The sequence below is a fragment of the Xyrauchen texanus genome, chromosome 43 (assembly GCF_025860055.1).
Source record: "Xyrauchen texanus isolate HMW12.3.18 chromosome 43, RBS_HiC_50CHRs, whole genome shotgun sequence".
Taxonomy (NCBI): Eukaryota; Metazoa; Chordata; class Actinopteri; order Cypriniformes; family Catostomidae; genus Xyrauchen; species Xyrauchen texanus.
Window position 1 is genome coordinate 18,513,638 of NC_068318.1, and position 72,089 is coordinate 18,585,726.

Consider the following 72,089-nt stretch of genomic DNA (forward strand, 5'->3'; position numbering starts at 1 on the left):
GGGCAAACTTTAAACAGTGTTTCATACTGCATATTGCTTACTTCTATCATTTTGTTGAAGCAATTACACCTTAACAAGTATTCTAAGTCTTTATCCAATAAACACTTTGTAAAAATGCTACAGTGTTGCCCAGTGCTCTAAAACTTTCTGTGCTATACTGTTGTCAGATGGACTTCTGGTGCCTTCATACAATTCCCTTCTCTCCAACTCGTCTTGTTAAATGCAGTCGCCAAGAATTGTCAAAGAGCTTCCAGTAAACTGTGGCTTTCAGCCAATGTCCATCAAGAACTTGATTTCTTGGCCATCAAATCAGGTAGAACCATTCTTGACATGGAAGTCACAAGAGAGCAGCTTTACACTGAATCTGGGATTTTTATCATCGCATGTTTTTGTAACTGCCTCCAGTGTTATGTTCGGACAGCAAGGCCCCTATGTTGCCAGCAAGCTGCACTCCATCTGTAACATTCTTATCCCAAACAAACAAATTCCTGCTGTGCTCTGAGAAATATTGCAATGATTTAATGTTTTGGTATGAGAGAAGAGGAGGAGAGTGTGAATCTGCCAATCCTAATGAAGGATAATGACTATATATGCACCTTGCTTTAGACTTAGGGACATTGTCATGCTGAAACAGCAAAGAGCCCTCCCCAGACTATTGCCACAAAGTTGAAAGCACATTATTTTCTAGAATGTAAACTGTATGACGTATCATTAAGATTGGTTTTCACTGAAATACTGGAATAAACCTGTAACTGCAATTAGAAGAGAGTGTCTACATACTTTTGGCCATGTAGTGATCATTTGTCAAGCAAAAAAAAAAAGTTTAAGACTGTAATATCTTCTCAATGACAGCAAACACCAAGTATCTGAACCCACATGATGAAACAGACCACAGAGCTTCCCAATGTTTTATGACTCATTTGCTCTCGTAAAACTGCTAATCGCAGCAATCAACCCACGTGCAGGGATATTTTGGGTAAGTCTTTTGTGTGTCACTTGTGAGCATTTTCTTCTTTCAGCAACTTGATGCACACAGCCTTTTCTTCTATAGCGGTTCTATCAGAGTCGATACACAAGTCCAAACTCTCATCAGTCTGCAGCCAAATGCTTCACACCTAATGATCAACATGGCTGTATATAGAATACACCACATATGTGAGTGATAGTTATGACTGATGTTGAAAGATCATTAAAATCGCAGCTGTTTGGCTTTTAGTTAATGTCTATTAGTTTTGAAGCCATCTAATGTCTTATCTGGTTGCAGATATGTGTATTTTAAACTTACTGTCTGACGGTCTTTTAAAATGAACAATGTCCAATTGAATGGGAGGACAAGAACATCCCTAATATTAAGTTCTGATTGTATAGCAAGTAGCAAATCATGATTCCCGGCTGTAATATAAACTAAAGGCTATTGGCTATTTGGGGAAAAATAACGTGACAAGCCCTGATATGTATAGGAAATACTCATGATTGCACTTATTAGTTGATTTCATTAAGTTTAAGACCTGATCAGATGTTTTCATATACATTATCTGGTTTGGTATTAACATGCAAAAAAAAAAAAATACATGTGCCAGTATTTGATAATTTTATGTTTGTGCAAGATCCTAAGTCCCAATTTTCTTTTCTTTTTGTCAGATATAGCTTTCATGTCCAAGGAGTTCATTTTTATTAAAACTAAAAGATTTAAAGTTTTTTTTTTATTTTTGTTATATAAACGTCACATTAAAACTGACTTTTTACTAGGCCTACATCATTTATTTTTGGTACTTTCCAAAAGCATTTTATGTAATATTACTTGGGAGTATTTTTATTGGAAGTAAATTCCAATAATGCAGTTATTTTACCAAATTACACAAAAAAGTGAAATGTGTGTAGCAATGAAATTAGACTTAGTAAGAAAAAGGAGACATTTTATTTCAAAAATGTTAAAAATGTAATTTCCATCACCATAATTTCCAACACAACACAGCATTTTTATTTTTATTTTATAATTATACTGTAACAGGAATTTTTGTGACTTTAAGAAAATGTTTTAAAACTTACATGTACCAAAAAAAGTGAAAGTGATAATTTTTTTAATGAAACATTACTTTCTGGAAGGTCAAAGTGCATAAAGTGCCTGAAGTTGAAGAAACATCCAACTATACATATTACTCAACAACAATCACAAGCAACAAGTTGAAAGTACATGCAAACTGAAATATCACCTGACTTTTGAGTTTACAATATTACATGCAAAGAAACAAAGCAACAGTCCATTAAATATAATTGACCATGAGCAACTTAAATAAAATATAACAATCATCTCGGTTTTTATTGGCATAATTCCACCGTGTGCACAGGAATGCAATAAAAAGAGAATTTCTTCAATTCTCAAGCCACTGGCACAGCAGATGTACTTTTGAACCTCTCTGTTGGAGCTCATCTCTCTTTCTGCTGTTACAACCTAATGAAGGAGTACTGCAGCCTTCAGGCAAATCACTCGTTACCTTACCTGACATATAAATCATCACAAAACTACATGCTTTCAGCTGTGATGACTTTCTGTCAGATATATGACTGAGGTCAAAAGACATGCCAACACAGAGATATCAGTGACAGCATATTGTTACATAGAGGGTGCTGGTGGAAAAAAAAGTGCCTCTTGTTGCTTTACGCATGCCTTCAGAACCTTCATTACTCTCGTTGCTCACCTCAAAGCTAGTTTGTAAAAATGTAATATTTGTAGTGCTTTCATTTAACTTAATTAGATGAGTTTGCCAAAAACTGAAGTGTAATTCTCCTAATGTCTAGTTCAAAACATAATAAGGGTAGATGGTTTGCTGTTAATATATAATAACAATTTATTACATTGTAATAACATGTAATAGCAGTTTAATAGTGCAAACATTCAGAGCGCCAAATAAAGGGATTATGAGATGCTGGGGAACAAACCCTAAGGCCTTCTATCCATGTCAGGGGGGCTGACTACTTGAAAACCAAAACTAAGTCATTAACATCAACCCATTTATTGTTGCTATTTTACGTTTTAGTGTTATGCGTGTGTACATGCGTGTGTTTTACGGTCTGTTACGGTGCCTCATCTGTGCTGAGATCTACAGTAAGTGAAACATAGAGTATTGTTTTACAGATGAGATTTTCTAAATAATCAAATTTGATTTTGGACTTTATTGTGTAGCTGATTACTAAAGCAAGTTTCCCCTCTAAGTCATCTCTCCAAACTGGCAAAATCATGTAGGCTATGCTCAGTAGAAATGTCCCCAAGAAAGAGCACAAATACATGGTGAATAATATAACACATATGTGAACCTACAAGTTCAGCCAAAATACACAAAACCTTTTTAAGGCAGATTTAAGGAGTTTGTATAGTTTGTTGGAGTAAGGAGGACATGACCGATCCAACACATGACACAGAATGAAACACAGAATGAAAGAACTGTTCATGTTAATGTGCTGAAAGCTGCAACACAATGACTTGAGTTCCAATTTCCACATGCTGAGCAAATATCTCTGTATTGTACTATACATTACAGTGTCCAGGTTTACTCAATTGTCAATTTTCGCTTTCACATTTCATTCATTTAACATCCTAAACACACTCAGATGAGAAGCAGTGACTCCATAAATAACTTTGTACTTGGATACAAATGGTTTGTGATGCGTGTGTATTAATGAATACGATGAAAATGACTGAAATGATGAGTGTTAAATTCATAGCATAATGTGCCAGGATAATAAGCATTAGGTTCAATACAAGCTGTGCTCAGTCGACAGCATTAGTGGCATAATATTACTTAACATAAAACTTGATTAACCTTCTTTTCTTTAAAAAAGCGAAATATCTAGGTAACGGTGAGGCACTTAGAATGGAAGTGAATGGGGTGTTTAGTGAGTTAAAACACTCACTGTTTCAAAAATATAACCACAAATCACAAACAATATGTGTTTTAACATGATTTTAGAGTGATAATATTGCTTACTATCTTTTTCTGTCTAAAGTTATATTCAATTGCACAACTTTGTTGCAATGACAACGCAACAATGTAATCCTGCAAAATCAGGGATCGAAACAACTTTACAGCTCAAATAATACCCAAGTTTAACAGAAGAATTCAGGTAAGTGCTTTCATAAATTTATAAGCTTCACATTTCTGCTTTGGAACCCTCCAAAAATTGCCCCCATTCACTTCCATTGTAAGTGCCTCACTGTAACCTCGATTTTGTTTTTTATTTAATATTTTTTTTAAACAAAAGTAGGGACAAGTCGAAATTCATTTTTGTGGTAATCAACATTATGCCACAAATCCTGCCGATTGAGTCTGACTTGTATTGAACCCAGAATATTCCTTTAACAGTGCTATTCAATGATTATTTTGAGTCATAAAAACAAAAAAGCTGCACCGTGGATTCATTTTTCCTTTTCTTTTATAATACAAAATACTAATAATGAATCAATTAACATTGTATAAAGTCCAGTAAAGAGAAAATTGCTAAATCGATATTTGGTGTGAACACTTTTGCCTTTAAAACAGCACCAATTCTCCTACTTTTCTTGGTTGTTGGCTGATAGGATGTTCCAAGCTTCTTGGAGAATTCACCACAGTTCTTCTATATATTACTCTGTATCTCAATTACTTCTGTATCTTCATGTAATCCCAGACTGACCCAATGTTCAGTGGGGGGATCTGTGGGGACCATGTCTTCTGTTGCTGGGCTCCCTGTTTTTCTATTCTATTCTATTTGTAAAAGTAATGTTTGGGAGTCTAACATTTATATTTCCTATTGACACACTAAAGCTGAAGATATAAATTACCATCTTAAGACAAATGTTTCTGAGACTTTTGCACAGTACTGTGTGTGTGTGTGTGTGTGTGTGTGTGTTAGTCTATATATATATAAATATATATGTATATGTGTATATATATATATATATTAAAAACACAGAAACAGAGTGAGCTGTGATAAGCAGGAATTGGTTTTATTTTATTATTTTAATCACCATTGAGGCTTGATTTATCATGATTTTTATTTGAAATAAATGAAATAATAAAAAAAATTATAATAATTTTTAGACAGCTCAGTCAATAAACAAATTATAAAGTAACAACAGTAAAAAATGCAGTCGAAAGTTGCATAATTTACAGGAAACTCTTTATAAAACAGACAAAGTTTGCTGATTCTTACACATAAAAATGCATTCATATCTCTGAATGCAAGCACCATCACTTATCATGTGCATGATAAGCTCAATGACAAGGTTCTTTAATCACTTTTATGAAACATACATTATACAGTATATTTAAAGACAAAATATAAACAGCTTAAAAAACTACCAATTTCTCTCTTGTTAACCACCACCATTTCAAGTACCCCTTGTGTGTATACCACACAAATCCAAGATATTTCTGCATTGGTTTGTAATATGCAAACATTCTATGTGGTTTGTAATAAAAGGTGTATTGGTCAGGACAAACACACTGTTCAACAACACTGTCTTTCCCTTAAGCTGTAGCTCCAGGTAAAGTAAGCATCCATTTGATTCATTGGTGCCAGTCTTTTTTAAGGGATTTTGTGAGTTAAAACAGTCTCAGTGTCTAGGTTTGTTGTGACGTCTAACCAGTCTCACTCTTCTCCTTGTTCCTGCTGTGTAGGCCACACGCATGCACACACACACACACACACACACACACACACACACACACACACACACATTTTAAATGGGATTTTAAATGGTAAAAAAGTGATAAAAAAAACGACTGTTTACTATGGACCCAAAAGGTATCATTATCCATATAAAACTGCAAGAAAGTGACTTCCAAGAACACGTCAGAAATGTGTCAGTGGACATCTACATACCTGGTGATTGTCTGATGGCAGCTCGTTTTTTAGAACGTCCCTCTGAAATAAAAATAAATATAGGAGCAGAAATGAACCAGGACTAATTATATGTCCTATGTTACTAATAATGTAGAGCTATGAAGCCACTAACCCTTAATGATTTTGGTGATTCTCTCTGTCTCTGCATCAAAGAGGTCTTTATTGTCTTTGAGAGATAAAATCTTTGAAATGTCTGGTCCTAAATGGAAAGAATAAATTCAGTAAATATTATACTACTAAAGTCAAGCTAACATATTTTGCCTGTTATATCATACACTGTAAGAAAGAAAAAAAAATCACAAATCTGCACATTTAAGAGTAAAACAGCTTGTCCCTAGGGCAGTACCCTCAAATGTACACCCACTGTACCCTTTTTACCTTATAAGTTCCACATTAGCAATTTAAGGGTCCTTTTTTTCATGACTGCTCAACATGCAGCACTTCACGCAACAAACATGCGCTACTACATCTTATCCAAATTTCATGCCAGCACAAAGCACATGGGTGGGAGTGTTCGCAATATCCGTGGGTGTATTGCATGTAAATGAAGTGGCGCAAAGCTCAGTTTGCTATTTTCTTGAGATAGAGGTCATTGCGTTGAGACATCTAAGATCCACGTCTATTCTCAGCGCTAAGTCTAATATCAGTTTCGGCATTTGCAGTTCGGGGTCTCCCATAGCAGACGGTATCAACTGTTGGTTGACAAGAAATGAAATATATGCAGACGTTGTAATAACTGGAGAAGAACCTCCAAATTAAATTGCACTTTCCCAGCCCATTAGTGGTTTGTGCTACACAAAAATATCAAAACTTCTTTGCCATTCCCACTGACTCTTTAATTTTATAGTTTAAAATCTTTAAATAGGCTCCTAATTTATCTGTTGTTTAAAGTGAAAAAAGGGTACAGTGGGTGTACCTTTAAGGGTACTGCCCTAGTGACAAGCTGTTGTACCATTAACGGTAATATTTTTGCACATTTTGTGACAGTGTAAGTGCAGTCTAAAACAGTCCTTCAGCATGCATACTTGATGGAGAAGGAACATCACAATTTAATTTATAAGGTCTTGCCTTCAATGATCTGAGGTTCTGGTTTGATGACTCTGGTAATAGTGGAGAGCCCTGTTCCACCTCCAAACACAAAAATTCAACATAAATAGTGATATAACACAAACTCAAACCCCATTAAATCACTTATTGATTTATTAGGTGCGACCACCTTCAACCATCTGATACTCTGGCTTGATTATTCTGGTAACAGCGGTGATCTCTGGTTCACCTTTGAGAACATACAACAGATTTATATGCTTTGATTTACATGCTGTGCTTCCAACATGATCGCATAGGAAATGCTGATTTCCAAAAGTTCAGGCACCCTGAGAATAAACCCTTTCAGCTGAATTCCTGTAGTAACAAGTGGCATCTCCTGTCAGACATTTTTTCATCAATACAAACATGAGTACTTTTCCTCTAGCGCTACTGATAGCACTTTGCGCAAACAAATTCAGAGACTTGGTTTCTGGTCCTGTGGAAATCAGGAAGTAATCATGTTCACATAAACAATGGTAAGCACGATTCAGAGGTTGCATTTTCGCTCTAAAGTTGCATTTTTCCTCCACTGATGGTTCAGGTTTGGGTCTTAATACAATATGCATTCTTGTTGACTGAATTACATCAATAAATATTTGCTTTTGATACCACTCAGTGGACATTTCAACCCGAAACTGAAGCTCACATGTGCCCATACGTTCAACAACACTTTCAGCTTCAGCCATTAGGGAAGTGGTTTGAATTTCAGTAAGCAGACCGATTTCTGCAGTAAAACCTTTGACCTACTGTTGCTGATATCACAGCGTGACCACTCTGGTGGTGTTCGTGACTGGTGGCCAGACTGTGGGAGAAAAAACAATGCAAAATGCAAATACCAAACCCTCTAATTATGATCAAGTTTGGAAAGCAAATGTAAAAAGGCTTATCATCATTTAGAAAGGAGGAGAAAACACTCCCCATATCTTTAGTCGCTGACATCAAAGCCTTCTGATAAAACTCTACGATATTCTGCTGCAAATTAATCTGTCACTTGGTTATACAGCAAATACTATAACAACATTTAACGCAGTGTTTATACCATGTGAAATGCAGGTAAATCACACTTATGCTGTTATTTATGCATTGACAAACTTGTCATGCCATGTTAATTATTTTGCATACTGTTGAGCCCATGCAGTTATGGCAATTTTAATACATTTTAATATTTGAATTACAAGACATTGTTGTCTTTTGTACGCTAAACGGTTTTGGTATTGATTTTGGTCGCTACTCGATGTCCAATGTAAAATCTGGGACCTGAAGCAAACTACTCATTTAAAGAATGCTAATATTTGGGCAAAACTCAAACCTTATTACATCACTATTTGATTTAGGGCTTACCTTCAATGATCTGAGGTACGGGTTTGATTACTCCAGTAATAGTGGTGAGCCCTGGTCCACCTTATAGCACAAGGAGACAACAGATTAAAACCAAGGAAGAACACTAACATCTTGGCAAACATCTAACTACATCATATCAACATATTTAATGCATCTTCAACAATCTGAGGCTCTGGCTTATAGTAGTGATCACTGGTTCACCTTCAGGAACAAGATGAACAACAGATGAAAAAATGGATGAGCATGAACTTATGGGACAAATGGGACAAAATTCAAACCAACTCCAGCCAAACTAGTGTGTAACACAGTAAATGAGGAAATCCTGTTATCTTAGCTCAACTGCATAACAGGTTTTGATGTTGACAAAAATGGATTCATTCTCTGTGCATTATCAAAAGTGTGATCTTGCCAAAAATGAATGAAAACCATGGGATAGAATCTTAAAACAAAAACTACTGGAAGAGACTAAGAGCCATTTGTGCTAGCCATGAGAAAACCAATGGGGCTGTAGAGCTGGGACAAAACATCATCCATTACACATTGCCAGTATGATGAATAACAGCTATCCGCAGACATAAAACTTGATTCAGTTACATCACTTGGGGTTGTAATTAATGGGTATAAAATTAGACAAACAAACACTGTGTATTACTAAACAACCATGAATCACTTAGCTCACAGCTGCTCTCAATAAAAAAAAGTCAACCCTTTGTGAAACCTAAAAAGAAACAACAGCTTCACAGACACCACTGGTCCAAGTATTTCAAAATCATAAATCTCTAGCATAAAGTGATTGTGTATAAACCTAAACTCTCTTTAACAGAACCAAATAAGTGAACCAAAACTGTCTTTGACCAACCTCCCTGAGTGATTGCATCAGTAATGTGTTTGATATCTTCCTCCCGGAGGATGTGTACTTCACTGTCCGAAAACGTTTTCACCATAGTTAAATCTACAACAAATAAAATGACATGTAAAAAAATATCATGGGACATGGGAGAATTGGAGGTTTTGTCACAGTTTGGCACAAATGATTTTATGTTCAGACATGAAACTCTACATGGCACAAGCTGGTTCTTTAACATGTAGTCCATTAGCTAATCAGCTCAAATACTACATGGGCGAGCCTTTGACATGCAGTCTGCAAGCCAATCATCTTGCGTATTCCATCTTTGTCTAGCATTTAAATAGCTCAGATATTTGCAAGTAAGCAGGTCTCACAGCAGCGTGCTTCTAGAGTTTTCTCTACAAGAAACCCTCCTCCTCCCCAGCAACACATGTCTAGATATGCTTTAACTCTGCAGCAACAGCATGTGTTACTTGCTTGACACAGTATATCTGTGTATGTTCTTAGCAGTAGCAAGTCTTCATACTTACTCTTCTGCAGTGTAAACAGATTTAATCTGTCAAAATAAAACCTACTAACTTGCCATATCCATTATAATACTTTAAAATCTATTCAGAGTCATGACTGAACTTACAAGCTATCATGAACCTGAATGTTTACAATATCCATTCAAAGCCAATTTAGGACTGATGTCCATCTTCTAATGGTTGGCATCTATTTCTTAGATATTGATTTAATCAACAGCACATTTTAACTCTTAAAAACTATTTCAGTTTAACTAGTTTCTTTTAGACCATGTTTATTAGCTTTGAAGGCATCTATATGCTAGTGAACTCCAAAATGGTGACAAAATTATCCATTAGCTGATATATGCATTTAAAATGGACAGTCTTTCTGTTTCTGGAAAACAGATCAAAAATATTAATAACTCATGCTGAACTACAAAGATCTTTGTCTAATCAAATGCTCTCTAGAATGAGAATGCCCCTTGCCTAAATATCACATTAAACCAACCAGCAAGTAGTATATTATGGTTCATGGATGTGACATAACTAGACACTCTGGCTATTTTTCATTTTATTTTTAAAAGACATGCCCTTTGCCCCCCAAATGTCCAGTTTCTCAATAGAACATACGTTTACATAGGAATGAAAACTTGTCAATTGATATCATGTGGAAGTTTATATTAAATTCAATGACCTTCACCCACGACTGTCTTGATTTCTCTATCAGCGTCAAGTTCACCATCAGAGGAGGCACTGTGCGCTAAACAAAAAGAGTGATGGAATAAAACAAGGGTTTTTAATATTATTACTAGAAAATAACAGTTTTAGGTGTCGTTCACAACAAACTTAATAGGTCTAATACAAAATTAATCCTGCAACTCAATCTAATGCTGTCTGATAATAAAAAATGTAAGGACATACTTTCAATGAACCTTGTGGCCTTTGTAACTGATGGCTTCCCTTCAATAACTCTTGTAACTTTGGTGATACTCGGCTCTCCTTCAATCACTCTTGTAACTTTGGTGATACTCGGATCTCCTTCAATCACTCTTGTAACTTTGGTGATACTCGGATCTCCTTCAATCACTCTTGTAACTTTGGTGATACTCGGATCTCCTTCAATCACTCTTGTATCTTTGGTGATACTCGGATCTCCTTCAATCACTCTTGTAACTTTGGTGATACTCGGCTCTCCTTCAATCACTCTTGTAACTTTGGTGATACTCGGATCTCCTTCAATCACTCTTGTATCTTTGGTGATACTCAGATCTCCTTCAATCACTTTTATATCTTTGGTGATACTTGGATCTCCTTCAATCACTCTTGTATCTTTGGTGATACTCGGATCTCCTTCAATCACTCTTGTAACTTTGGTGATACTCGGATCTCCTTCAGTCACTTTTGTAACTTTGGTGATACTTGGATCTCCTTCAGTCACTCTTGTATCTTTGGTGCTACTCAGATCTACTTCAACCACTCTTGTAACTTTGGAGATACTCCGATCTCCTTTAATCCCAATCTTTTCAGATACAGGCTCAGAATCAATCACTTTGGTGACTGTAGTAACTGGCAGCTGGCCCTCGATGATTCTAGTTACTTTGGTGATTGGCTCATGTTCAATGACTCTGGTGACTTTTCCAGTCTCCCCCTCTACCCTCATTTGAGCGCCACTAGGCTTTTGTTCAATAATCCTGGTCAATTTGGTAATGGGTGGATCTTTCTCAATCACCTTGATCTCAGGACCTATATATATATATGTATAGATAAAAAAAAACAGATCAGGTCAGTTGAATCAAAGCAGTGGTAAAAACACACTGGCCGTAATTGCTTAATCCAATAATCTTCACAGTACTTCCATGAAAACATTGTCTTTCCTGGTAAAGAGTGTTGCTACCTACTTAGCTATCATGCTGATTAAATTAGGTTTGTTTCCAGTTGTAGCAGACTGTTTGAAAAAGCTAACATATTGAATTTTGTGGCATTATTTTAGAATGAATGCTGTAATTGTTTTTTTTTGTGCTAAAACATTAAAAATTTTCATATGCCATTCTGTGTAATTTACAGTATACACTACTTGATTTATTCACTTCAAATGCAAAAAGTTCCTTTATAAATAATGAAGACCCCTGCTAAAATTTCCACATATCCATTGATGCATTGTGCAGATCCAGTCATACTCCTCGTGGCTTTTACAAGATCAACAATGAGAACAGGAATCAAAACCAGTTATCAACTTTAATAATTACTGCCTTTGTCCAGAGAACTGTTAATGAATTCCAGATTGCCACTTTTTTCTAAACAGTGCAACAGGGATCGTGTTTTGTGCTTCTGCCCATTAAAAATATGTACATTTTGACAAAGGTGAGCCAAGATGTTCTAACTAAACGAAATAGCCATGATCAGATTTCACAAACACAGCTTAAGTAGCAGATTTTTTTTCTTCTTTTTTTTTTCTTCTGTGTGCTGATGCTAGTGGCACAGAAATTACATACTTCAGCTGGTAATGACTGTATATTGAAGAAAAATAATAATAAAAATGTGGGATTTTTCCAAGCCGACAACCACTACAGCGACAACCACATATGCAATTACACTTTCTAACTTGGTTGAGAACAGGTAGGTCTCCAGCAATGAAAAACTTATCTCCAGCAATGAAAAACTCTTATATGTCTGTAATGACTCTTTATCTGCTTTATCTGCCCAGCAACTGCCAGAGGAGATGCCAGTGTTCCAGTGGTTCCAGACAAAGGATATAAAAAAAAAAACTTGTGCTCTATTCCATTCTTTGTCCTCTGGGGCTTTAAGATGAATCAGTTCGCCCAGAGTTGCAGTCGAGGCAAAATTCAGATGTGTTGTTTACTGGATAATAATTGTGTAAATACATAATTGTACAAATACCTAAAAGTGCTTCTGGGAATAATTGGCTGCCAGAGAACGGTTTTGCCTGAGAAGTTAAGTATCACAAAGAAATTACATAAATGCTTATGATGGTACTGTTATAAGGGGGTGAATGGATGGGCAAAAGCATTGGAATTCAGAGGTTTGGAAGTAAGTTTGTCATCAAATGACATTTGTTTTATATTAGGTTATGACATACTCTTTGTGACATACTCATATACATTATATACAGTATATATGTGTTTTCAAGAATTTCAACTATATTTTCTTTATCAGTGACTAAATTCAAAGTGCATGAAAAAGTGCAATGAATTGCAGGTTGTACCTTAGTCACCACTTTGATTTATTTAAAATAAATTAAGCCAGCAATTAAAACTTAATTTGTAGATTTTAATGGGTTTTAAAATGGAAAATATAACCCAGTGATGTAATGTATTACCTTTCTCAATGACATGTGTAGTTATAGTCCTCCCTACAAGGTGAAACACAATATTTATTAATAAAAACTCTTTCAAATGTATTACACACATTCTAGTGATGGTGTGTTTAAGAATGAAGGTATGAAAGTGAACTTACGGATGAATGTAAGTGGAATCTCATGGTATGTGAATCCGGATTTAAACTACACACAAACCAGATAAAAATAAATAAATGAATAAAAATGGCAAAATCCAAAAACACAAACGCTGAACTCAATGTGTTCCTATGGGGCAAATCACGACTGAGGTTTTCAGATGTGATATGCATTCTGCTGTACCTTCAGCTGCATGTGTTTAATGAGTCTCTTCAGAAGAAACAATATGTCTTCACGGCCAACTGGTAGATCTGTGAATTATAGCAAAATTATCTAAATAGCTTATTGGACTATAGTTTATGTAATACAGTTAAAAAGCAAGCTTATACCATGAATCTGACTGGATGAGTGGTTTTTGAAGTTGTGACAACGGCAAACCACCTACAAATAGGTTATCAAACTATATAACTTTGCAGAAGAACTGCTTATTCATAATTCAAATTGTCATTATGAAATCAACATTTTGCAACTCGTTGATATTTATTTTACATTGAAGTACTAAAGGTAAAATATAGTTCAACTCATGATGTGCATGGACAGATTGGCACAATTGACTCAAAAGCATATACAAATGCCCTCCAAAATATTCAAAACACTTTTAAACATAGACACATTTTTAATACTGTAAATAATTTACCTGCAGGATATAATATGGACTTAACTACATGGACCACTCCATTGGATGCCATAAGATCAAAATCTGGAACATCCACTGAGTTCACATGGATGGAGTTGTTAACCTGTGTACAACAAGGGTGTTAATCTTTAACAAAAAATTGGCATTAATGTTGTTTACATTTAGGGGAGCATGTTGAGGTATGATCTTTGACTGTGTTCAGACAGGCAGCTTTCAAACGCTGGACATACATTAAAGGCCAGTACTAAGATACAATCTTTTGGAGGGGCATGTGATGATTAGGGTGGGCAAGTGCCACAAGAAAAGTTTAGAGGGCAATACTGTAGGTTTTATACTGTAGGTAGTTAAGGGTGGAGGAGGTTCTGAGATTTAGTCTAACCTATGTTGAGTTTGAGTGATAGGTGTAAACTGGCTGAAATCTATAACATTATCACTGCAGAAATGTCCTGAATTCACACAAAAATACCCCCATGCTACAGACCCTCTGTCATACAGTACACACAATAACATAAAAAAATTATAGTTCCGAATAAGATGTGATATGGTAAAATGTTTAAAGTGTAATCAGGTTTTGTAATAAATCTGTTCTAATGTTGTTATTTTTCAGAAAGATTTGCATGAATTGTCATAATTTACTAAAGGGGTTTTCGAGAATAGACACTGGAAATTTGTCCTGCGTCTAATTGTATCATTTGACCACAACAGCATGTCCGGTCCTTCCTTTTTTGCAGTAAAATACTAGTACTGGCTCATTGTTAAAAGTCTTTTAACTCTTTTAAAGTTGAGTAGTTTTATCATGAATTGAGAAAGGACTCTCAACTTCAATCACGTAACTGGAAAAAGGTTATAATTAGAAATGTTTCCATATTCACTGTTGGGAAAAGGCTGACATTAGAGGAACAATCTATGTTTGCGCTAACTAAAGTGTGAAATCAGATTAGTCCCTAATAACCATGACCAATAAATATGATAGACTTGGGGCAATATTAGCACCCCAGTGTAGAGTGTAAAGCACAACTTCTAGTTTTTGCACACATATGTAGTGGACACTCCAATATAAAATGCAGGGTTCCCACATTTTTTTACCAATGAATTTCAGTGAATTTTTAGATAATTTCTGTATGATTTCTTGTTTGATAGTAATTGCACTCACAAAAAGGCATTTCTAGCCAATTATATATATATATATATATATATATATATATATATATATATATATATATATATATATATATATATTATAAGCCAAACATTATTAAAAACGTGTATTTACTTTTGACATTTACATTACTTTTTAAATATTTACTTAACTGGTCAGGCCTGGAAATCACTATTTTAAAATTCCTAAATATTTCAAGGCTTTAGATGATTGGAAGTATTATCTTAAAATAACAGAGAACTTACAGAGAGCACTTGGAGGTTGTTACCCTGGATGGTCTTTAGAAGGTTAGTCACTCCACCCTCCAGCCCGCCATTTATAAAGATGCCATTGCTAAAATGGTACAGCAGGATTGTCCTCAGGGTGTTGATATCACCTGCAGAACAGTGGGAAAAAATTTGTAATGGTCTCCTGTCAGGTATGAGTTGCACTGATGTGTTTGTGTAAAAACAGGCAAACAATTATAGAAAAATGTTATATAAAGTAAAGAACCAAGGAAAAGAATGCTGAAAAACAGGTTTACTTTTTAAAAGAGTGATGTCTTCCTCTGTCAGGGTTCCAAAGGCCTCATCAATGGGAGCAAATAGAGTGTATGATCCCTCCTGTTTCAGCAGATCTGTCAGTCCAGCACTCTCCATCAGAGACAGAAAGATTCTAGAATGACATGTTCATTTTTGGGATAACTATCCCTTTAATATACAATTAATAACAGTAAATCACCAATGTTATTGTGATAATCTCACTTGAAGCGTCCATCTTTCAAGAGCAGCTCGTAGATGGTTGTTTGGGCTGGTTGGATCAGTGACCTCATGAGATGAAGGACTCCATTACTGCCCTCTCTGCTGCCTCTCACCATACAAGCATTCTCAATGCACACAGCCTAATACACACATTGAAAATTAACATGTAATCCAGAGCATGATGAAACAGTTTTGTCTTGGACCCTTTACAGAGCATTAAGAGAGAATTAGTCAGTCAGGGAGAAACGTCAGCTCCAACAACTTATCTGAAGAATATAAACTCAACTGCCAAAGACCAGTGCAATAAAGTGTTTGTTTTCACTCATGGAGTTGGTGGGCAATGCCATTTACACAGTAATTGTTTGCAGGTCCACTATTGTTCTTATTCTCTTTCTTAGACAAAAAAAAAGAAAGAAACAAAGTATGACTCTTTTTCTCACCGTGCGATAAATGAAGACTCTGAGCAATTTTCCTCCCAGGGTTTCAAGCAGTTGGCCATTGTAGAGTTCACTAAGAGTAACCTTGAGTTTCAAGATGTGGTTTTCCAGAAAAATCTTCAAGAGACGCTGGTCCATAGACATTACCTCATCTGCAGGACAAGTGAATAGATGTCATTTGAAATAGTTATTTCATTATAAAACAGATCTTACACGAGTAAGCAGATTACATTCAACCAAAATTAATAATATGAAATCAGGACCTGGCTAGCTCAGTGAGTAAAGACGCTGACTAACTCCCCTGGAGTCATGAGTTCGAATTATATGAATACACAGTTTGCTGTACATATTATTCTGCAACATGAAACATTTAAAAAGTGAAAAGACTGAAATGAAAAACAGACCTAAAGTAAATTTTTCACAATACTCTTTGCATAGACTTCCTGTGTGTTGCTTATTGAGTCTTCAAGCAGTTAGACTCACCAGAGAAGGCTCCGTTTAAGGGAGCAAGAACAGTGTATTCAGTTTTAGACTTCAAGGCGGCAGAGAGGCCGAGCTCAGACACCATGTCACTGAAGATGTTCTGAGATGGGCCCACAAGCTCCATTACCTGCTTGGCTACAGGAAGGATTTAAATTGTTTCAATTAAAGCATTATACGTTATGCACAGCCCTAAAAAGTCTTGATAACTTTTGAGGAAACGTTTATAACTATGAAATGTCAGTGATGTTCTAGTTTCCAAAACTCTACTTTTGTAAGAGTATATAATGTACAAAATGAATTACATTTTTATCATTTGGATTACATAAACAATAAAAATTATAAATTAAAAAACAGTTAAAAATGTGAATATATTGGACAGGTAAAGAAGTCTAAAACTTACCAGAGTCGGGCATTAACACCTGGTCGATCAGATGAATGACACCATTGCTGGTGACAATGTCCTTCTTCAGCACCATCTTGATGCCATTAACTGTAAGGCTCTCACCATCACATCCAATCTCAATGTTACTGCCTTCAATAGTCTCATAGATGGAGCCTGCTGTAATGGCCTCAGAGCATTGGACTGAGTTCAGAATGTGGTACTTCAAAAGTGCTTGAAAAAATAACCAAAATGAGAGATGCAGTGTCAAAATTAAAATTAAAATTAAATGCAAAATATGACAAAAATAAACAATACACAATACATTAACAATGTATTGTTTCTGTATACATTTATTCATTTGAAAAATCTAGATGTGATTGATTGAAATAATCCACTGCTGGGGATTTCCCTGCAAACTGGCCATGTCCACATTAATCTATTTCCATTTGAAATAATTTATGCCTCTCATCCTCACTGGAACACCTTTTTCCTCCAAGAAGAATGGAGCATTTCTTAAAATCACTCCATTATAGCATAGTTTGGGGAACGGTTATGTTAGGAAACGAATCGGTTACCTAACGTAACCTCGGTTCTCTCTAGATGAGGGAACGAGTATTGCGTAAGCTAGCTTACGCTACGGGAAAGATTCATCTTTTCTGAGATATCGAAGCCAAAAAATTATCCTTAATTTTTTATCATTTGTCAACGCAGTGCAGCAACTGCAGACCTTGAGCGGGCTAGCTAGCGAGCTCATTGGTTGCTCTGCGGCAACTGCTGCAGCCTATAGACGAACTTGGGCGAACTTGCGTCCAATGAGAGGCGTCCGCGCGCTTACTGCATCAAAGCCCGCCAACATGGGCGTGGCTAGAGTGCATATAAGCGTAGTTCGTAGGCTGGAACCCTGGTTCCCTATCGAGAGGTCTCTCCTATTGCGTAAGTAGCTTACGCTATGGGAAAACTCCGTTTCTCGACAAATATTGAAGTCTTTATGTAAAATGCATTGCAGCTGCACAGCAGATAGTGATGAGCGAGGCAGCTCGGTCATTGGCTGTGCTGCGGCAACTGCTCGAACCAGTGACGGGGCGACTTAGAACGCGCGACCAATGAGGGCGCGTCCCGCATTCGCGTGCTCAGAGCCTGCTGAAATTAGCATATGAGGGCTATATAATGAGCGTCCCGTCATGCCAGTTCTTTTAGATTTAATCTCCTTCAGCGAAGACCTTCTCTTCGCTAGATCCTCCAGATTTTTGGAGTCTTTCGCCGCCGTGGACAAGCTTACAGCGGGACTGCTGAGAGGACGCCGGCAACTTCAGCCGCCTTCGAAGCCTTCTGCTACGCCATCCGGCGCACATCGCATATCCTTTTACTGAACAAGCATTCACCCCCGCAATGCTTTTTAAGAAAGTAAGAGTTATTTTCCAGGCGTTGTTTCAAATGCCTTCAGCCTACGCCTCGTGCAGAGGCCCTCTTTCCGACGGAGATCGGCACATCATCTGCACTCGCTGCCTGGGTCTGGACCAGCCTCTCTCTTGACGCTGCATCCGACGACTGGCCGGGCTCGTTCGACCCCGCGCCATCGGCATCAGCGGACACGAGCGCGGGCACCAGCATGGACTCGGAGATCGTCCGTATCCTGTCTAAGGCCGTGGAAGACCTCGGGCTCGACTGGTCTTCTCCGGAAGAACCCGCCCGCAGCCGGCTGGATGAGTGGTTCCTGCAGGGGCGCCGGCAGGCCCCCCGACAGAGACCCTCTCCTTTCTTCCCTGAGGTACACGACGAGCTCACAAAGTCGTGGAAAGCCCCGCACTCGGCTCGCCTAAAGCCTTCTTTCTCTTCTTCGCTCTCCTCAGTGGACGGTGCGAGAGAAAGAGGCTACGAGGCAACTCCGCCCCTAGAGGAGACTGTGGCCAACCATCTATGCCCACCCTCCACCGCTGGATGGAAGGCCAGAGCTTCTCACCCATCGAAGCCATGCAGAACCACATCAGCTCTCACTGGTCGCGCATACGCCGCCACCGGTCAAGCTGCGTCAGCGCTGCATTCGATGGCGGTTCTACAAGTGTTTCAGGCCAAACTTCTCCGCTCTATGGACAAGTCTGGACCTGAACCCGACGCTTTTAAGGACCTGCGCAGTGCTACGGACGTAGCTCTGCGAGCCACAAAGGCCACCGCCCAATCCATTGGCCGGGCCATGGCTAATTTGATTGTCCTTGAGTGCCATCTGTGGCTAACGCTAACAGAGATGAAGGACGCGGATAAGGCACCCTTCCTTGACGCACCTGTCACTCCGAGCGGCCTGTTCGGACCTACGGTGAGAGATTTCACGGAGCGCTTCACTGAGGCACGGAAGGATTCGCAAGCTATGCATCACTTCCTGCCTAAGCGCTCCAGCTCATCTCAAAAACCGCCCCAGCAGCAGCAGCGAGCCAGGGCAGAGCCGCCCGTCTCCCAGCCGAAGAGCAGACCTGAAAAGGACGCTCGACGCCGCTCGCGTTCTGCTGGCCGAAGAAAGCCGCAGGAGCAACAAGGCCCTCGACCCAGAATCACCCTGAACACAGAGCCTCGTAAGTCTTCCTAGCAGCAGGAAGAAAGAGAGGAGTACGGCGTCTCGCAAATGCCGGACCGCTCCCTCGCAAACATTTAAAACATTACCCAGTCCCCTTACAGGCGGCTGGAAATGTCTATACAGCAGTCAATGGGCCAGTCATAAAACTCGCTCACCTGCAATCAAACGCCGTTATCACGGCGACACACAGAAATCACCAAAAGAGTCATTTTCTGCCTGTGTCACTAACGGTTCACATGTCCACACTAAAGTGCGCATTCCCACATATCAATACTGTCCAAACAGTGCCAAACACCTCCCCAGCTCAGGCTGGATGTCTCAAAAATGTAGTTCGTGTGCCTATTGTCATGTATGCACCACTACACACAAGCACTGTTCCCACAGTTATAAACACTTCCCCAGTAAAAGCGGGAAGTGCTATAAGTGTAGCGTGTGCCTGCCGTATTGCACGCACCCCTACACACAGCTACCCACACAGTTTCAAACAGCTATGCCGCAAACATCACAGATGCAATGCGCGAGCTAAGAAACTCCCGCTAAATCGCGGAAAGCTTTATGAATGTGGCGCATGTGCCCATAATGATGAATGCACCCCCACTTCAAAACACTGTTCATACAGTTTCAAGCACCTCTCCGACTCATGCTGTGAGCATTTCGGAAATAGCGCATGTGCCTGTACTCTCACACGCACCTCTGCACTCGGCACTCAATACGGCTGCTCAGCGCGCACCTGCGCCTCTGAGAGCCGTAGATTCTGTGTTAGCACAAAGCGATTTGCCGGCGGGGCCCAGTCACTGCGACACGCCCCCAGCCGGCATTCAGCCCATATCTGTGCGAGCAGAAGCCTGGGAAAAAATCCCTGACATGCCGAAATGGGTTTTGAACATAATAAAACACGGATACTCACTTCAATTCACGAAATGTATGGACGTGGCACTTCCCCCCCTGAGACAGCGGGGAGTGCGGATACTGAATTACCTCGACGATTGGCTAATCATAGCACAATCAGAGGTTCAGTTAATGACACACAGATCTTGGACTATCAGCCATTTACAATGCCTGGGTCTGAGAATAAATTTTGCAAAGAGCGTGCTATCCCCCAGCCAGAATATTTCTTTTCTGGGAATAGTACTAGACTCAGTGCAGATGACAGCGCGCCTCTCATCAGAGCACGCGCTCTCTATTCGACGCCTTGCAACATCGTTCAGAACGAGCGCACGCCCGTCAAACGATTTCAGAGAATGCTCGGTCTCATGGCCTCGGCATCAGCTGTACTCCAGCTAGGATTGTTGCACATGCGTCCTCTCCAGCGCTGGCTCAAGAGCCGTGTCCCCACTCACGCGTGGCGCTCGGGCCACTTTTTGATCAGAGCGAATCACGGCTGTATAAAAGCCCTGACGCCCTGGAAAGCCATAAACTGGTATCAAACCTGCGTGAGTCTGGGCGTGAATACGCTGAGGAAAATGATCACGACAGATGCCTCCAAAATAGGATGGGGGGCCCTTTACAAGGGCAGGCCTGTTTCGGCTTTTGGTCAAACCGGAAAAGCCTACACATAAACTGTCTGGAAATGAAAGCGGTCGCCTTGGCTCTCAGAGCCCTGCTTCCGTACCTGCAAAGCGAACACGTCCTGGTCGAGCGGACAACATGACGGTAGTTTCATATATAAATCGCCAAGGTGGACTCAGGTCGAGCTCCCTGCACTCTATGGCCAGGAGCTCATCCTATGGTCACAACACCACCTGCGCTCGCTAAGGGCAGCGCACGTGCCAGGCGTCCTGAACCAAGGAGCGGACATGCTATCCAGAGACAAAGTTCTCCCAGGAGAATGGTCTCTCCACCCTCTGATGGTTCAGTGGTTATGGCGAACCTTTGGCGAGGCAGAGGTCGACCTCTTAGCCTCCAAGGAAAGCGGCGACTGCCCTCTCTTCTTCTCAAAAAGCACGGACCGCTCGCCCAAGTTTGGCCGAGCAGCCCCTTGTATGCTTTTCCCTGATCGCGATGCTGCCTCAGGTCATCAGTCGGATCAGGGAGGTGAAATGTGCAGTGCTCCTGGTAGCCCCACTCTGGAAAAACCAGGCGTGGTTTCCAGAGCTGGTACAGATGATGCAATCTGCCCAATTGCCGATTCAGCTGAGGCAAGACCTTCTCGGACAGGCCAGCGGGATGATTCTTCATCCCGCCCGATCTGTGGGCCCTCCATGCATGGCCCCTCAACGGGTTCCCGAGAACCTCCCCAATGGAGTTCTGAAAACCATTACTGAGGCGCGAGCCCCCTCTACGAGGCGCTTGTATGCTAAAAATTGGAAAGTGTTCAGTGACTGGTGTGATACCAAGAGCTTGAACCCCAAAACGTGCGAGATACCAAGTGTACTCGCCTTTTTGCAGGAGCTGCTGGAGGCGGGCCGCACACCCTCCACGCTCAAAGTCTATGTGGCTGCCATAGCGGCGTCACACAATCCTGATAAAGGACATTCATTAGGAAAAAACAATCTGATCGTTCGTTTCCTAAGAGGTGCTAGGAGGATGAACCCTCCTCGCCCACCTTCGGTGCTGATCTGGGACCTGGCCACGGTCCTGGACGCACTCAAAGGTGCCCCGTTCGAACCTCTCCGAACCGTGTACCTCAAGCAGCTCTCGCTCAAAACCACGCTCTTGCTGGCACTCGCTTCAGTTAAAAGAGTGGGCGACCTGCACGCTGTCATCAAGCTGCTTGCCTGGAATTTGGACCTAACGACTGCAGAGTTGTCCTTAGGCCAAAGCACGGGTATATTCCTAAGGTGCTCTCTACACCCTTCAGAGCACAGGTGATATCTCTGGCAGCCTATCGTCCTCAGCAGATCGAAGGTGATGCAAATTTACTCTGCCCGGTCAGGGCGCTCAAGAGTATATTTGGAACGTTCTGCCCTGTTCAGACAGACGGAACAATTATTCAGTATGCTTTGGCGGCGAACTAAGGGTCTCGCTGTCTCAAAGCAACGAATATCGGCTGGATAGTGGATGCTATAGCGCTAGCTTATGGAGCCAAGGGCCTTCAATGCCCCTTAGGCGTCAGAGCTCACTCTACGAGGAGCATGGCCTCCTCGTGGGCATGGTCAAGTGGGATACCCATTGAAGATATTTGTCGGCGGCAGGCTGGGCCTGCAGCCGACATTTATCAGGTTTTATAACCTACAGGTCCCTCACTGCATTCCAACATTCTATCAGTCTGACTGTGGAATGAACTGGAGTATGTATATGCTGGGCATCATCTCCTCCCTTATAAGGTCCGTCTCTGACCGACTTAGAGGGTTTATTATGCGTACCAGTACACAAAAGCTCAGTACATGAGATATGTGCTTGTGTTTGTACAAGGAGCCCCACCTTGAAGGCAAGGGCCCTGTCATACCCCACTATATAGCTCGCCGCTGGCCGGCTTGTGGAATATCACTTTGCTTTAAGGCTCAGGCACCTGCCTCTGGCTTTATAGAGCGAAGTCAGCACGCACGCCGTTTTACATGGTGTTCCCATAGCGTAAGCTACTTACGCAATAGGAGAGACCTCTCGATAGGGAATGACTCGGTTACTAACGTAACCTCGTTTCCCTGAGAGGAGGGAACGACTATTGCGTAAGCTGCCGCGTCTGTGCTTGGTCAGTTCGCGTCAGTCGATTGAATCTAAAAGAACTAGCATGACGGGACGCTCATTATATAGCCATCATATGCTAATTTCAGCAGGCTCTGATCGCGCGAATGCGGGACGCGCCCTCATTGGTCGCGCGTTCTAAGTCGCCCCGTCACTGGTTCGAGCAGTTGCCACAGCACAGCCAATGACCGAGCTGCCTTGCTCATCACTGTCTGCTGTGCAGCTGCAATGCGTTTTACATAAAGACTTCAATATTTCTCGAGAAACTGAGTTTTCCCATAGCGTAAGCTACTTACGCAATAGTCGTTCCCTCCTCTCAGGGAACCGAGGTTACGTTAGTAACCGAGTCGTTTTCATCTCTTCAGCGAAGCTCTTCGCATCTCTGAACTGGAAGCCGCGTCGCCGTTCGAGGGGCATCTAGCAAGCTTATATGCACTCTAGCTAGCCCGCTCAAGGTCTGCAGTTGCTGCACTGCGTTGACAAATGATACAAAATTAAGGATAATTTTTTGGCTTCAATATCTCAGAAAAGATGAATCTTTCCCGTAGCGTAAGCTAGCTTACGCAATACGAGAGAACCTCTCATAAGAGAACTGAAAACTGACATTTATAATGGATTAGTGTGGAATGTGGCCTAAAATACGTGTTTAAAAGTGAAGAATTTACAAAAGAATTACAAGGCAGTTCACATGTTAATAAATCTTAAATATGTTAAACTCATGTATAAAAAATTATATGTTTTCAAATTTTTCAAATACTTAAATATTTGGTAAAGGTCTGACGTTCTTAGAAATTAGTTATTTTCGTCGACTAAAATGATATGCCATTTTAGTCAAAGAATAAAATGGAGTCAAATTATTAAATATGATATAATGAAATATTGACCAAATTTAAATTTTATTTTCCACAAAAGACTGAAAAAATAAAAAGAGTGAAATTTAACTAAAGATTAACTCTGTAAACAATACAGTGACTTCACATAGTCTAAGCCAAGTTTCAGGCTATAGACACAAGAGATAATTAAAAACACAGCAGCCGATGTTGTCCACTGGAATATTCTCCCAGTTCTTCCTGTGCGGAGGCAGAGTGGAGACACTTACATCTGTGATATTGCTTTCCCAGCAGCTCAACTTCCTCACTGATGTTGTGCATCATTTACATTAAGTGTGTGTATGTGCATGTGACAATAGTTCTTCACCCAAACAAAATCCAAATCAAACCCACCTTTCTCAGATACTTCCTTTAAACCAGAAAGGATGCAATGGTGACACTTTAAGACCATGTGATCTTTTCCAACTAGCTTTAAAGATGAGGGATGTAAAAAATGAAAACTAAGTGCTCAAATTAGAAACTCCACAAGAGTATATATATATATATACATATAGGACATGTAGGACATAATTATATCTATTATGTCCTACAAGCCCCCAATCTTCTCTAATGATTAGCGTTTTTAATTGCCACATTTACATCAGTGGGGGCTTGAGTTAATTGGGCCTCAGAAGATATTTACAACAAAGCTTGACATTGTTATGAAGAAACATGACAGTTAGTCAATGATGAAAGATTTGTCATTTTTGGATTAATGATACTATTTTAATGATACTATCTTCTTCTCCATTATTTGCTGCCTTTCCTCTCAAATTGAGACATGGGCATCCATGGACAACAGATATACTGTCTTATATAAAAAACAACAACAGCATTTGTTTTCCACCAGGATCTGGTAAAACATTATTCAACATCTAAGCATTTCCCAACCAGTAATCTTTAGACGTTTTGGTTAAACTTGATTTTGGACTCCCCTGTGAGTGCAGTCAGGTCTGCAGTTTGCCCATTGTCTGAAGGTGTAACTAGATGTGTAGATATAGAGTTTCAACTCAACAGGCAACCTTTCTAAGTTGGAAAGTTACTACTTTCAAACAATATATAAACAGCATAATGGTTACCTTGAAGTACGGTTTTGTCACTCATAAGTCTTTCCAAGACATCTCTGTCTAGATTCTCAAAGGCCTCATTGGTCGGGGCAAAGAGTGTGTAGTATCCAGGCTTGCCCAGTTGGCTCAAGAGACCTGATGCAACAGCAACTGCCTAAAAAAAAGAGGTCACAAGAAGTTTTTACCCAAGACAACTCTCAGAAATCATACACTGAGGAAAAAAAAAATCATTCATAGAAACACCTCCAAAGACTTCAGTCAAAAACGCTTAGCTAAGAAAACTTCTAATACTAATTTTCCATTTAGCAATTTATTATAAAACTTTTTTTACAGTTCCACAGTGACAATAACACTTACACTCAATGAAGTGAGCTCACTGTTGGTTTCGATTGTATCTTTTATCGTTTGGCCTACAACGCTGATGACTCTATCAATGGCATGGACAACTCCATTAGTGGCCACCTGGTTGCCGTGAATGATCCTGGCACAATTTACAGTTACAACCTGTAAAACGTAAAAAAATAAAAAAACAGTTATTTTTAATTACTTTTTGATGATATGTTTAAGGACTGTGATGCTGATATAGGATCATTATGTATTGACAAGCAATTTGAAGAAAAGAGATACATACTCCATTTGAGTAGTGATTAATATAGAGGCCTTGCTTATTAAACATGGACTGAATGGTCATATCATTCTTCAGGTCTTTGGTGAGAAGACGTTTGTTGACCATGTGATAGTGGAGTGTATTGTAAAGCTCTCGGTTTTCTCTGCTGACCAGGGAAGTTGTCTGCAAATGTGAAAAAATACATTTAAATAAGAGCATAGCACATGCATCCATCCATCCATCCATCCATCCATCCATCCATCCATCCATCCATCCATCCATCTGTCTGCTTATCTGACTATCTATGTGACAGTCTGTCTGACTATTTATTCAGCTATCTTGCTGGCTGTTTGTCTTACTTTAATATCTGTATAACCGTCACACTTACTGTAAAACATTTAAAACCAATTGACTGTAAACTTTCAGACAAGTCTTTGTCACGTTTATTGTTTGTCTTGACAAACTTTACTTATCTAGTTATTAATGGCAATTTTTCTATTTACAATAAGTATAAATAGTGCAATACGTCCAGTCAGTGCAACTATCACCCTCCATCTCTACATTAAAGAAATAGGATCTTATAACATTTACATTTCATTTTTCAATTTTTCAATTATCCCTTAATACAAAAAGCTAATTACTTCTATTTACACTATATGTGAAAAGCATCTACCACTACTTACACTTAGTGCAAACATGATGTTATTTGTTGCTATTTATACTTGGTGCAAACTATATTTAGACTAGTGTAAAAAGCTTCAGTCTTGTTTTTATTAAGTTCCATTGAGTGCTCCAAGGCCTCTCTTAAACTGATAGTTCACCCAAAAATGAAAATTCTCTCATCATTTACTCACCCTCATGCCATCCCAAATGTGTATGACTTTCTCTCTTCTGCAGAACACAACTGTAGGTCCATACAATGCAAGTGAATGGTGATCAGACCTTTGTGGCTTCAAAAATCACATAAAGGAAACATAGATGTTTTGAACAAACATCTTTTATTCAGAAGTGATATGATAGGTGTGGGTGAGAAACAGATCAATATTTAAGTCCATTTATGCTTGAACTTCTTCTTCCTTCCAGTAGGGGTCGGTATGCATGAAGACCGTGAATCACCAAAGACAACAAAAAAGAAGAAGAATGTAAAAGTGATCTGTTTCTCACCCATACCTCTCATATTTCTTCGAAGACATTGATTTAACCATTGGAGTCTTATGGATTTGTTTTATGCTGACTTGAGAGAATTTTGGAACTTCAAAATTTTGGCAACCATTTACTTGCATTGTATGAACCAAAAGATCTGAGAGATTTTTCTAAAACTTTTCATTTGAGTTCAGTAGATGAAAGAAAGTCATACACTTCTGGGATGGCATAAGGGTGAGTAAATGATGTCAGAATTTTCATTTTGGGGTGGACTATTCCTTTAACTTCAGAAGGAAGGCTTGATACTCACATCTTTGATCACTCATGTAAACATAACATGTAAATACTGCAGCTGAAATGACGTGAACATGGTTTAGTGTATGACTCACTGGATCTAACAGTTCCCAGGCATCATCGCTTGGTGCAAACATTGTGTAAGAGCCAGCTCCTTCGATTTCTTCCTTTAGTTTGGACTTCTCGGAATACTCTTGGGTGATCTTGGCGTTCACCAGACCAAGAGTGCCATAAACACTGTCAATAGGTGCCACTGGTTAAATGTAAAAATAAATAAAACACATTTACTCTCAAGCACAGTTTTTAACATTATATAAATAAAAATGTATTTAGCATAGTGGTACAATTACAGCCATCTTTTCAGGCCCTCTTCACATGATGTCATCGTCAAGTCTAAATTCAAGAGTTGCTGAGGTTCATTAACCACATGTATATGCAAAGCCAGCAGGGTCTGAGTTTTGTTTAGAGAACAAATGCTAACGTTGTCCTCCACTGAGCTCCTAATGAATTACCTGACATTTAATCTAAACAAGAGAATTTCAATTTAAATGTACAATAATTGCTGGAGTATACCTATGTAATGACCATATAATTGCAAATACTTTATAACACATAAATAGGGAGAAGAGTTTTTTTAATTATATTTATTTCTTTTATATATTAAATTCAAAATGTGAATGTAAATATGTAAATACAAGTGGCTTTATAAGATTTTTTTTTTTAAAATCTAATAAATATCAATAACTAATAACTTGTTTACATCCAAATGTGGAATTAATTATATTGCTCAAAGTTACCTAAATTTGGTGTTTAGATTTGGGGGCCAAAATATACTCACCTTTAGGAAGTGGTGCTTCTGAATGCAAGCAACACTATTACTATTGCTCATATTTAGGATTAGGGTCTTTATCCTTGGGTCTTCACCCTTTTTCAATAGTATTAAACATTAGTGCATAACTCATATCACACTGTTTTAGTTATCAATAATACCCTAATGATAACTCAAATTGTTGCAGCTTGATTAGGAACTATGTGTCTTAAGATTTTTGGAACAACCACCCAGAACTCTCGAAAATCATGGCAGTGATACACATTTTCTCAAAATAAAATAAAAAAATCACAACACAAAGTTTCTTCAGAACATGTAAATATAAAATGCTGGAATTAGTGAATGCAAACCTGCAGGGCACCCACGCTCCCCGTCTAGCTTCATATAACCTGGGCAGCACTCATATAAAACCACCCTGCAAACAATAAACAAAACAGATTCAAAGTATTAAACATTGTCATGATCACTGTGTAAAATGCTGGATTGAGATTATAATTGCCTCTGTTATACCCGTTATAATAAATGATATTTCCAAAATGAGGATATTTCCTTATTTAAAATTATATTGCATTTACATTTGGTTCATATTCGTTCCAGAAAAATCTTTGTTCAAATTCCTTTGAGTGTCATGTTGATCCCATGCTATATTATCCCAATGTGACTGATTATCTTGTAAATATATGCAGCTGCAGTGTCTTTTCTGAATCAAACACATTTGTTCAACCATCTGGACTTTTATTTGGAATTTTTTGTGCATTTTGTCCAATAGACACAAAATTGTTGGGCACAATATGCACAGCTACAAATAAGAAACACATATATTATACACAAAGATGATTAAATTATGAAAGATAGTACCACTCTGCACACATTCAAAGGCAACAATGTAATCAATATATCACAGCAAGAGCATTGGCTTTTTATAATTTAGGTTCTCTTCACAATTCTTTCAAAATGCAACTTTTTGTGTCAATAAAACATCAGGGCCCATATTACAGAAAACGTAATTTAAGATCTGATAAGTTCAAGTTTGGTTTGTGAAATCACCATGGTGCTTACAAAACAGATAAGGTTCTAGAGTTAGGATGTTTCTCTAATACGGTCCCAGGTTCAAACGTATTGCGTCAAAAGCAAGTCCTCACAAATTCGAGTCAACATAAGAGGGCAATGACCCAAATCTTGTCTGTAGATGTTACCCATTTAGTTCACCCAAAAATAACGTCTTTTCTCACTGGCTTTAGTTACCATGCAGCTCTGTCAGCTGCTGTTTGTCATATAGTAGTATGACAGCAAACATTCTCTCACTCTATCTCTCACCATGATAGGGTTTCCACACACAGACATTCCAGCTGCACATAGTTCATCCCTTGACATTGAACAATGTTCCCAGTGTCAGTGAAGGAAGTAAGCCAGCAGGACCCCTGAGAGAGGCAGCAGGCACAAGGGCTGACTTTTACTGTATGGCCAGCAGAGAGACAACAAGCTGGGCAGCTCTGGACCGTCTCCTGCCCAGAATGTAGTCAGGGGGAACTGAGGGAAAAGCCAGGCAGTGCATATCACAGCAGGAGTGAAGTCATTTATTTTTTATTCTGTTGAGTCGACCTCCCAGTAGACAAATTTAAAAGTGTTCTCACATGTTTACAACAGTGAGTTGGTCATAACCGAAACAATGGAAGTGAACAAGAACTATTCATTAATTAAAAGATTTTCAAGGCCGCAATATTCAGAACAACAGCACTCTATCTTGTGACTCGTGAGACATTATACATATGCAAATAAATAAGGCAACACATTTTTTTTAGAACTGTCTGCTCTTTTCTCACCTATATAAACTACATGTTACTTTTAATTGATCCCAAGGTGATTTTATAGTACATATATGAAGTCTGTTCTATTTAATTTAATTTGCATTTTATTTTCCAGCAGGGTCATGACTCACTAAATATGGTCCTTTTTAACTACTGGGTAGGGATGTGCCTGGCTTTGTAAGTGTGTGGAGGGGGCTGTCAAATACTCCCTCACTTGCCATATCTATATAAACTTACTGAGCACTTTATTAGGAACACTTGTACACCTACTTATTTATACGATTATCTAATCAGCCAAATGTGTAGCATCAGTGCAATGCACGTTGTCTGCAGATATGAGTCAGGAGCTTCAGTTTATGTATATCAACCATTAAAATGGGGATAACATGTGATCTCAGTGATTTCGATCATGGCGTGATTGTTGGTGACTGATTTCCTGGGATTTTCACTCAGAATCATGGCAAAAACAAAAAAACAACCAGTGACCGGCAGTTCTACAGACAGAAATGCCTTGATAATGAGAGAGGTCAACAGAGAATGACAAGACTGGTTCGAGCTGACAGAAAGGCTCCGGTAAATCAGATTACCCCTAACAACTTATCAGCTCCAGAACAACAAATAAATCCCATAAAGGAATGCAGATGGGATGAAAAGTTCTAAGCCTGCATACCTTGCACATAAAATGAAAGACAGGAGAATGTCTACTGACAGAGACTCCAGCCGCTATAGCAGCAACATAGATTTTAAGCATTGCTGAGGCAACCCCAGGCCCAATAGGCTCCTGCAAATTGTAAAAGCATTGTACCGACAGGGCAGTGAACTGGATTTTCCACTCTGCCAAACCTTCTCCTGATTTGTTCCATAATCTGAGGATGTAATGTCCACTCTCTGGGCACCAAGCCCTGTCTTGACAGGACTTTCGCCAGAATTCAACTGGCCCGGAACATGTACAGCTCGTAGAGATAGCACATTGTCCCATGCCCACAGAAGAATGCGACTTGCCAGCCTCAGCATGGCATGAGAGCGCACTCCTCCCTGGCGACTGATGTAGGACACCACCATCCTGTGGTCCGACCGGATGAGGACATGCTGTCCTGAATCTCTGAGAGGAAAAACTTTAATGCCAGCAGCACCATGAAAATCTTTAGATAGTTTATGTGCCAATTTTGCCACTGGCCCATCCAAACCCCATAGGCTGGACAACCCTCATATACAGCACCCCAACCTGTAGAGGAGGCATCTGTCATTATCACCTTGCAGTGACACACCTGTCCCAATGGAACACCCGACTTCAGAAGGCAGTTTCCATGCTAACAGAGTTTGGTAGCACCCACGCGTCACTTTGAAGAGAGGGAACGCATGCATCAGTGGTTGAAGTCTCTTTGTGGAGTTCATCCAGCGCTGAAAAGGTCTCACATGCACACATGAGCCCCAAAAGCCTGTGAAATGTTCTCACAGGGAGAACGCATCCCACTCTGAACATCGCTAAACACTGGCATAATGACAGATTTGCGAGCTGGAGACAGGCATGCCTGCATTGCTTGTGAGTCCAGCTCCACTCCTAGAAACTAGTATGTTGCCCTGGCAACAGAACACTCTTATCTAGGTTTACATGCAGCCCTAGTTTGTTCAAATGGCTGAGAACGAGATCACAATGCTGGGCAGCCAAAGTCTCCGCATGGGCTAACACCTACCAGTCGTAGAGATCATTCAAAATGCGTATGCCTTGAAGCCTTAAGGGCATCAACGTTGCATCCAACAATTTTGTGAAAAGGCATGGTGCCAGTGCAAGTCTGAATGGAAGAATGCAAAATTAGTACGCTTTTCCCACAAAAGGGAATCTGAGAAAATGCCTGTGCGAATATGGAACACATTTTTTTAAGCGGCCTTCAAATCTATTGTCACAAACCAGTCCCCCCACTGCACTTGTGACATTATTTGTTTCTGCGTCAGTATTCTGAATTGACATTTCATTAAAGTGATATTCAAATGTCTGAAATCCAGAAAGGGACGCATGATGCCTGAATTGAATGACTTGCTTTATTGTCCGAAGTACCCAGCTCAAAACGCTCTTCAGCTGCTGCCAAGCTAACAGATGTGCAGACAGAGGAATTAATGCATGGCTTTTGCCTGCAGTGCGACCTGAAACCACAAGATGGCATGCTTGGTGTTCAGTTGGTGACTGTTCCAGAACCAGCGGCATAGCGGAGGGAACCTTCACTTCTCCAATACTGTGGCTGGTTGAAGGGAATTTTATCAAGTTTTACCTTTATTGTATTTATGCATAAATGATGAGCACCTAAAGTTGAAATGTATCAACAGCAGGGACCCTGACAGAATAAACCTTTTCCCAAGTATTTTGAATGGCGAAATGTGTATGAACATTGGGGGCAATGTTTATTGAGAAAACTGGTTCGTCACAACAGCCCCAGCATTCTTTATGTGGGACAACATGTGGTGTTTATGTTCACTGTGTTTTGTGTACACTTGTGCTTGATGAACATCAAATTCTGTTATTCAATCTTGAAACATTTGGTCACGGAGACTAAGGCCAAATTCAATCAGTTATAAAAAGTGGTCACTCTGAATGTATTTACAACAGAGAATAGCAGATAAACCATCTTGCCTAGCATAGAACAGGGAAGAATGTGCGAACAATTGAGAGCAAGTAGGTTTTTCACAATGGCCACAATTCTTTATGGAGGGACAACGTGTGGTGCTTGATGAACATCAAATTCTGTTATGAATTTTTTGAGACACTTGGCCATAGAGAAAGATAGGGGATATTTTTAATGTTCGCTTCCCAGCAAGCTGCGGGGGGAAACTGAACCATACTTTGGTTGTCGGATATTCAAGGCGTGTACAATGGCAAACTCATCCCGATACTGATCAAAGGGCAAACAGGAGAGAAATGGATAAGCTTATATAGTCCAATGTCATGGAATGAGGGCTTATTCTTCATTACACAGCAAGCCCATCAGGCTCATGCGTAGACCTATTTTTATTGTACATTGAGTTATATTACGCGTGCCCCAAGATCCTTGGTCATGGAGGCAGAAGCAAAACTCAAAACACCCTTGTGAACAAAAGCATCACCCTGACCAACTCATTCCCCAGCATGAGCCTCGGGGGCGGAGCCAATATTAACTGAAAGGCATTCCTTAACACGATGCACTTATTTGGACTGCAAAGCCAACATGTGTAGATTCAACAGCTGTCTGAAAAGAGCGACATCCATGCCGCATGGGTTCAATGCAGTTAAGTATTCCATTTAACACTCTACATCAGGAGTCTGGTTTAATAGTAAAGTCAAATATTCAGAAATCATAGATTCTAAAAGCTTATTTTAATGTTTGCCACTAAGTGGGCAAAGCTGTTTTATTCTCAAAACATTATCAACCTGTTTATTCAATCATGGGTCATGATGTGGGTCTCATCAATAGTTTGTTTGGCATCCCACTGAACACATGACTGAATAAAACATGCTGCATGACACCAAGGGCGTAGAATGGCTTGAATGTTGGGGGGGTTACAGTGTGAAGAGTTTACATGTTACATGTTTCCATTGATCATTGTTTAATTATTGGGGGGGGTCTATCACCCCTACATGACACTGATAAACATTTACTGCCAGATTAACATTTGCATACAGGTGAGGGATTTTACAAATAACACAAAGAACAAACATTTCCCTCTCTTGCTTGGTTTTGCTTGCGTATCCCCTCCGTGTGTGAATAATGTGAAGATCTATTGGGATTTTAATAAAGTTTATCACTGAAAATATTTGCTCGCAGGCTTGGCACTAAACAGCACGCGCAGCATCACGAATGGACACGGAGTGGCTGCATCACACTTTTCTTTGAGCATAATATTGCACTATTGAGAGCTACGTTTTTTGTTTTTGGAGAGGAGAGAGAAAGCTTGCGCACTTGAATGCATGGTTGCCAGATTGTACAAATTAAGGATGACACAAGGCAAAATATATCCATATATTTCCAAATCTATTATCTGGCAACCCTGAGCATATTAAAATCTTGTGGATGCACAACAGGTCCCAAAGCCATTGTGGATGCTTAGCACCCTCAAGAACCCCTGTAGAACCGGGCCTGAGCCCAGATTTTCTCAACATGCAGACAGTTCTCTGTGCCTGCCGTTGACTGTACTAAAAGAGCATAACAAAGCAGTTGTATTTCACAGAAGTTCAATGCATTCATGTTCGCTTGCGGTCAAAAGAGCAAGCTTTTAAAGGCAACATGGTCGACAGGGCACAATCCGATCTGAAGTGCAGAAAAACAAAGTATACACGAACCTTTACGGTGACGTTTGACCTCTGATCTGATCATGTAAGTAGGATGGTAAGGAACCCATCTAAAGCAGAGATGAGAAAAGCACTGCTGACTTACGCCTTCTTGCCGCAGATGGATTTCTTGTACCAGTTCCTGCATGTGCTGAAGTACTTTTTTTTGGTCCCCATGACATGTTGTAAAGCACACATATTGGGCCTGGAGAACAGAGAGAGGGAGGAAAGAAGTAACCCCCTGGCGAATGTTTGAGTGTAGATAACTGCATACATGACAGACTTTTAGAACTCAGAGGTGTTCAATTAGGCAGATAATTATAGTTTTTACAAATTGCTTTAAAGAACTGACTGACCACAGAACAAAAATACTTTTTGAGTCAATTTATGTATAGATAATCTACCATTTTAGATCATGTTGAAAATACATGCACTTCTGTTTTCACTTTATAAATGAAGCAAAACAAGATTATGTATAACTTAAATATTACATTTATCAGCAAAAACAAAAATGTTACATTATCTAAAAAATAGCATTTTGCATGACTAACCACTTTGTTCCCACGAAGGGCAGACATTTACCAAGACTTGGGGCAAAATGCTACCAAAAGTGTAATATTTTTGGTATATTTATAATATCTGGGCTAAAATGTTATTTATTTATTTAAAAGAATTATTTAATTTGGCTGAAAACTTGATGCGTCATGCTGTGTTTATGTATAGTTAGTAAAATGCCCTCATAAAGGTAGAAATGCCCCTGAAAATCAATTCTAGGGGGCAAATATTGCCACTTAAGTAAAACAATTATATGCATTACATATTTCTGCCACTGGATCCCATGCATCTCTTCTAATTTTCCTAGCAAAGGTGAATCTTTAAAACAATCAACCCTTACCCTTCTCTCTTGGCTCTGATGCGACTGTGAGAGACTATCTTGTCATATGCTGAACAATCCACCTGGTCCAGTGAGGTCAGTGCCAGGAAGGTAAAGGTGGCAGTAAACAAGAGTATCATATTGGAGTATCCCCTGCAGATCAAACCCAGTCAAAAAACAGAGGGAATGGGAGCAAGCTACAGGGAAGCCGCCTTTATAGCACCCCTCCCCTCTCTATCTCTGTCTCAAACACACACATTGACACATACACTGAGAAGGATTAAAAGTAAAATCAACCTGTTTCCTATGGAACCGCCCACTCCATGAGAGCCCTGCATGCCAAACCTTCTTTTACAATAAAAGCAAAAAGAGATGCAAAGGCCCTGAAATCAGCAAATCCTATCTCTAAATTGAAATTTAAAGGGATAGTTCACCTAAAAAAATGTATTCTGTAATTATTTACTCACCCTCATGTTGTTCCTAAGCCGTATCACAACCTTTCTTCTGTGGAACTCAACAGGACACGTTAGGGAGACTGACAGCCTCAGTCACCGTTTACTCATGCCAGATCTTTTTATTTTTTTCTCCAAACAATGGATGTGAATGATGAGTGTGTGCGTCATTCTACTGTTTCACGAAAGAGAGAAAAACGGGTTGGGAACAACATGAGGGCAGAATTTTCATTTTTGGGTAAACTATATCTTTAATGATTGGTTACTTGCTCAGTCAGTCCATTCTAAGCATGATTTCGCAGTACAGTAGAATAAGAAACCATAACTGTGCCAAAGAGTCTCTACAGAAAAGCATGGTTCAACAAGAACTGTTCAGCTCGATGGTGAAAAAGCACTACATTTTTAGGTGCATTTTATCATTCATACAATCATAAAAGCACATATTCTGTAAAGTTTTTAAACTATATAACAGTTTTAAACCTTTTACATGCAAACAATGCTTTACACACTACAATTAAACCTTAATCTTAAGTGACTCTACTTGACGATTAAAGCTTTAGCAGGGATTTAAACCAACTTAATCACTCACCACAACAGTTTTTCGGGTGCTCTGCAGGTTGGCCCTCAGAAACTGGATGTTTATTATCTGTACACTGCTACTGGAACAAATCAGATAAAAGTATAATGTCCAAGTACACTATAATTGTTCTTTCTCCTGCCAGTTTCTTTATCACTGGGCTGCTGTCCATATCTGGAATCAAAGGGTTTAGAAGGAGCTCATGGATTAGGCCTCAGGCAGCCCTTTGGAAAAGTCAAAGCCAAATAAAAAGTTTAAAAGCTCCCAAGAATCTCATCTGCATTCACAGCATTCTATCTGGCATGGAAAGGTGTGTTGGGGGAAAAGTGAACTTAGGAAAGGAATAATAGTGGGATGCAGTTTAAACTTTTATCAGGAAACAAGTTTAAGAGCTACAGTGATTTTTTATGTCTAATTAAACCAGGGGTGTAAAGTAACAAATCACAAGTACTCACGTTACTGTAATTAATTTAGTATATTTCAAGTGCTGTAACTGTACTTTTACTGCACTATTTTTCCACCATCTGTGTTCGCTACTTCCCTGTCCTGATTTTATTTTTATCTATCAACATGATTGGCTAGGGAGAGTCTCGTGACTCCTTTCAAATCAAATCACACCTAAAAACTTGAATGGCAGCTGAAGATCAGCACCAACTGTGGAGAATTCCTCAAGCATAGTTTACAGCTGAACATCTCGGCCGCACCTGGAAGGTCTTTTCGCAGTGAAAAAGGCCAATTGCATGATCCTGTCATGTGAGTTTAACTTGCTCAAGCCAGATATCAGCATTAATCCTGCCTCTAATTTGAAGAAACATATCGAGGTAAATTTCATATTTCTGCTTACTAGATTCTGTGTGTCTATAATGTAGCCTATCTATTTATCGCTGAGATTATTGAGCTGCTGTGAGAGATTAATGCAATGTTATCAATAGGGCTGGGCAATAAAATGATCTAGATGTTTATCGTACAAAAGAGAGATGTCATCGATCAAACTTTTGAGTAGTTTTCTATATTTAGCCTATGTTCTACATCAATAGCAAGAGCACCACTGGTTAGTTGATCTAGATGAAATATAAAAGATTTACTTTTTATTTCCTGACGTCTGTAGCTGCCTGCTCTTTGATTGACAGGCTTGAGTAGTTTTAAAATGATTAATGCAATAGAATAAAACGGTGACATTTTCTATAATAACATTTATAGTTTAACATTTAATAATACTGACCCCCTGATGTAGAGAGTGTGTTAATTGGTATAATAAATGACCAGGAAAGTAGAAATGATAAAAAATTATTTCTAATTATGATTAGCTTTATAAAGATTTACAGAGCAATACTTCAGGCAGAACATTCCACCAGTCACAAACTTTGTGAAAAATTGTGCATCATGCATTAGAATGAGAATGCTATTTCTGGGCTTAAAAGATACAAGAACTAAATTAATGTGGAACATTGTATCTCAAAAGGAGGACAATGTGGCCCCCCATGTGCTACTTAAAGAAATAATTCACACACAAATTAAAATTATGTTATCATTTACTCACCCTCATGCCATCTGTCTATGACTTTCTTTCTTCAGAACACAAATTAAGATTTTTAGAAGAATATCTCAGCTCTGTAGGTCCATTCGATGTAAGTGAAGGGGTGCCATCATTTTGATGCTCCAAAAAGCACATAAAAGCAGCATAAAAGTAAAACATACAACTCCAGTGGTTTAATCCATGACTTCAGAATTGATATGATAGGTGTGGGTGAGAAACAGATAAATATTTAAGTCTATTTTTGCTAGAAATTGTTCTCTCTGCCCAGTAGGTGGATTTATGCTTGAAGAAAGTGAATCACCAAAAACACAAGAAGAAAGTGAATGTTAAAGTGGAGATTGACTGAGCAGGGAGGAGAATTTGTAAAAAGGAATTAAATATTGATCTGTTTCTCACCACATAGGTTTTGCAACTCAGTACTCAATACTCACTAATGAGTACTTTTAAATGAACTTCTCTTTTACTCTTAATTGAGTAGTTTTTAGGACAGCTACCTTTACTCTACTCACACTACATTTTTTGGGAAGTAACAGTACATCTACTTGAGTATGATTTTTCAGTACTCTTTCCACCCATGAATTTAACCCTGTGTGTAGATCTACCTCTAGTGTTGGAGTGTTAACAGTACACCTCCTAAACAAAAATAACTGCTCGGTGTAAAGCTTTACAGGGCTAGTTGACTCAAAAACGAAATCCTGTATAATTTATCACCCTTGTGTTGTTCACCATTCACTTTCATTGTTAATTTATTTTCTCACCATACAATGAAAGTGAATGGTAACTGAGACATAGTTTCTAATAAGAAATGTGAAAAATATCAACTTTTCTCATAAAGTTCTCCATTAAGAGAAATAAAAATAAAAAAATCAGTTGCTGACATACAGTAAGAGTAAAGAATAATTCAGATAATTCAGTTTTAGAAGAAATTTGATAATTGAAATCTCTTCTGAAGACACGTTTGAGATCAGTAGGGTTTCTTTCTCTTAAGAAAAATGCAATACAATTTTCCTTCAAGTCTGGAATATTCACATTGGCAAACAATTCATTAGCTTATTTTATCAGCTACTAAGAAAATAAACATTGACAAGTCCTGTCTCCCATCAACTTTTCAACAATTTGCTTTCTCTGTGCAGTGGTGTAATGTAAGGTCACCTCCACAGTTGTGGATTTTGCATGCATAAAGAAATGTTCACACATTGGCACTTTCTGCAGTGCAAATGAGCACTGCTGCTCTTTCAAACTTCATTCAGGTGCCCCTGGGCTGCAGATTGGATTCTCTGGGGTGCTAATTCACATAAATTATAGATAAGCTTCTGTGCCATGATGAAGGACAGAGAATGTGAAACAAATTGGAGGGAGAAATCCGCCCAGAGTTTTGTGCTCCCTGCCTTACCAGGAGTCTGAGCCAATTTAAAATAATTTCAGATCCTTCAAATGAATAATAGTACAGTAGTTCACCTGTTGCTTGTTAGGATATGGCTTATGATGGGTCAATCTGAGGAGTCACATTAGTCTCAAATACATTACAATAGGACATGCTGTAAAATCTCATTTGAAATTCAGCTTTTTACTTTTATCTCTCACTTTGCTGTGCTGTTTGATTGTCATGCAAAATTTGCTTGTGCTTCTAAATAGTTTATAATGTACATAAAATGCAATATACACACCATGGTCTTTTTTGAATCAATATCTATTTCTTTGATTAAAAAAAAAAAAAAAAAAACAAACAAAAAAAACAAACAAAATGAGTACGGAAGGACTTTTGGTGCTCTATCTTTTGCAAGTCCAAAGTAGGTCTTGTGCAAATGTTTAACGTATACTGTGTAAGGATTTCAACCATGCACACATGCATTTTTAAACAAGTCATTATAGATGCCATTTCTTGCATAAACAACCAGTTGTTTATGAATTCAACAGTATTGAATACAAAGCTGTGTTTTGTTTTGCAAATAATCTAATAGTGTTCATTTTAATTTCTTGTAATATTTATGTTTATATTATACATAGGCTTTATGTTTTTGTTTCTGAAGTTCACAACAGTTCTAAGGATATTTTGTATGTTAATTTTGTTGCAATCACTTAAGATCTGTAGGAAAACTTCCTTAACATGCATATAGTAATTTTGCAAGTCTCCAAACAATATACTGCTTATATACTGTGTACACAGTATATAACATTATATAAATATATTCTCTCAAATATATATATATATATATATATATATATATATATATATACTAGTGTGTGTGTGTGTGTGTGTGTGTGTGTGTGTGTGTGTGTGTGTGTATTTATCACATTGTGGGGACCAAATATCCCCATAAGAATAGTGTAACGGGATCAGTGGAAAGGAGGAGGCGAGAACCGGCTTGATAATATAAATAATAGTTTTATGATAAACTTAAAAGACAACATAAACACACATGATGGACATGTCCGTTAACGATCTCTCTCTCCCGCACGATCCTCTGCAGTCGACCTTTATCCATCATGGAGGCTTAATTAGCCTAATACGGGACCGGGTGTGTAGGATCACGACCTGGCCCCGCCACAAATAGTAAAGCACGAAATTGTTGACGTTGTGGGGACATTTTGTCGGACCCCATGAGGAAAACAGCTTATAAATCATACTAAATAAATTTTTTGGAAAATGTAAAAATGCAGAAAGTTTTAGGTGAGGGTTAGGTTTAGGGTTAGGGGATAGAATATAAAGTTTGCACAGTATAAAAACAATTATGTCTATGGAAAGTCACCATAAAACATGGAAACCCAACGTGTGTGTGTGTGTGTGTGTGTGTGTGTTAATTTACGTTCATTTTACTTGCATAAATGCAACCTTCTTGGTGGAGTTTCACCCTACACATTTATCTGTATAAAAACACATTATCTGCACCCAGAAGGTTACTGTCACGATCCCCTGTTGTCTGCTCTGTTTCTCACTTGTCAACCCGAACTACACTTCCCACAATTCCCTGCCCTCATCACTGCCAGTTTCATTGTCCTCACCTGTGTTTAATTTATCATTATCCCTGTGTATTTAAGCCCTGTTGTTTGTTCATTCGTTGTCGGTCGTCAAATAATGTTATGGTTGTCCTCTATGTTTCTCCTGCCTGTGTTCTCCGTGGATGTTTCTCATGTTTATACTTTGTTTTCCCCTCGTGGATGTTTTGTTTGTTCCCTGTATTGTTTAGTTATTTTTAGTTATCCTGTTCACCATTTGTTCCTTTATTAAAAAATGCATTTAGATCCTCACGCCTCATCTGCCCTCGTCTGAATCTTAACAGTTACATTTTCTGACCTAGAGGCTCTAAACTTTCTAAACTAATTTCTTAATGTCTTAAACACTTCACAATTAAAAACAAAGTTCTGCAATGGTCAAAATATGCATTCAGTCTCTCAGATCCATAAAATAATAGCAGTAATAAAGGAGAAACATATCAGCATATATTAATTTATTCATATTTGTGCATTAATACATGATATGTAATAGGGGGCAGTAACCTTTTAAACAAAGAGGAAAATAAAATAGAATTCAATTCAAAATCAGATTTCATATTTCAGATGCATGAAAGAGAGCTGCTCAGACTCGGAAATAATACTGTATTCTCATTGACTTTTACTCTTTAAAATTATAAGAGGATCATAAATCATACATGATTAACATGATTTTATTGTATTGTGTAATGATTACAGATTATCTAGTGTTGTTATGACTAGATTCCTTTGTTAAACAGCATTTACAGTGCATTCAGAAAGTATTCAGACACCTTCATTTTTTCACATTTTGTTATGTTGCAGCCTTATGCTAAAATGCTTTAAATAATTATTTATTAATATTCATATTTTTTATATATCAATCTACACTCCATACCCCATAATGACAACAGATCATTTTTTACAGATTTTTGATAACTTTGCAAATGTATTAAAAAGAAAAAACTTAAATATCATATTGACATAATTATTCAGACCCCTTGTTATGACACTTGAAATTTAGCTCAGGTGCATCCCATTTCTCTGGACCATCTTTGAGATGTTTCTAAACTTTGATTGGAGTCCACCTGTAACAAATTCCATTGATTGGATATGATTTGGACATGATTTGGAAAGGCACACACCTGTCTATATAGGTCTCACAGCTGAAAATGTATATCAGAGAAAAAACCAAGCCATGAGGTCAAAGGAACTGCCTGCAGATCAGGGGAAGTCTACAAAAAAAATCTGGCAGCATTGAAGGTTCTCAAGAGGACAGTGGCCTCCACAATTCTTAAATGGAAGAGGTTTGGAACAACCAGGACTCTTCCTAGAGTTGGCTGCCTGGCCAAACTGAGCAATTAGGGGAGAAAGGCCTTGATAAGAGAGCCTGACTTGAACCCAATCAAACATCTCTGGAGACTTGAAAATGGCTGTCCACTGAAAAACTAAATAATTTAAAGCATTTTAGCATAAGGCTTCAACATAACAAAATTAAGGGGTTTGAATACTTTCTGAATGTAAATCCATATCTTCAGAAGCTGTATGATATGTGTGAACAGATCACTTTCACATTCTTCTGTGTGGGAGAAAAACTTCTGGCAAAAAATGACTTCAATATTGATCTGTTTCTCACCCACACCTATCGTATCACTTCTAAAGATATGGATTTAATATAACTTGGATTACTTTTTTGGTGCCTGCATTTGCTTTTTTGAGCATAACATTTTTAACACCCATTCACTTGCATTGTACTTACCTACAGAGCTGAAATATTCTTCTAAAAATCTTAATTCATGTTCTACAGAAGAAAGGAAGTCATACACATCTGTGATATGATGAGAGATTTTTCATTTTTGGGTGAACTACCTCTTTAAAATTATAGATCAGCCATAATTTAATATTCCATCATCTGTTCCCTACCCTCTTTTTTTTTCCAAACCCATGTGACCTGTATTCTGTGGAACACAAAAGATGCTAGACAGAATGTTAGGGTCTGACAGTCACTTTCAAAATATATTGAAAAAAATACACCTTCACTAAAAGTAAATGGTGACCAAGGCTAACATTCTGTCTAAAATTCGGGTTTGGAACAACCTGATGGTGAATGATGACAGAATGTCTATTAATCATAATAATAATAATGATGATTCTGTAATACATGTTAAATGTGTGTTATATAATGGAATGTAGGGAGTTAGCATCCATAATGACATTTGTGAAAGTAACGAGTTACTTTCACTACTTGAGTACTATTTTAATTGTATAATTTCTTACTCTTACTCAAGTAATTATTTATGTTAGCACTTCTACTTCTACTCGAGTAATTTCTTTTAAGTAATTGTACTTTTACTTGAGTACAGTTTTTGGCTACTCTACCCACCTCTGATCATGCACAATGTGAAACATGATTAAAAGTTTAAAAAGTTGTAAATATTTGCATAGTAACATCTATTAAAGATATTATGTTGTATGACAGTAGTGACATCACTTATGGTAAATGTGGATAGCATAAAATGCTAACTTCAACATAGTAAGTCAAGAATGAAAGTGGTAGAATAGCAAGGGACCAGCAATTGCTCCTTCATATATGATTCAGCAGAAAGGTGCAGGGCAGCAATAAATTAGATGGTGTGTAAACTAGGTGTAGTGTAAATTACTGTGAATGACAACGTTGGAACCCATTTACTCCTAAATGAGATCATCCCTGAGACTCCAGTATATTGCACTTGATGATCGGATAATATAGATGCAGCACCCTACACTTGATATTCACCACAGCTGCTTCTGGGATGAAGTGAGAGTTCTGGATCATGTGGCTGACAAGGTGGTGGTATTGATTAAATTAATTTCCTTTATCCACGAACAGCAAACCTCAAGGGGCGTTCATTAACCAAGGAATATGTTACTGCCATCACCATCTCTTCATTCAGGATTACATTTTGCAGCATCCAGGGTTTTTATACAATAATCTGCATCCTTCCTATCCATTGTTTGCCTCATCAATTACTTCATCATGTATATAATGCTTGTGTAAAATATCATCTTCCTTTTCCATAGTCTTAAGTGACTTTATCCCTCCTCTCATTGGTTTCATTATTTTGGTTCTTTATTTCCCTACAATTTTGGTTTCCTCTATGTTCACCATCATTCTGTTCTTCAGTTTCAGGCTCACCTACTTCTTCTGGCACAGAGTAAATCTCCTCTGTGTTGTTGGTCCCTTTGCAGTTCATTTGATGGCTCAGTCCAGAGCCAACAGTCCTGTATGGGACTGAACCATCAACTAGGCCTGGCTTCCAGGGATTGGCTTTGGTGCAGCCTTCCTGGATGATAGAGGTGGTGACACTCTGTAGTCTCTTTTTGCCCTTTAGTTGACTTCCAGTTGGGGCAGGATTACACTTCAGTGATTTGTCAGGATATGCCAGGTTTGAGGCTTCGGTACTAACTTTTGAAGTCGGCATGCCAAGTTTGGTACCTTTCATCATTCCCATGACCTCATAACGGAAGCTTGAGATGTCCTGCTTGAGTTCCTATCAAAAATATTTTCACTTTGTTCAGTTAAAAGGCCTGGGATGCACAAAAAAAATGTGTTTCATCACAGCGTTTAATATTATTTATTACATGGCTCTCTAGAATACTCAATTCTCCCATTAATAAACTAGTTTAAAATAATAATAATCTACCCCGACATTCCAAACTGCATTGACAAGAAAAACAGGAAAAAACACTGTGGCATATATAGGCTTTTTAAGCCACACGTCACCACCCTTACAAAAATGTACCCTGGATTTAGTAAAGTAACACCAACTGACTTAACTGTGGTATTTTGGGAGATATCTATTCATACTAAATAATATTTCATTATTAATATTAAAAGGTTTATTCTCCCAAAAAGGAAAATTCTCTCATGATTTATACCTTTAAACCATTCCATATGTGTCTGACTTTCCTTCTTCAGCAGAACTAAAATGAAGAATTTTATAAACCCATTTTAGCTCTGTTTGTCCATACAATGCAAGTAAAGTGGTGCCATAAGGCTACTGGCTGTTTGAGAGTCCAAAAGGCATATTTAGGCAGCATACAAGTAATCCACACCACACTCCAGTCAATCAATTAATGTCTTCTGAAGCAAATCAACAGGTAGGTGTAAGAAACAAATGGATAATAAAACATTTTAACTTTAAATCGTTACTTCCGGACAGCGCTGGATTGCTGTTTGAAATGACCTAACTCTTGCGAGACATTAGTTCCTCTGTTATAAACAAAGCGTGTGCTTCTGACTTCTTGCGTGAATGCACCATTGTGCTTACATCACATGATGGTAACGTGATGTGTCGACTGCTGGCAGGAAGCGATTTTAAAAAGTTAATAAAGTTTGAATTATTAATTTATTTATAACACAAACTTATTGATTTGGTTCAGAAGGCATTAATTGATTGACTGGAGTCATGTGGATTACTTGTATACTGCCTAAATATGCTTTTTGAACCTTCAAACATCTAGCAGCCTGTTGGCACCCATTTACTTGCATTGTATGGATAAACAGAACTGAACTGGGCTTATAAAAATCTTAACTGCGGTCCTGCTGAAGAAGGAAAGTCATACACATCTGGGATGGCTCAAAGGTAAGTATATCATGAGATAATTTTAATTAATAAGTGAACTATCCCTGCGATGGACTGGCGACCTGTCCAGGGTGTCCCCCGCCTTTCGCCCAATGTTAGCTGGGATAGGCTCCAGCCCCCCGCGACCCTGTACACAGGATAAGCGGTTGACGATGGATGGATGGATGGATGAAGTGAACTATCCTTTTAAATATACTGTATTAAGGAAGAGGTGGTATATAATAATTTTTTTGGTTCAACTATGGGAGTTTTGACATTTTGACATTTTTAATTTATAGTTTCTAAATATTTTGGCTACCTTTTTATAACAAATATGCCATAGTTAACAAAGACCAAATAGTCAAATTTAACATAAACATCTAAATTAACTGGATGGGTTTGCTTTCAGAAATTCCAAGAGATGTTAAGAAGTCCCAATTCAGTTGTACTGTCAGAATATTTTACAGTAATTTAGCTCTTTATATATTATACATTTAAAAAAATATAATTTACCTTACTTTTTAAAGATTTTATTGTTGTTACAACCAGCAAAGAATTTAGTCAAATCTTCTCACATAAAAAAAAACAATTTCAACTTAAATAATCATTATATTTATTTAAATTATTTATTTATATATTTGGTAAGTATCCATGTAATAAGCAGGATAATAGACAGCCAGCTGCAAAAAGGATCATTAAGGCCATGTGTCCACCAAAGCGTTTTTTTCCAGCTGAAAATGCCAGGCGCTTTTCTGAAAACACCCAGCTGGGATTGCTTTGGAGGCTCAGCATTTTTAAAGCTGAGACGCTATGATACGGAATATCCATGAAAGTAATGTGTTGTAAGTACCTAATTTTGCAAATAGTTTGTGTTATCAACAAGTACTGAATGTAAAAATGTTGGCACACGGAAGAGTACTTGCTCTGGCCCTTGCTCTGGATGAAGGGAAGGCTGAAGCGTTATTTTTCATTTTGATATTGTGGTAGTCCGGGAATATCATCTGGTACAAACATGAATACTTAGAGACCAGCAAACTTCTCCATTGTTGCTCAGTCATTGTACAAATAGGATGTGACTGTTGGTCAGTGTGGTATTTATCCTGCCCCTCCTACACTGCGATTGGATGGCTGGGTAAACAGTAGCAGTGACAAGCGCTGCATTTTACCCAAAGTTCAAATTCTTTTAACTCTTGCTACCAGAAAAAAACACACCAAGTGTGCAGCGCTCAGCGTGGAATAGACAATAAGCACCTCGTCAAGCAGCTGGCTTTTTTTTTTTTTTTTTTTTTAAATACGTGTTGCTCCCATTGCAAACAACTGAAAAAATATGCTGGCCTAAGCAAAAAATTATTTGGTGGACACACGGCCTAAGTCAAGTCAATCAAGTTATTTTTATTTGTATAGCGCCTTTCACAACACACATCGTTTCAAAGCAGTTTTACAGAAAATCATGCATTAACAGAAAATTAAACCAAAATATCTATAAAGTCTTAGAGTCATCATTGTGAAGTTTGATTAAATACGATTATGAAGTGTGTATAAAAATAAGTAATTAAATAATTATTGTATTTAAAAACCAAGCAAGCCAAAGGTGACTGTGTCAAGGAACACAAAACTCCATAAGATGTTGGTTAAATTGGGAGAAACCAGGCTACCTGTGGGGGCCAGTTCTCCTCTGGCTAACATCATGAATATAATGCCTATATATTCATGGCATTATACTGCCACGAATATATTGGCATTATATTAATTAATTTTGTTATCTCTAAATAAAATTCTTCAGGATGATAAAATCACCTGATCACACTGTCAGGTTTTTTTTGCAAACTTTCTACCACAATACAATGGAACCCTTCACAATTTACCTTAAAGTTCTCCTCTGTTAACCCGTCCTCTTTCTTAGCATCCCTGATCATTGCAGCCACATACCGCTTAACCAGGTTTCTGAGCACCTCCTAAGAAAATAAATAAATTCAAGATTAATGACCTGGAATAGTGTGATCAGAAATGTTAATAAACCAGCAGCCCAAAAAGCCTTTTAGAGGAGTTTAGGTGTCCTCTCTTTAAGAGTTTATTAACAGTGTGTGAAATCAAAAGAAATGGTGCTGTAACTTTTAGCAGGTGATCTGAAGCAAACTGCAATTTGTAGACAGACTTAATGATCAATTACTTTGAAAGAGACACCATTACCTGATAGTGACGATTTGAGAGGATGTTTTCAGCTGCTCGCATCTAAAAACAATAGGAATAGCTCAGTTGTATTGATTTTTCAAGACATATAATGTAGCTTGCTATATTACAAGGCAGTGAAACTCTCAGCAGCTTCCATAATTTTGATCACAGCAAAAAGAGAGAAAAGTAAGGACATCCACATTTGTATTGCTTCAGAAGACCCAGAATATAGCTTATGTATGGACTACTTCTTTTATTATGCTTTTTTCTCCTTTCTGGAATGTCACAGTATAAATGATCATCTAGTTTCATTGTGTGAAAAAGCTCAGCCTGGACATTCAGCTAAATATATTTTGTTGTGTTGTATAGAAGCATGCAAAACATACAGGTTTAGAACAACATAAGGGAGAGTAAATTATGACAGAATATTCATTTTTGGGTGAACTATCCCTTTTATATTAATTATTTATACAAAAGACAGCAAATGGAGTATTACCCCAAGTGATCCAAGTGTGTCTGTTCTTTTTCTGTTTCGAAAATTAAAGCAGTAGCCCTTGATACATCCAATGAGATACCACACTGATTTTGGGCTTGGAATGATGTTAAAAGGAGGAGGAAGTGTGCCACCCTCCTCAAAATAGCTCATCCAAAGTTTAGTTCTGGCAAACTTCCACTCAATGTCAGCATGATCCTGTGGAGCAACCGTAGAGAAGATGAGCTGAACATACACAGGAAAACTAAAAGACAGATCTACAGTCCAGTCATACAGTGCTTGAGTATACTAGGAATTAAAGTATGATCTCATATTCATTGAGAAATTACATGGAATATTTGCATTTTTTAAAACAATTATTTCTCTCACTGCATGATATTTAAGTGACTAGCGAAAAAATTAAGTGTAAAAATAAGTGTACAAGATGATTAAAAACTGTGAAAAATTGAAAGCTGAAGTGTGTGACTTTTTTAATGTTAAAATACTTTGAAACCTGATATTTGCAGAAATAACTATACGTAAGCCATTCAAATGTTGACTTCCTCAAAAACTGTAAACATTGTGTCTTTGTGGCGCTATACAATATTGCTTAGTTTGTTTGAGTGGCCCATACAGCCTGACACAACAACATTTACTCAACCAATGACTTAAGTTTGGGCCGAGACTATTTGTTTCTTCTATCAATGGCAGATGGGAGGATTAATCAGGATGATGTCTGAAAACAGTGATTATTTTTATTAAGTTTTGGTGGTTCTAGTGGTGCAGAAATTACACACTTCACCTTGTTAATGGACATGATATTTATGAACTATTCCAAAATCAGTAAAAAATAAACAATAATTTGAACCACTTACTGCAATATGTTGGTAGGAGTTGTTCATCATAGCAATAAGCATGTTGAGAAGAACCACAAGAGAGATTATGTTGTAGGTACCAAACATTGTGGCTCCAACAAACTCGGTGAACTGGTGATTGGGGGCAACGTTTGTCACATACAGGGAAATGAGACCAAATATGGACCAGAACAATGACTGTAGAGTCTCAAACATACTGAATAAAAAAGAAACATACAAAGCATAATATCACTATTTCGGCAAACTCTGCAAAGTTAGCAAAATGGATGTTAAGTTACAGATTTAGGAAAACTACAGCTCCTCACGTGGTGAAGGCGTTGTTCTGCTCTGAGCAGCGAATGCCCTTGCATGTCACATTGTGGGTATCATTTTTACCCTCAGATTCATAATAGAAATACAGCTGATTGAGTCCATTTGCAAAGGCGAGTAGCACCAGGCAGTAAATGAAGAGGAATTTGAGAATGTCCAGCAGCATTCGGCCAAGAGAGATTTGTAGAGGGCCGAGGTGGGAATTGGCTGTGAAGAGTGAAATTAGTCGAAGGGAGCTAAAGATGTTAGCAATGGCGAACAAGGCCTCGCCAACCAGGGTGGGGTGCCACATCTCCCAGTCCTTCCGATCTTTGCAGTCAGCGTACTGCAGAAAAACAGAAAGAATTAATGTCACCTTTTTGACACTCTGGCCATGTTCTGTTCTGGTTTTCAAAACACAGAATAAGCCTAGATTAACACCGTGTCCAAACAAGCACAACATGACAAGTTTCCAGCAACAAATAATTTGTGTCAACAGTAAAGAAATGAAAATGCTGCATCTCAACCAATCTGGGAATATTTGATGTTTGAATATACAGTTATGTAGAATGGAATTTTTTTTACCAATGAGATTTCACTGAAATAGAGTGCAACAGCGCCCGCCCACTTTTTTATTTTGTCCCATTCAGGTTTTTCTTCATAGTGATTTCAAAAACTTGAAATGTCTAAGCTCATATGAGTTCCAAGCCATGAACCAAACCAACCAGCTGAGGTGAATCCCAATATTATCACTGTGCTTTGTGCTTTTTCTGTCATGAGAAACTAACACAAGTGACGAGAGAATCATTAATTCCCCCAGTCTCAGAATCAGCAGTACTTTTCCGAGCAGTTTCCTTGGAAACTTTCTACCACACTGACCTCTCGCACCTCGGCTGCTGATGTTTGTCCATAAGAAAAGTCTCTTCACCTGCTAGCCCCATGCAGTCAAATTAATTCACAGCTTTCAATGAGAAAATAATTTACACTCTGTAAACACAGATGGTTTGGCCTATTCTGACTGTTATTTATGTTTCAGTGCTTGGTAATGGGAACCAGTCTTTTTCATCCTTGTTGGAAGCACACAATAAGCATCATGGATAATCTCATTATCCAGGAAAATCGTGGATATAAATTAATGAATAATCGTTACATTTATATAGTTCTTTTCTGACACTACACTTAAAGCGCTTTACACAGTGAACAGGGGACTCTCCTCAACCACCACCAGTGTACAGCAGACACCTGGATGCTGCGACAGCAGCCATTGTGCGCCAGTATGCTCACCACACACCAGCTATTGGTGGAGAGCAATCAACAAAATGACCTGTCACCTGATGAAGTAGTGGCTGATTAGCACAAAAACTCTGATTTAAATGGAACAGGGATATTTTATTGCTCATCACTTTATTGGCTCATGCATATACTCTATATCTATTAGGTTTATTCTATATCAATAGGAAATGTAGCACATTATTCTTGGTGATGGGAAAACCTTATAGAATTAAAATGCAACATTTGCATATTAGCAATGTTATTGGTTACCTTAATGTAAGCTACAATCTTCAACGAAATAGTGGCCAGATACAGAGAATTCATGACAAAGTCCATGAGATTCCACCAGTCATGAATGTAATCCTGAAATCCACCATCCCACATCTGTTTGATCTCAGCCCATACAAAACCTGAAAAGCAAAGATAATTTATCTAAAACCAACCACATTCAGATGTAACAGATCAAACAAATGTTTCCTAAAACCATTACCTAAAACCCAGGGTAAAATAATCCATTCCACAGTGGTGGGCGCTGGGCCCTGCTGCTTAGCCATAACCGGTACCACGTTTTGGGAGGCCAACAGCAGGAGCAAAAGGAAGGTTAGATAAGAAGCAGTGTGGCAAATAAACTTGATGAATGGTTTTCGGATAAAGAGGCCATAGTGGCTCTTGGGGGCGATCAGGTAGAACAGGGAAAAGAAAGGGAAGAGGATCCCGATGAACATACAGGTGGTGAACTTGCTGGCCCAGTGGCGGCGTCTCCAGCCTGGGAACTCGTCATACCAGCGAGAGGCAAGCAGCTGCTGACAGTTTGGCTGTGCTACAAACTAAACACAGAAAGCAGACAAAATTACCATTAACTGTACTATTGAGTCATAGACATTTAAACTTGAACACATTCAAAGAGTTTCTTAACAGTAATAAAACGTAGATGAACGTAATAATTTGTAAACAATCAAGACATCAAGGCACACAGTATAAATAATGAAATCTCAACTGCACTTCTTTAAACCCATTCATAATTGAATGATCTGCTTGTGCACCAAAGCAAAATCGTTTTTTGCCCTCTATCTTGCGAGGAGACTTCAAAAATCTTTTGTAGTTTGCAGAAGTTGCATAAGAATCCTCTCTGCTGAAGAGTGCAAACAATGGAGTCATGCCATAATGAAAAACAAGTGGCATTTCAAAAGAACAAATACAGAAGCAAAATAAGGCTTAAAGTAACACACTGCTCTCTCTTTTCACTCAGGCCACTCTGTCTGGTTCTCATCATATCTGGTATAAATCTTTTGGGATGTTGAATGAGAGCTTTCTGCACCTTTTCTGAAACCATATGACTTGCACATGAAATGTAACATGCCAAATACTGACTCATATGAGAATTAAACATGCATTCATGTGACCAAGATGTTGTAATGAGGTCAACAAGGGCTATTTACAATTACCATCTGTAGATCATGTTTTCATTCATTCAAATCAGGGGACTCTTAATGTACAGTACTGGTAAGCTTTTACAAGTGTTCTCTGGATTTTTGGATATATCATTACATTTAGGGTTCAGAGTCTCTTTTTGGTTCTGAAGTTCTGATGTTGAATCTTCCAGATCCAGAGGCATTTCAATGACACAGAAATATAAAAGCAAGGTTCTATTGTTATTCTTTTAAGCCATTTACAGATACAACACATGAAAAAATTGCAAAAATAAAACTTCGCAAAAGTGACAGTCGTGGATACATCATGTTTTAGAAAGCATATTCACACACAAAAAAAAACCGCACACATATGCACACACAAACATACCATACAAAAGCATGATACAGTAAAAGCCTGACAGTTCTAATATTGAAAAATATTCTTGACAAAAAAATCTAAAACTCTAACCTCTAACACAAACCTCCTCTGTATATATTGTATGTATTACAAGGCATTCAATTTGTTTAGAAAAGTTGTGTTGGACCTTAAATATAAGAGCATGAAAGCTTATTAAACACACGCACACAACACACACACACACGTTTACTTATCAGTCTATATAGGGACACAACATAGACTTGTATTGCTTTTTTTTAGCTAATTATAATCTTATTATAAGCTAATTAAGACTTTTTTTTTTTTATGTGCACATCCCAAAATGTCCCAAAAGTACGATTTTGGCAGATTTAGCTCAATTCTGGGGACACATTTGTCATCCAATGTAAAGCTTTGTATGTACACACAAATGCCTCCCTTGCTATAGAAAGAATTTTGGAGACAATAGCTTAGTTCAGGATGGCATACTAACATTTACTCATTCTACTTCTGCCATAGACACACATAGATATAGATACAAACGAAGTTGTAATGTTTTATACGAACAGCAGGGGGCAACAAGGATCCATTTGTTTAATCTACCAGTGTTCTTTCTTTTGGAAGTTATTTGAATTGTCCTACAGATTATATGACCTACCAGTCGTCCACTACTCACCTCTTTTTGGTGGAACCTGATAGCCAGTTTCAGCCTTGCAAGATCATTATACCCTTCATCTTCTAAACAATTCATAGCATCCCTGTAGTTCAGAATCAACTCAAGCTCCCTGGAGCTGCGCGTTTGGTCAAGCAGACCTTTGACAAACTGCTTACAGAGTTGAGAAAGCTCTTCATACTCTGACTTAAATTCATTCTCCACTTTGCTGAGCTCCTGAAGCTCCCAGCTTAGCTGAAAGGCTGTCAGGAAGGGGTCCTCGCTGGAGAGGGCAATGAGTGAGGGACTAGCCAGAGCCCGGTAGATGTTGAGACGGGATCGGGAATGTCTCAGACTGTCTACATCTGAGCTGGAAACACATTCCATGCAGTTGCACCGCACCTGGTGGGGCTGGGGAACAGATACACCCTTCTGCACCAGCATCTTGATGATCTCATAGTTGTTAGTGTGTGCAGCCAATATGATGGGTGTTATGTCAGGGGTGAAATCGGAGAACTGTTTGTCCAACAGAATTGGAGGAACCTAGAGAAAAAAGACAAACTTGAAATCCTACAGCTGGGGTGGTGGGGCATATTGTGTGAAGATCAGGGCTAGTAAACAGAAAGTTAATGGTTTGATCACCACAATGAGCAAGCCATAAGCAACTGTACCATCATGTGTTTCTGATCTGATTGTGTTGTTCAGATGTCCTGCTAAGATGTTATTCAAAAGAGGATCTATTAACTATCAGTTTACAAAAAAAGCCAAAACATAGCAAGAAAACAAGTGTCTTTTCATTGAGAATCTTTTTAAAGTTGCTCAATGCATTCTGTTTTGAAAAACTTTCCTTGGCAGTTGAAAACAATATTTAATTCTGCTATTTGCATATTTATACATTTGTCTAACCAATAACCATGACAAATCCACCTTATTTGTTCAGTGAGATATGGTGGCATGATGATCATTTTGCCATGAGGGGCTATAGTCATAGCACTTTATCTGTAGCAGGTGCAACAACGAGGGTCATATTCAGCATTTCAAACAAACTGGGTGAACTTTCAATCTAAGTGACAGGAATTTTAACCCTGTCAAATTTTATCCAATTTCTTTCCATACAGCAAACTTAATGCAGGAAATCTTGCTTGTCTGCCAGCCATGTCTGTGATGGGTGACCTGTAAAATGTCTTGAAATTGACTTCCAAAAAGAATCCTGTTGTCTAAAAAAACTAGAGGTTTGCAACCCGACTTGGGCCCTAAGGGACCTGGGAACATGATGGATTTTGGGCAGGGTTCGGGTCAGATAATTCGGTGGTTTGTAATTAATGAAAATGCACCAAACTTGTTTTGCACACGCGTTCTCACTCACAGACACGCGCAAACGGAAAAGTTAGGGGCCGTTCACACCGAATGTGTTTTTGTACTCGTCTGTTCTGTTTTCCCATTGTCCCATTCTGGACGAATGTCTTTGACATTTGCACCATATATCGCTTTTTCTTCAGTGTCTCATGCAGGGCCGGCAAATTTTAAACACGCCTCAAGTAAAAAAAAAAATAACATTTTCAAAAACGCATGTTGAGACACCTGCGCTATGTTTCATTCTTTGCGCTGCATCTAGATTATTTTCAGCACAGTTGTTACAAAGAATGTTGAATGTTATTCTAAACAAGTTCAGGCTTGTTCAGGCAAGTTCAGAATGTTATTCAAGAATGTTGAATGTTATTCAACGTTCTAAACAAGTTCAGGCTACATAGAGAACTGTTGCATTGTTTCATATTATTCCAGATTGTTCTGCACCAGGTGAAGTTTCAGCAAATAAATGGTAAGGCAATGCTTTTTCCCCTTCTGCTCTAGTGTGAGGCACTGCTGTGCTATGTTAAAACTGTGTATGTTTAATGTTTCAGTACTGTTATGTTGCCTATATGCTTACATTAAATATAGCCTATTGCAACAGTACTTGCTAGGAGAAGAAATTAGATAGTAAGCAATTTCGGGTTCGTGCTTAAAATCTGATGGGATCATTCAGGTCGGGTAGGGTCAGACCACATGGTCACGGGCACAGGTTGGGTTTCATTTCAAGGCCCGTGCACACCTCTAAAAATCACCAAGACGTGCTTGAAGAAAAAGATGTAAATATATCTCGAAAAACAGACAAAGGGAAAAACATATGTATTGTTGAATTTTACATTTCAACATTACATTACAACAATTAGAAAACTGAAATTGGCTTGTTAAAAAATTATATGTAAAACTGGGCATTCACCAGCCACTGTGGCACATGTGCAATAAGGTTAATTTCCCACCCAGCAAGACATTTTCATGACACATCAAGAAAACACTCACTGCAGTGCCCGGCGCTCTTCTTGAAGAGCACTTTTTTCAAAACTTTTAATCAACCAGATAAGCCTGGAGGTAAAATTCTCCATTAGAAAGGATTACCAAACTTTGAGATAAAGCTATTGTGCCACAGTCTGGAAATCAAACCATTTGAAGCAGTTTGCATTTGTTCACACTTAAAAAGACATTGTCTTGCTGTTACATGTTTGTACTCTTTTTTTATCTCATCACTTTGAATTCAGACAGCAAGCTTGCATCATGGATAAAATATTATTTATTTTGCCGTTGTGCTGGAGATTTAGTAGTGGCAGACTGTTCATACACAGAGAACTCTGAAGTAAATGGATTGTCAGTGATTGCTGTCTTACCTGCATGCCCCCGCTGGGCTTTTTATGGTTCAAAAGCAGCTCCACGGCTCCCACCACCTCCTTTCGAATGGCGTGTAAGAGAGCATCCCCCACATACACATTATAACTGAGCAGCAAATCGATGACTTCCAGGTTCTCATTCTCAATAGCAATAAGCAGAGCTGTCCGTCCTAGAGGGTCAACGCAGTTGATGTTGATTTTAAAGTAGATCTCAGCCTCTATCAGAGATTGCTTGATGCTGGCATAGTCGCCCTTCTCCACAGCACACAGGTAAGCCTTTTCCAGCGGTGAAAGCTCAGACTCGGCTCGAACGATGCGCAGTGGAATTCGGTCATTGTTCGAGAAGTTGTCTGTTCTGCGAAAGTAGAGCTGTGACATTGCTGCTGTGTCTTCATGCAAGAAAACTGGGGTTGGAGAGCAATTGAAAAAGAAAGACAAAAAGAGACAAACAGAGACCCAGTACAGACAGATGAAAGGATGTTGGTTAATGAGGAATCATGCATTATAGAGGAAATGGCCTTAAGTATTGTAAACCATCATCTCCACACCCAACATCCCATTAGCATGACACTCAGCATTCATTTACTTGGTTTTCTGTTGACTCTGAAGACTCTCTAGTTATTAGGTTATTAGATTTGTGCATTTTGTTGAAGGCCACAGTGAAAACCTCAAATGCTCACCAAGACTCACTTCTAATGGGACATGATCTTAATGGCCATCACCTGTCCGAGGGCACACAGTGGAAACAATTATATACTGATTTCTGCAATAAATCATTGTATAACCAACACGCACATTAGTCATAATGATATATTTGTCCAAAACTAAACATAAGGAATATTTTCCTCAAAACTAAAAATACTGTTATCATTACTGTTAACAGTAGAATGTCAGCAGGTGGCTTCAACCTGTTGACCATGTCCAATGGAAAAATAGCATTTTAATGGAAGCACTAAAATTACAAGACTTACAGGAATAGTTCACCAAAAAGTGAAAATTATGTTATCAATTACTCACCCTCACATTGTTCCAAACCTGTATGTATGTATATATCTTACTTTTGTCCATGAAACATAAATGGAGATGGTAGAATGTTACACTCAGTCACCATTTACTTTATTTGCATCTTTTATCTATACAATAAAAGTATATGGTGACTGACGTTAACATTCTGCTGTCTCCTTGTATGTTCCATGGACAAAAGAAAGACACACATGTTTGGAACAACTTGAGGGTGAGTAAATGGTGACAGAATTTTCATTTTAGGGTGAACTATCCCTTTAAAATTAGATCATCTGTGCATTGTGAGCTTTGAACTGCACTGAACTGTGTTTATCAGCCATCTAATTTGCAAATGTTGATGATGTGCAGGTCTGAGGTTGTGATTACCTAATAGTTACTTCCCCTTACTTCAAAAATGAGCTCTGGAAATGCCCTCTTGTAAGCTGACATTTCAATCAATGTACATCACAATGGGCAACACTGGTCAATCACGACACTTATGTGTAATTGCTGAAATATACAGACTCTATGTGCCGTTTAGATATGGGCTGAATATTTGTCATAATAGGTCCATGACTGATGGTTCATGACTGATGATTTGTAGGTCAATATATAACCAACCAAATAAACTCAATCAGCAAGTAAGATTAGGCTTTTGTTTTATGTTGAGTGCTTTAGAGAAACATACTGTTATATCACTATACTCCTCAAATAGACTTAACAGGTAATATTCAAAGACTTAATATGGTGGTTCTCAACCTTTTTATGGGAACACCCCCCTACTTCATTCCCTTAACCAAGCCGCCCTGGTTTCCTTGTCTCGCGCTGTGCTTCTCACTGATTCTGGCAGTGCTGTTTAAGAGCTTGAGACCGGTCTGTGAGTAATAACCATATCAGCTGGTGAAGAAGTCAATACATTCCATTTTAGTGACTACAAATACGTAGCCCTCAAAAGCATTTGTTTTTGTGATCATTTCCTCTTTATTTAGCCTTTTTAATATCTATATTTTTCGAGTTAGCTGATCATTAAAACGTAATGCCTGACTATTTAAAATGTAAATATTTATAAAAGAAAAATGTTTTGCCCTTCAGAAGAATTGATTGATCGTTATCAGTCACTGCCAGACTATTGCGCAGTGCGCTCGTTTCAGCTGAAGACAGATTGTGCTTCACAATCTGGCAAGCTCACTACCTAAACAGCATGCTTGCCTATAGTGCGTCCCATGTTGCTAAATGAGTACTTTAGCGCGTTTCAAGAGATCAAAATCCCCAATGATGCCCAAAATCGCTGCACGCGCCTTTGCTGTCCAAAAATATTGCATACACCGGAGTCCAAAAACGCTGTCTAGGTAGGCAGCTCACGAGTTTTTGAGACACATTCTTCATTTCAGTTTGTAGTATTGTAATTTATTTTAAGACATTTTTGTGAAACGCTTCAGAGAAAAAAGTAGGCTGCACAGAGATTTACTAGAGAGAGTTGTAAGTTATTATAGTTATAAGTGAACAACAATCGTTTTTACAGTTATTCATTGACTGTGTGGGGGGAAATGCGATTATAAAATGCCTCGTAAATAAAATTACGATATCTCACCTTAACTGTTGGTTTTGGATGTTGCACTGACTCGTGACTGAATCCAGCTAACTAATGAACAACAGATGTCCAGCTCTACAACAGCTCCAAATCCGTTACACTCCAGCCTCCTCCACAGAGAAAAGAGCGCGAAAATGCGCAACGGCCGAAATAACACGCGGCGAAATGCTTTGATCGGTGGTTGATTAAGGTGTGCAGCGAGCCTCATTGATCCTCTCATTTCGCATTAAAGATTGAGCAAATCTGCAGAGTTTGCCAAAGAGAAACATGTTACCTCCAAAAAGTACATCTGTGGAATCTGTGATCGTTAATCATCTTGCATGTACTTCTTTTAGGTTTCATCGCACTTTTTCTCTCATGTTTTTCGGATTTTTGCTCGTTGAAGAGATTTGGAGCGCGGAGGCAACCAGAGGCTCGCTCTCTCTCTCTCTCTCTCTCTCTCTCTCTCTCTCTCTCTCTCTCTCTCTCTCTCTCTCTCTCTCTCTCTCTCTCTCGCGCATGTGCGGTGTGAGCGTGTAGCTGTTGTGTGAGGTACGAGTGTTTTTTCTCTATCTCTTTTTTTCTTCTTTATTTTGTCATTCTTTAGTTACAGTTTGTAGTTTTCTTTTTGTGTAGACTTACTTAGTAAAAAGGAAAGCAAGTGTTGTATCTTAGCTGGGGTGTCAGCCCCCGTTTGTCGGGAGCATGGCTGCCCCAGGTAGCGGGAGTTTTAACTCCCTGACAAGGCGTCATGGTGTAAAAATAGTTTCAGCTGCTGGTGTGGAGGGATGCAGTTTGGCGGTGGGAGAAGTCATTGGTTATGAGAACATTGTGTCGGCGTCCCGTATGAACAGCGCTGTTGTTATTTTTGTGAAAACTGTTGATATTGCAAATGAGCTAGTGCAAAACGGTGTTGTGATTAATGGTGTTTTTACACCAGTGCTGCCGTTGTCTACACCTTTAAAGAAAGTAACGTTATCAAACGTGCCACCTTTTGTCCCAAACGAAGTGCTGATCAAAATGCTTGCCCGTTATGGCAAAACGGTTTCCCCGATTAAAATGATTCCGACTGGTACCAAATCTCCTCTCTTGAAACATGTTGTGTCTTTTAGGCGTTATGTTTATATGATCCTGCAAGACAACCTCGATGAACTAGATTTGTCTCTAAGTTTTCGGTATGAAGATTTCAACTACGTTATTTTCAGCCACTACAAACAACATGAAATGTTTTAACTGTGGCGAGATGGGGCACTTGATTCGGTGCGTGCCCAAGCAACGTTAAGCAAGATAGGCCTAATGAGGGACCTGCACAGGTGATAAATGACGGAGATGTTGTGAATGCTACTGAAAATCAGAACGTTGTTGTGACTGTCACTGATAATGAGGTAGCTGGACCAAGTTCAGTGCAGACAGCAGCTGCTGTGATTGTTGCAGAGGCAGTAGATGCAGAGCAGGTAGTTCGCTCTGTGGAAGATGAACGTATGATGGTTACTGTGGGTGAAGAGAGTGAAGTGGTGAATAGAGACGCTGTTGCTGATGCCGCAGACTTACTTTCTGTTAATGATGAAGCAGTGATAATGACTGAGCTGGATGAGTGTGTTTTTAAGACGCCGCAGAAACGAAGTTTAGAACATCGTCCTTCAAAGCGGCAGGCGAAAAGAGGTTTTAGTTGTGATCTGAGCCAAACGGACACTGAAAGCGAAAGTGATCTCTCGGATTTTAATGTAACGTGCAGTTTGCCACTAAGTGGCTTTTCTAATAGGGACTATAGGGCGGAGGTTATCAAATCCTTTTTAAAAGCAACAAAGAATGCTAGAAACGTCCGTATTGAAGAGTATTTTCCTGATGTGGTACAGTTCATTGACAAAGTTAAAGCCTACAGGAGTGAAGGGTGTTTTAGCAATGTAGAAATATTTTGTTTGAAGAAAATACTTGCTAAACTCAATGTTCAATCAGGGTCCAATACTAGCAATGAAAAACGAGAAATACATTCATGTTAGTTTTTATTTGAGTCTAATTGTTTTTTTGCTTTCTTCATTTATGGGAGAAATATGCATTGCTTCTTTGAATGTTAATGGAGCAAGAGAAGGAAAAAAACGACTTCATCTTTTTGAAACCTTTAAACAGAAAAAGGTTGATGTTTTATTTGCTCAAGAGACTCATAGTGATGAAATCAACGCAAGTGATTGGGCAAGAGAATTCGTTGGCTTATCTATACTAAGTCATTTGAGCTCCACCAGTGGAGGCGTTGCTATATTATTTACCAAGGGATTTATTCCCCTCTCTTATCAAGTGGAAGAGATTGTAAAAGGTATACTTTTAAAAGTCAGAGCTCAGTTTGAGAATTGTTTTTTTGTTCTTATCTCTGTGTATGTTCCTACCAGAACAGTTGAAAGAATGTGTTTTTTAGATACTTTGAGTCAGGTTTTAGCAAATTGTAACACAGAGGATGTTTTGATTTTAGGGGGGGATTTTAATTGCACTGAAAATTTCGCAGACAGAAATCATGTAGAGCCTCATATGCCATCGCAAAAGAGACTTATTGAATTGATGAAATCTAATGAGATTTTTGATGTGTGGAGGAATTTTCATTTTACTCAGAGGCAGTATACTTGGGCTCATGTTCAAGACAGTCTAATATCTCTAGCTAGGTTGGACAGATTTTATGGTTACAATCATCAACTTAATATATTCAGGGGATGTTCTATTATCCCAGTTGGTTTCTCTGACCACAGTCTAGTTAAGTGTGCTGTGACAGTGAGCTCCGTTAAGCCAAAAAGTGCTTATTGGCACTTAAATAACAATTTGTTGTGTGATCACTTTTCCCAAGGTCTTTTGAAAGAATTTTGGGTTGATTTTAGATCCCAAAAATCCTCTTTTAAGTCTATTCAGCAGTGGTGGGATTTTGCTAAAATACAAGTCAGACAGCTGAGTCAAAATTATACTTTTAACACCACAAGAGACAGAAAAGTTGAGATTGAAATGTTAGAAAAAGAATTAAACCATTTACAAGAACTTGCTGACATCACTGGTGATTTGACCTTTTTTAAGAGTTTTAAGGAGAAAAAGACTTTTTTAAATGACCTACTAGATGTAACCACGCAAGGAGCCCTGGTCAGGTCAAGATTTCAAAACATAGAACTGATGGATGCACCCTCTAAATTCTTCTTTAATTTAGAAAAGGGAATTTTGTTGTCAGAACCTTCTGAGATCAGAAACAGGGCAGTTCTCTTTTACAGAAAATTATATGAGAGTGAATTAACACATGGCGAAACGGATGTGAGTTTTTTTGAAAATTTGCCCCAAGTTCCTGAAGAAGCCAATGCTGTACTTAGTAAAACTGTAACTTCAGAGGAATTAGAAAAAGCACTTAAAAACATGGAAGGTGGAAAAGTACCGGGAATTGATGGGCTACCAGTTGAATTTTATAGGACATTCTGGAAAGAGGTGAGCCCAGATCTATTGCAGGTACTGAATGAAAGTTTGGTCAATGGACAGCTACCTTTAAGCTGTAGAAGGGCAGTCCTCACATTACTGGCAAAGAAAGGCGATCTAAATGAGATCAAAAATTGGAGACCTGTGAGCTTGTTATGCACTGATTACAAATTACTTTCTAAAGTTCTGGCAAATAGACTAAGTGAAGTTCTTAGCCAAATCATTCATCCTGACCAGACATATTGTGTTCCAGGGAGACAAATCTCTAATAATATCTCTTTTATTAGGGATGTTCTAGATATTGGCAAAAGCCTAAAATTAGATTTTGGTCTTTGGTCTTTTACTTGGTCGATGGACACCAAGTAAAAGCTTTCGACAGAGTGGAGCACATGTACTTATGGAATGTTTTAACAGCCTTTGGTTTTAGTAATGATTTTATTTCCTTGATAAAAGTGTTGTACAATGATGTTGAAAGCGTTTTGAAACTTAATGGGAATCTGTGTGCCCCTTTTAGAGTTTTTAGAGGTATCAGACAAGGCTGTCCTTTGTCTGGTATGCTGTATACTTTGGCCATAGAACCCCTTTTAAACAAAATAAGAGCAGAGTTGTATGGTTTACATGTCCCAAGATGTTCTTATGCTTTTAAGTTATCGGCTTATGCTGATGATATTGTTGTTTTAATCAAGGGACAGAGAGATGTAAATGTTTTGTTGGAGATTCTGAATGATTTTAAAAGAGTTTCTGCCACAAAAGTTAATTGGTCCAAGAGTGAAGCAATATTAGTCGGAAGTTGGGTTAATATGGAGCCAAGGCTCCCAGAAGGTTTATCCTGGACCAAGGATGGTTTTAAATATCTGGGAGTGTTTTTAGGGGACAAATTATTCATGCAGAAGAATTTTGATGGAATTGTTGAGAAGTTTAAAGGTCGCCTTAACAAGTGGAATTTTTTACTCCCTAAAATGTCATATAAAGAACAAATTTTGATTATCAACAATTTAATTGCCTCTGCTCTTTGGCACCGATTAATTTCTGTGGATCCTCCGTGAAACCTGTTGCCAAAGTTACAATCAATTTTAGTTGATTTTTTCTGGGACAAGATGCATTGGGTACTGAAAGCCGTTTTGTACTTGCCCAAAGAAGAAGGGGGGCATGGCTTAATCCACATACAGAGCTGGATAGCAGCTTTCAGGGTTCAATTTGTTCAAAGGCTTTTGACTGGACCAGTAGACTCAAGCTGGAAATTCGCTGCTTGTGCCATTTTGCGGAATTTCAGATGTCTGGACTTTGGGAGATCCTTATTTTGGTTGAACCCACAAAAGATGGATCTGTCTAAACTGCCCATTTTTTACCAGAATCTTTTTAAAATTTGGTCTCTGTTTAAGGTGCAGAGAACAAGCACCACGAGCTCTTTGCATTGGTTACTACAGGAACCCCTGATTTATGGATCGCGCCTGGACTTATCGGGTGAAAAGACTTTTCCTGCAATTTCTGACATTCTTTTTAAAACCCTAGTTTTAACATTTGGACATTTACTCAATCTGGCTGGACTGGCTTTTGAGGGCACTGATACAGTTGCTGGACTTTTAGGAATAAAGTCAAAATGCATCACAGCTAAATTACTTGAAAAGTGGAAGCTAACACTCACGTCAGATGAATTCAAACTACTAAAAGAGTATACTGAAGGCTCAATCACTCCAAATTGTAATGACCCCTTTCCTGATCTATACCTGTTGACGGACTTTGAAGAATGTGAAAGTGCTTTTTTACAAACTAGCATGTTGATGTTAATGGGTCTAAATCCAGTATCTGGAAAAGTCTTGTACATGAACTGTGTCAAAACTCTGAACAAGCAGTCTTTACACAAAAGAGTAGACATGCCTTGGCGCTCTGTCCTCCATTTAGGGGAGAATGCGAAACCAGAATGGAGAGCTTTATACAAGTCACCTTTGCCTAAGAAGGTGGGGGACTTACAGTGGAGAATTCTTCATGGGGCTATTGCAGTAAATGCTCTTGTTTCGGTTATAAACCCCGGAACTAGTGAAGAGTGTCCCTTCTGCTTTCAGGAAGAGAATATATTTCATGCTTTTCTGTATGAAATATATTTCATACAGAATATATTTTTTCTGTATTAACAGGTTCTTTGTCTGCTTCGCCGGATGGCGGAAAGGGAACGCCGTCTCCAAACAGAGGTTAGCTCACTGGGTTGTTGACGCTGTCTCTCTGGCCTACCAGACCCAGGCCATGCCTGCCCCCTTGCGGGTTCGAGCACACTCGACGAGAAGTGTGGCATCCTCGTGGGCACTGGCCAATGGCACCTCCCTAGCAGACATCTGCAGAGCAGCGGGCTGGGCAACACCCAACACCTTTGCAAGATTCTACAATCTCAGGATTGTGTCGGTCTCATCCTGTGTTTTGTCAGGTCCGAGCCGGTAGAACGCGGTAATACGGAACAGCCTACCGGGTGTTCCGCTTGCACCTAGCACCCTTCACCAAGTTGATCCAGTGTGCTTTCTCTCCCAGGTTAGCTCTTCTGGCCTGCGAATTCAGCAGAGGAATTTGCGACCAGACCCACTACGAGGCGCAAGTGCTCTGTACTGGGGTAGGGCTCCACAGGCTTAATTCCCTCCTCAGGCAACTCCCTGTGATGTATTTTCCATGGTAAGGTCTTCCTGTTGGCGGACCCTTGTCTCCTTTGGGCATTCCCTCTGCCCCTGGTCGCTGTGTTTGTAGAACTCCTCCCTCATCAGGTGGGACCTGCCACCGTGCCACTCCCACGTGTGGCTTGACAACCCATGTGGTGTATTGGCCACATATCACCTCCCCCTATTCTGGGCAGGATGTGGTCTCCGCAGGGTCTTTCCCCCCTAAAGAATAGGATCAGGAAAGATCGCCTTCCCCGACGCATGTCATAGCATTAAGATTGCCCCAGCGCATGTTCCCCCTTTAGGGGTGCTGGGAACCTAAGGTCTGTATATAACACCTTTTTCTGGGGGCATTAGGGAGGGCTATATGTGGCCGATACAGTTGCTTCTAGCACGCAGCAGCCTGCTTGCACCTGTGTCAGCAGTTCACATAACACAGTCTAGTGCATGGCGCTTTGAAATGAGACCCGTTGTGTCACTACCTTCGACACAACGTCGAGTGAGTGGCAGAAGAGGAATGTCTTAGTGTTGTAACCTTCATTCCTTGATGGGGGGAATGAGTCTCCTTTGCCACGACACTAGACCTAACACTGTAAATGGCCGTACCTTATTCTCGTACAGAGAATGTTTATGCCTCAGTGCAAAAACCTGACTGACAGACGAACAACTGCTTCCCTTTATACCCGTATGTCTGGGGGCAGGACATGCAAATTCTGTCTGCCAATTTATCATTGGCCTTTTCTCAAGTTCAGAGGTACGCGAGGCTCTCAAAAAAGACCCCTTGTGTCACTACATTCGACACAATGTCTCGTTCCCTCCATCAGGGAATGGAGGTTACAACAGTAACCATGATGTTACCTTCAAATGTTTGTCCCATAAACCACATATGTTATTGTCAGAGATTCTTTTATACTGTGAGACTAACAACCGTGGCTCTAGGAGAGAGCAAAATGGTCAACTAGCATGCTAACACAGTAAGTCACCATTGCAGATACCATAAAAATAAATAGGGTGAGCCATAAACTGCAACTAACTGTCGCAAAAACTGTGTCTTCTCTTATAAAACTACATGCACATACAGTTCAAACATGTACAAATTATGTATTGTAAAACATGTTGTAGATTAGCAGATGGTTGGTTCATTGTGTGCGTTTACATGCACGTTCTTACACTGATTATGCTTAATAAGCCGTCAACGTGTGTGGTCGTAAATGCTATAAACAGAGTTCCTTTATTGGTGTAATGTCACAAATGGCTTAAGAATAAACTGATCAACACAGATAGGTTTTTACACTGATTTTGCTTAGAGGAAGGGCATCCGGCATAAAACATGTGCCAAGTCAAGTATGTGAATCACGGATTGTCCGTTGTGGCGACTCCTAACGGGAGTAGCCGAAAGCAGAAGAAAAGGAGACGACACTGATTTCGCCTAGCATATAAACACCTTAACTGGTGTTCACCAGGTTATCCCATGTACGCAAATGTCGTGTGCATTCCTTTTTACGTTTTGACATCAAAAGCAGAGAATAACTCAATTATTTTAAATCTCATGTAAACACGGTTTTCCTAATCTGTTCCTAATTTTTCAGAGTAATCAGCGAATTGGCGAGCATGAAAACAGGCTCATTAAGTGATTAGTTGTTTTCTCACAAAAGCAGTTGTTTCAGCACTTGCTAAAAAACTAAAATTGCCACAAACTTGCTGTAAAATTGCCTTAAATTCACTACTCATAATTTTAATATGCAAACGAGCTTTGCAGCATACTCTTGTCGCCAAAAGTTTGCTGCAGGTTCACCACTACCGGTGAAGAGCTGCAAACTTCTGGCAAACATTTGAGTGGCGAGCAATTTTATAGCAAGTTTGCCAGAACTCTAAATTTTTTGAAAGCATTTCCTCCATAGACATCTATTTAAAAAGAATGGCAGTACACACTAATGTTTACTAGAGTGCAACAGATTGGTTCCGGTAGTAAAAATCCCAACCCCAGATTAATTTTTAAAGATTACTAATAAACCTTTAAAGAGGTTGTTATTTGATGGTGTATGCTACTTTTGAAGCCACGAGTCCATGTTATTTCATGTTTATTTAAATAAAAGCTATTTAAAAGATAATTAATAGTTTTTGTGGGAACTATCTGTCATCAAAAAGGTATGAAATTAAATATGCACAGGCATGAAATAAATTTTTGTCTCTCCAGGGCTGCACTGCTCTTGATCAAACCTTTGAAGCTGAGTCATTTATCTGGGTTTAAAGCATTAGATGTGGAGTCATCTACCCCAAAACATCACATCCTTACTGCAATATGTCACATTAACAGGTTCAAACATCACAGAGCAGACAAATCAAACTATATTGAGAACCCAAGACATTCCTCTGTGAGAACTTTGTCATCTTGGTATATTGGAAGCTTACTTTTACATATAAATCAAAGATGTGGAGCCATAAAGCAAAGTATTACATAATTTCTCAGCTATTGTAGCAGATCTGCAGAAGAGTTCATCACCTTTCATGCTCCAGGATACATCAGGTTAGTCTTTTAATCCTTCAAATATTTGTATTTCACAGTTGGAATTCAAACCTGAAGTTATTTCAACAAAGTAAAAAGGAAGTCAAATGTGCTGAAAAGTGCCTTGAATTATGTTTCTGCAAGATGTAAAAAGACACTTTGAAAGCTCAGTTGGATGATGATATCTACATGGAAGAAAGAATTGCATTATACTCTGATAAATGTGGCTGCAAAATAAGGTACCATGTAAGATAACAAATAGAAACACATTGTCTCAACTATTTCTAAATCTTGAAAAGTCAAATGTTTTTATCTTAGAAGCCATTACATTAAAACCAGTAACAAACAAAATGAAATAAAATACAGAGATAGTGAGCTGTTTCCCTTCCATTGCTATTGAAGACAATCTCCACCTAAGTCCATCCTTTCCTCTGGCTTTAATGTTTTTTTAGAACTACAGAGTTAATAAATCAAAATAATTGTCTATGTACTGTAGATCTTATATTGAAAAAGTGATTGAGAGGAAGATACTGTTGGAAAACAAACGAGCAGTTGGATTAGTAGATGTTCATGTTTCTGGGCTGGGAGACTTCCACTAGAGTTTTAAGGTACCTGCAAACTCCATGGAATTACACAGAAATACAGTATATTGATCAAATGTTCACTCATACAATATAAATACTCACATGCTTAGGTAGGGATGGAAGAATGTGAGAAATAAGTAGAGAATCAAAAAGAGAGCAGTGTCCTTCTGGGTTCCAAATCCATACCAAAATATTCAGTGTATTTTGACCTTAAGTTCTTTATTTGGAGCATTAAATTATTTGAGCAGATAATGCAACACTGAATTATTATTAAACAGGATAATCTTGCAGAATGTCAGTATTGACTTGCTGGGCTGAACACAATAAATTAAATCTCTCCTGTTTCTCATTAGGGCAGGTAAAGGAGAATTTGTGTATACTTGTAGCATGAAGGGCATGGTGAAAAGGCTTCATTCAGGCCAGTATATTCACTGCAAAAACCCCTGTTACTGTCTGCCACACAGAGACCTACAGTAAGTAATTAATATTTATTGGCTTTTACCCTGAAAGAGGCCACATACAGGCCAGACACTTGTTGCAGGAAACAACATTATTGGGCAAAACTAGTATTTGTGAGAAAAGAGAGTAAACCTCCTCAAATAAAGAAGTTACAAGTAGACAAAGAGGTAGATACCGTAGATCCTGTGGTGCATTGCGTGAGCAGTATCAGAGACATGGGTTCTTGTCCTGTGGAAATCAGAAAATTAGTGCGTTAACATAAAGTGCAATTTGGTGGTTGCATTTTTCTCCTATGTTTATGTTTTTTCTCCACTGACATTTAGGTTTAGGGTTGGGGTTTGGGTTAGGGGGTAGACTCAATATAATATACTGTGTTATCATTTAGAACTAAAAACAACTTGCTTTACAACTTGCGGAATCTGGAGCTCACACGTGTCCAGATTGTAATTTATATGCAACACTTCCAATTTTGGCCACTAATGGGGCACTAGTGGTTTGAATTTTGGGTAAACACAGACCAATTTCAGCTGTAGAACTTTTGACCTACTGTTGCTGAATTTCTTGAGCTTTTTCAACATACAAATGTACATTTTCAGTTACATTTCATATATGCATCATGCTGCTGTCTCACCAAGCATTTATTTAAAAAGTTGCCATTATCAATAGCACAAGATGACAAGGCTGTTAAATGCAGCATGTCTCTATACATTTGCTGAAAATGTTCTTCTCTGTGCTAACATGAATTTGTCTGGCTCTTCCTATTTGAATGGATGGCAAGCCTGGCTTTTTTCTTTTCTAGCTTCACACTGCCATGCTTGATCTGTCACGCAGAAACCACAACAGTAAAACATTTCTCAGATCTGCACCGGCATCGCTCAGGGCTTAGTCTTGTTTGTTTTTTACTGAAGAGGGGTTGACAGCGAACTGTCACTTGAGCAATAGGAACTCAAATTTGGAATGTCCAGAGTCAAATAAATTAGGAAATATATGAGAAAAGGGGGTTAGTGGAAGAAAAAACTCCCACCTCCTGTTACCTAGGCTACGGGTATCTGGAGATGATGTGATGAGCGCCTGTCATACTGCAGACTGTTGAATAAGCATGTCATTAGCATGGATTGGTGGTGTGCAGATGACATCTCAATTGCCTATCAACAATGACCCCACATTTTGGGCATCAGTCATGCTGTTTACTAAACAAGCAACAGTTTTGATAACCATATCGCAAACTGCAATGTGAAGTCTCATTGGACCAAAATCCCGTTCTGCATAACTGTACATTATATACCATGCTCTGATAGGCTGTGATTGTGTCCCGTAGTGCTGCATTTTTGCTTTCAGTGTGGACAGACAAATTGCTTGTTGGTGGAAATTTATTGCATCAACCATGGTTATTATAGTAAATGTATTCATATTGTGACCTACTGCCATGGGAAGTGGTCTGAACTGGTACATCTCGGAGAATCATGTTGATATACCGTCAGTCACAAATTGGCTTGGTGTGTCTGTGTGTAATAAAACAATCAGGGGGCTAATGATTAATCTGAGAGGGCAATACAGAGCTTAAAAGAGATGACAGACATATACTGCCTGTTGAATGCTTGATACCCTCACAGAGACATTTGTGCAGAGGTGGTTGGAAGCATTGGAATAGGATAAAAGAAGATTCCAAATGCGAGTTGGTATTTGGCTAAAATGAAGACTTTGAAACCTTTCTATGTGTCTCTCTTTCTCTTCTCCGATCCCCAAAAACAACAGACACAAGCTCTGAGTGTAGAAAGAATACCAGTCTCTTTCCCACTTTCAGATTCAGCACTTTAGAGTCTACATGAAAGCTCTTTGCAACCCATTTTGCTTTTATGATCTGACGTATTTCAGTAAAACTGGATATTCACTGAAAAAGAAAATGTGTGGTGGAATTAATCGGATCGTGAAAAGTCTGCATTACATACCAGAATGGAGCCAGGTGGTTGGAAGGTAGGGGTTGAAAGTGTGAGGGTTTTGTGACATCAGCCAAAAAGTAAAGCCATTTCAGAGGTGGAGTAAGTTCTTACATATTAGTAAAAGGTATGCCTTTTTTTATCATTTCGAATTACTTTCACAAATGAGTCGTGAACAACATGAATAAGACAAACATGTGATTTCATATTGACTTTATGATAAACAAATTGAACCAGTGTATGCAATTAGCTAAATTCTGGTCTTTCATGTGCAGTGGCTGGTCATTTTGCTAATCTACTCGCCATTGTTGCGGGCGACTTGTAAGATGCCTTGGAGTGACAAATGACAAGAAATGCCATTAGACACAAAGACTTACGTTTGAAGGCGCACACTTGATTCCATTTTGAAGAACAGATGAAAGAAAAACCGTCGATGCACTTGTCTGATTCACTGTATGATGAGAGGTTTATTGAAATCTAGTGGAACATGCGCATATGACGAATTATCACTATTTCTTCTCTATCAGTCATCTGAGAACAATTTGCAAGAACAGTGTCGTCTATGAGAATGTTGCATATTATCCCAGTCCATCTCAGGGTGCTACGACATTGGGACTACAGGTGAATTGTAATATGCATCAATCATCATTATGATAATTATGATAGCCTGGTATTGTATGTGATGGTTTATATTATATAAACATTTTTTAAATTATATAGTTTATATACTGTATATAGGCAATATGATAAATATTAAAAAGTGGCTGGTTAAAGTGGGCATTCATTTGCCACTGTGGCTGGTGGTTAAAAAAAAATATTGAATGTATTGAACCAAAGAAGGGTCCACCTGTAGCTGATTATTATTATTATTTTTTTTTTTTTTTTGCATTAATTAAATGGAAAACCATGTGGCTGGACATGATACCTTTTTAATAATAGCAAACTACAGCTGAATTAGGCTCTAATTTCACAAAGTTCATCAAATGCCTGAGGACAAAATCATGAATGCAATTTGTGTGGCTCACTTACCTTACAAGTGTGAACAACTCTCTCTGAGACCTTCTCAGCATGATTCTGCGAGGGGATTTATTTGATAAAAAATGTATCTATCACAGACAAACAAAGGTTTGGAGTGTGGCCTGGAATTCAAGTTGAATGATATTAGATGGAATTGCTAATTGGAAATGTGCTGGTCATATAGAGGAAATCAATACTCTACATAGAACACAATAAGACAGAGACATTAGTCATCTCAGACAAAGCACCTATGGTTTCATTTAATTTAAGAGATGCGTGTAAAGATGAGAAAATGGTCCTTGATATTAGAATAGCGATGTTAGTTAGCAACTGCGCAACATGAAACAAAACATGTTTGTCTTTGTAATCTTTCATAAAAAATGCACTAAACTGCTCTGTCTCTGAAACAACTTTGCCAGTTTCTGGCTTGGTGACGATTTCACGGAATATCCTGCTTCACTCGGAAATATGTCATATTTTGGAAGAAAAATGGATCGAATGTGTTGTTTCATATTGACTGTAAAGACATTGTTGTTCAGTTTAAAGAGAATTTTGAGTAGTTGTGTTTCCACAATTCAGAACAACAGCTGCTTTGTGTGAACTATTTTTTGTCGTTTCATAACAAAATTTGAACTTTTTTGTTAAAAAGTGTTTTCAAAAATAATTGTTTGCAAGCACTATTTAAAAATTTAGAAAAAAAAAATACTTTTCATTCCAGGAATTTTTCCCCCTGCTGCCTCAGGTTCAGAAAAGTTAAGATTTTTACTTGCCCCTCCACAAAAAATAAGCATTGCATTTTTATATGTGCCAAAACAAATATTTGTATTTTTCATTAAATGTTAAGTTTCCTTTCTTAAAAAAATTTTTTTTTTTAAATAAATCTGAAAAAGGTTTTAATTTGCAATATTAAAACTAAGAGGGGAAATTGTACAGCTATTTTGTAACTCTGAGATTAATGAATAAATCACTTTTGCTGAAAATCAATGACATGATGTAAAACTTATTTGTTTATTATTTTCAGACAATTCTAACTTATGCAATCACAAGTCATTTTTAAAATTTCAGCTAAATCTCATCTATCTTCGCCAGCTACAGTAGCTTGGTGACAAATTGAAATTAGCAGAATTCACAACAACAATGTTCAATACATCACAAAAAAGTACCATCTTTATCATTCCTGTCATAGGATTCCTGTCTGGATTCCTTAATTAAAACTTTCCCCTATGAAATGGATGGCAATAGGCAGATCAGCCTTTGTTATCTGCTGTGTCTGTATCTGGAGGTGGATTTATTTCCAATGTTTGGATTCTCATGGAGCGAGTGGGTGGAGACAGAAGAAGAAACATATTTCCCACTGTCTGGCGCTTGATATGAGACCGTATACAGCTAAAAAAAGTCTGTCCAAGCACAACCAGTTGAGCGAAATTCTACTTTATTAATGCAATTCTGAATTATTATTTTCAATACATCTGCGGAATGTTCACTGTAAACATACATATAATCATATTATACAAATTTTAACACACTTCAGCTTAACAGGAAATAGCAATTTGCAATGCGTTTAAAAATAATGAGAAATAGAAAATAATGGTTTTGCAAATATGGGGTCAATTAGTGTGTGACAG

General features: G+C 38.5%; 2 protein-coding genes across 2 annotated transcripts; both read right to left on the minus strand.

The window, feature by feature from the left end:
• Positions 1-4,968: 4,968 nt before the first annotated feature.
• On the minus strand, positions 4,969-35,140 carry LOC127635889 (periostin-like). The gene is made up of 25 exons (XM_052116160.1): positions 34,973-35,140; positions 34,184-34,282; positions 28,323-28,387; positions 27,239-27,396; positions 25,731-25,889; positions 25,457-25,603; positions 25,112-25,253; positions 16,992-17,204; positions 16,592-16,726; positions 16,112-16,260; positions 15,675-15,811; positions 15,455-15,585; positions 15,177-15,307; positions 13,773-13,875; positions 13,319-13,386; positions 13,138-13,183; positions 13,001-13,033; positions 10,585-11,406; positions 10,358-10,423; positions 9,170-9,262; positions 8,311-8,370; positions 6,952-7,011; positions 5,996-6,082; positions 5,863-5,904; positions 4,969-5,649 (listed from the first exon to the last, which is right to left on the minus strand). The coding sequence occupies exons 1-25, from the start codon at positions 35,089-35,091 to the stop codon at positions 5,594-5,596; spliced, it is 3,321 nt and encodes a 1,106-aa protein (XP_051972120.1). The 5' UTR covers positions 35,092-35,140; the 3' UTR covers positions 4,969-5,593.
• A 5,985-nt stretch (positions 35,141-41,125) lies between these two features.
• On the minus strand, positions 41,126-58,049 carry LOC127635892 (short transient receptor potential channel 4-like). The gene is made up of 11 exons (XM_052116166.1): positions 57,906-58,049; positions 55,313-55,716; positions 52,635-53,153; positions 50,661-50,997; positions 50,429-50,580; positions 48,916-49,235; positions 48,611-48,806; positions 47,760-47,954; positions 47,282-47,323; positions 46,957-47,046; positions 41,126-44,017 (listed from the first exon to the last, which is right to left on the minus strand). The coding sequence occupies exons 2-11, from the start codon at positions 55,688-55,690 to the stop codon at positions 43,550-43,552; spliced, it is 2,697 nt and encodes an 898-aa protein (XP_051972126.1). The 5' UTR covers positions 55,691-55,716; positions 57,906-58,049; the 3' UTR covers positions 41,126-43,549.
• Between the last annotated feature and the right edge of the window lie 14,040 nt (positions 58,050-72,089).

Coding starts and splice junctions, on each gene's coding strand:
- LOC127635892 (XM_052116166.1), bottom strand. CDS start 55,690: ATGTCACAGCTCTACTTTCGCAGAACAGACAACTTCTCGAACAATGAC. Junction 50,998..52,634: donor TCAGGTTCCACCAAAAAGAG/GTGAGTAGTGGA, acceptor TTCTGTGTTTAG/TTTGTAGCACAGCCAAACTG. Junction 49,236..50,428: donor ACATTAAGGTAACCAATAAC/ATTGCTAATATG, acceptor CAGTACGCTGAC/TGCAAAGATCGGAAGGACTG.
- LOC127635889 (XM_052116160.1), bottom strand. CDS start 35,091: ATGATACTCTTGTTTACTGCCACCTTTACCTTCCTGGCACTGACCTCA. Junction 16,727..16,991: donor GGTGTTAATGCCCGACTCTG/GTAAGTTTTAGA, acceptor TCCTTCCTGTAG/CCAAGCAGGTAATGGAGCTT. Junction 15,586..15,674: donor TTGAAAGATGGACGCTTCAA/GTGAGATTATCA, acceptor ATGTCATTCTAG/AATCTTTCTGTCTCTGATGG.